Source organism: Castor canadensis, chromosome 1 (genome assembly GCF_047511655.1).
Source record: "Castor canadensis chromosome 1, mCasCan1.hap1v2, whole genome shotgun sequence".
Lineage (NCBI taxonomy): Eukaryota > Metazoa > Chordata > Mammalia > Rodentia > Castoridae > Castor > Castor canadensis.
The window spans coordinates 184350697-184422785 of NC_133386.1; the positions used below are offsets into that span (position 1 = coordinate 184350697).

Sequence of the window (72089 nt, forward strand, 5' to 3'; positions counted from 1 at the left end):
TTGATTTTCTTGTTTCTGTTGAGAAATCTGTTGGTATTCAGATAAGTTTCACTATATATGTGACTGAGCTCTTCTCTTTTGTAGGTTTAAATATTCTTATTTTTTATGCACACTTGACATTTTAACTACAATATGACATGAAGGGATTATGTTCTGGATATATCTCTTTGGAGTTCTAAAAGTCTCCTACCCTTGTATGTCCATCTGTTTCTGAGATTTAAGACATTTTTGGTATTATTGCATTGAATATATTGTCTACATGTGTACCTAATACCTGTTCTCCTTCTTTTGTGCCCATGACTCATAACTTTGGTGTATCAATGATAACATAGAGTCTTTCATGTTCCTTTCATACATCTTATTTTTATTATTATGTGAATATTCTAATTCATTTTTTAGTAATCAGCATCATTAATTGTACAAGTAGTTTCACTGTGATTTTTCTATACATGTATTTAAATATTTGATCAAATTCACCATCTCTATTGCTATATTACTGTATTCTTTTTATTCCTCCCAATTTTAAAAAGTTTTAGTGTGTTTCACATTATATATATATATATATATATATACATATGTGCATATATACATATATCTGTAGTGTACAATGATTTTATAGCCACTTCCCATCACCCTCTCATTTCAGCTTAATCCTACTCCCTTTTTCTTCTGTAAATAGTTCCCCTTACACAACCATGTCATTATATATATGTATATATGAGATCTTATATAGAACTTATTATATATATTTAGTCCAACATTCTATATATCAGAAGAAATATGAAATATTTGTCTGAATTTGGCCTATCTTACTCAATATGATGACCAACCAGATATTCTGCCTTACTTAACTCAAGTCTATTGGTGAGGCCTCAACTGAGTTTTTATTTGACCTACTGAGTTTTATTTTTAAATTTTCCATTGGACTTTTTTCAGAAGTTCTTTCTCTTTATTGAATTCCTCTTTCATATCATGCATTGTTTTCCTTATTTAATTCAGCTATTTCTTTCTATTTTCTATGGATTTATTCATATCAAATTTGAATTATTCATTCTCATAATTGTTCTTTTGAATTCTATGTGCAGATGTTCTTCCACTTCACTATCATTAGAGTAAGTTCCTGTGGAATTGTTAATTTCTGGTGGAGACATGATGCCTTATTTATTCATGTTTCCTAATCTTCTGAATTAACATTTGTGAATTGGGGGCCTATTCATTGAATGTAAGTATTAACCTTCTGTATTCTTTCAGTTGAAGTATTCACCAATTTTAAGGAGGGACTTGGTTGTAACATGCAGTTTCTCACAACAGGCCTGGTGATTTAGCTCAGTAGCTAAACACTCAACATGATCAAATTCCTGGACTCAACCTGCACTAATTAAAGAAAACTAACTACAATAGTAACCACAAATAATGGTCAACCAGGTAGGGAAAAACAGCAATAACCAATTAAAAGTAATTACTGCCACAACTTCAATAACATCAAAGGAGAAAAGAAGAAAGACAATATTGCATGGACTAAGAAGTTGCTGGTTAATAATGATTGAAGTAGAAAACAAAAAGAAAATAATACTAGATACAGCATTAGGAAAAAAAGAGAAAAAATATGAGTAGAGGAGAGAAAAGTAAAGAAGAAATAAGAAGGGAAAAGTAGAGAAGATCCAGCTAGAGATATAATAAGAAAGGGAAAAATAAGGAAGAGATGAAAATAGAGAAGAATTTTATAAAAGGAAAAGATGTAAAGGAAGTAGAAGCAAGAGAGAAACAAACTGATATGTAATTGAACATGGAATGAGGTTTTTTTCAACAGAGGGAGGGAGAAGAGAGCATTAAAGATTAAATGTTAAAGCTGAGTGAGGTGGTTCACCTCTACAATTCCCGCATTTGGCAGTCTGAGGCAGGAAGACCACAGCCTGACTGAGACCAGCCTAGGCCCTAAAAGTCACAGTCTTCTTAAAAAAAGAGTACAAGTTAGGCAGGACAAAATAAGAAAAGAAATTAGATATTAAAAGGAAAATAAATAAGTAGGAAATATAAAAGACAAAGAAAAAGAAATAATCTTTAAGATACAATAAAAATTTATATGTGAATAATCAGTCTTATTTAACAGTTTATAGAACACAAACAATAAAAAAACCAGCCAAAACCAAGCCAGTGTCAGTGGCTCACACCTGTAATCCTGTGCACTTGGGAGGCTGAGATTAGGAGGATTGTGGTTCAAGGACATCATGGACTAACTCTCTGCAAACCTCATCTCAACCACTAACTAACTGGTCATGCTGGCAGATCCCTATTATCTCAAGTATCATAGGAGGCTGAGATGCTGTAGTATCATGGTTCCAAGTCAGTGTGGGCAGAAAAGAGAAAGAAAGAAGTTTGCTAGACTCTATCTCAATGGACAAAACTTTGATGTGGTGGCCCATGCTTGTCACCCAGTGACAGAGGGAAGCCAAAATGGAAGAACCATGATCCAATCTTGCCTGGATAAAAATCAGGACCCTATCTCCAAATTAATCAAAGACAAATGTTTGGAGGTTGGATCAAGTGGTAGAATGTAAGCTTAGCGAGCAGAAAACCCTTAAGTCAAATCCCAGTACTGCCAAGAAAAAAAAGTAGAAGATACAATATCAAAAATTAGGGGTGAAATAAAATATATTTTTAAAGGTGAAAAATTTTTACCATTCTAAGGAAGTTAATCAAGTCATTAGCAGTGAAAGATTTCAACCTATGGGGATGAGTTCTTCTTTCTGTGTCCAATTTGGCTACATACCATGTGATGAGAGCAGTCAATGTCCTACTTGGCTTCCAGTATTTTTTTCTTTGTGATGATTGCTTTGTAATCAGGAGGTGTAGTGTGTCTGAAAAGTTAGCTGTGATTAGTCTTGGCTCTCTTTTTACTCAGAACCAGATGGGTAGACTGCACACTTTTTGTTGGCTGGTCCTTCTGTCTTGTGCCTTCAAATATCTGGTTGTGGGTTAAGGAATCCTTATGGTAATACATTGATCATCAGTATGGTGGAATGCTCCTGTGCTCCAACTTTTGGTTCCCTCACTTTCGGTGGTCCAGCTCCCACACATAATCATTTTCAATTTCTCAACCCCCCTCCCAGAGTCCTTCTTGCTACTTCCCTAATTCATGGCCCAAAGGAGAAGTAACTTCTCCCTGTTGTGATTATAATCAGTTTCTTACCACAAGATCTCTTTGCAGTTTGGACTCAAAGTATTTTCCCTGTAGGTAAACGAATTCTATAAGCTATCACTCAGTGGATCAATGCCTAATTCTTGCTCTGAATTTCCAGATACAGCACAATGCAGGGAAATTTGATGTCTGATGTTGCAGACTCAGATAAGAGCCACTCAAAATGGCCTCCCAGCACTGCACTGCAAACAAATGCTGAGAAGACCCTAGAATTTTCTCTGTGTCAATGTGCTATGCTGACTTCAGGATCCTTGTCTAGTTAGGTTGCAAATTTCCTCTGCACTGAGACTACTGTTAATTGTGTTTCTTGGGTCTTGTGTTGTTTTTTTCTTTCATCTTAGTCCTCTCTCTCTGAACGCTGCTTCTGTCACTCCTACACACTGACACTTTCTTTCTCCTCTCTGATTTTCTGTAATTTAAAAATAAGTTCTATGTTTTTGTAACTATAACCGCAGTGCTTGCTTTCTGAGGTTATCACTCCTTTCCTTCATTCACTCAGTCCCTGCCCTCTGCAACTGCATATTCCAGACTTCACACATGGCACAGTGAAGTGATCTTGCTTTCCCTCTTTTCTACTGTCTAATTGTTCTATTTTTTTATAAGGTACTGTCTGTTTGCTATTGAAACTTCACTTCCTTTCCACCTTTACTCACATCACAGAGTATCTTCTCTTGAGCTGTACCAGCTCTACCTTGCAGAAATAATATTAATTGTTGGATGTCACCAGTCTACCATCTTTCAAAAGCCTCATCTTCATTTGTTATCTATCTGTATCTATACCAATGAAATGATTTTCTCCTAGGCAGCATATAGTTGAGTGTTGCTCCTTTCCCATTGACAGTCTGTATCCTTTATTTGGGCAATTTAATTCATTTGTATTCAATGTTGTTATTGATAGGCTAAGAAGCTGTTCTTATTGTTTTGTTAATTTTTCTCTGGGTGTTTTGAATACCTTTGCTACTTACCTTTTTTCTGTTAATTATTGTGGAGTTTATGGTGTTATGTGGTGAAAAGCTTTTGATTATTTGCTGCCTTTCATTTCTGTGTTTACCTTTATAATAAGTTTTATAATTACATATGTTTTTGTGATGTCAACTAGTGTTTTACTTACAGATGTAAGACTCACTTGAGCATTTCTTTTAACTTCATAATAGTGGTAATGAATCCCCTTAGGTCTTTTTTTTGTCTTTGAAAGACTTAAATTATTTTCTAAAGGGTTTTTTTTCTAGGGTTTTTTTTGGTATAATTTTTTTTACTGACTCTTTTCGTAAATATGTTAGCTAGTATCTCTAGACACATGTGACTTCATGTATTTCTCTATTGCTTTTGTAATTTTTCTTTTCTTTGATTTTCATAGATTAGTTGTAATATGTCATTCATAACTGCTTTTAATTTTCATAGATTGAGAGACCTTCTATGTGTTGATTCTAGTTGGAGTCCTTTGAGTTTCATACATCTGGATATTTCATAACACTCCCAAGAATGGTTTAATCATATAAATAACTGATAAAATGTATTTTGGGAAATTATACTATTTTTGGTTTTGTTAAAAAAAACTCAATAAAATACAAGATAAATTTCAAGCCAGGCACTAATGGCTTTTGCTTGTAATTGTAGCTACTGGGGAGGCTGAGATCAGGAGGATGTGATTCTGGGGCAACCCAGGCAAAAAAGTTTGCAAGACCCCCTTCTTAATGGGTGGAATATTGTAGCACAAGCCTATTATTCCAGTGATGACCAGAAGATTAAAATAGGAAGTCCAAGGTTCATGACAGCCTGGGCAAAAGGCAAAACCTATCTCCAAAATAACCACAGCAAAAATGGCTGGAGGCATGGCTCAAATTGAGTACCTGCCTAGCAAGCATGTGTCCCTGAGTTCAAACCCAAGTACCAACAATAAAGATAAGTCTCAGCTGTTGTCACCATTCTTCATGTTGCACTGGATGTATCAGCTTATCTAATTCAATGAGAAATAAGCTAGCAATACTAGAATATGGAAAGTAAGGAATACAAAACATAGGGAAAATTACATTTCTAGAAAGCCAGAGAAATTCTTAATATTGACAGAAAATCACCAAATGTATGTAGCTCTTATAAAGTTGACAATATATCTACAAAGAGAAATTGAAGAGCTATGTAAATTTGAAACACAAAATTTAACTGCAAGTACCTACTGGAGTAATGCACAAAAGACTACAAGTAAATATTAATTACATTTTGTATAATTATTTTCACAGTATCATTAGTATTGTTTTCCATTTTTGATTTGCTGATTTTATTACCTATATTGTTGTGTAATTGTCTAATAAGGATTATACATGATATGTATATATTGTGAAATGTCCACCACTATTAAGTTAATTAACATGTCCATCATGTAGTTAAAATTGTCATTAACTTTTTGGTAAAGCACTTAAGATCTATCCTCTTCACAAATTCTAAGTATGCAATATAGTATTATCAACTATAGCTCTCTTGTGGTACATCAGATACCATAAATCTTTGATCTGATGTGATGAAATTTCACATCATTTGCCCTGTTCTCTAGCCCAGCACAACCAAATTTCTACCCTCTGTTTCTATGACTGTGATTATTTAGGATTCTATTTATAAACTGTATTAAGTAGAACTTGTATTTCTGTATCTGCCTTATATCTGTTAGCAGAATATCCACCAAGCTCATCCTTGCTTCCATAAATGATAAGACTCATTTCTCTTTTATGCCTAAATAACATTATTCTATTCTATCCTTGTAAAAATGGTTAGATCAAAAAGAATTAACCTAGAAGGTAACACACATGCACAGGAAAGTAATGTGAGGCAATTCCCTGTATAGCTATCCTTATCTCAACTAGCAAAAACCCTTGTTCCCTCCTATTATTGCTCATACTCTCTCTTCAACAAAATTAGAGATAAGGGCAAAATAGTTTTGGCTGGGTATTGAGGGGGAGAAGGTGGGGGGAAGAGGGAGGGGGTGGAGTGGCTGGTAAGGGAGGGGGTGGGGGCAGGGGGGACAAATGACCCAAACATTGTATGCACATATGAATAATAAAACAATAAAAAAATGGTATTTGTGTTATCCATGCAGATATCAATGGACACTTACATTGCTTTTATACATTGATTATTATAAGTAATATTGTAATAAACATGGAGGTGCAGATGTCTTTGAAATCCTGATTTTATTTTCTTTACATAAATATGCAGTATTAGGATTGCTGAATTATACTGCATTTCTACTTTTAATATTTTGAGTAATTTCCATAGTGTTTTCTATAATGACTATGCTAATTTTAATACAAACAAACAGAGTACAGGGTTCATCTTCTCTATACCTTTTTTTCTTGATAAAATAAACATTCTAGCAGATTTGAGGTTATGCATCCTTGCTCTGGTTTGCATGTTCCAGATGATTAGTGACATTGAGCACTTTTTCAAATAGATTGTGGGCATTTATATACTCTCTTTTGGAAATGTTTATTCAGATATTCCCCCCTTATTTGCTAAAATATAAAAACTCCTTATTTTCAACAAAATAGTATTAAGACAGAAGTTTATTGCAATAAATACCTACCTTGAAAAAGAAGAATGACCTCAAACAAAGAAAGTACACAATATAAAGGAAGAAAAAAAGTAAACCATTTGGCAGAAAAAGAAAAATACTAGATCAGTAATAAATAAATCTGAATAGAAAAACATTGCACATTTGAATAAACAAAGAAAACATAGAAAAACATCACAAAAGTCACAAAATCTAGAGTTGGTTTTTTGAGAAGATAAATTGTCTAAATGGAAGCTAGACTACAAAAGAAAGCTGAAATAACTAAAATTAGCAATGAAAGAATGGATAGTATGATGGATGTAAGAGAAATAATAATTAAAGCAATTATGAGACTACTAAAATTCTGAACAATTATGTACCAACAAATTGGATAACATGAAATAAGAAAACATTATATCAAAACCATAATACCTTCCAAGACATCAAATCTGTCAAGAAAATTGAAAGGCCTAAACAGACAAATATTAAATAAGATACTAAATACTGATTCAAGGTAAAAAGAAATATCATAAAAGAAAAGCCTAGGATCACATGTGCTATAGAACCACAGGCTATAGTGTGCTGACCTGTGAGGCCACCTAGTGTGAAAAGGAAGATGAAGTCTAGGGCTCAAGGTAGGGCTGGTGATCATTTGATATTGCCCTCATGAAGCGTAACCAGTCAGCTGAAAACTTTTACACCTGTAGGGATTGCAATAATTATAGTGGCAGATGTGAAGTAGGCTCAGGTATCAATGTCTGTTCCAATGGTAAACATGTGATGAGCTCATACAGTGAATCCCAGAAAACCAATGGACATTATAGCTCATACTATTCCTATGTATCCAATGGCTCCTTTTTCCCAGAGTAATAGGTGATGATGTGAGAGATTATGCCAAAGCCTGGGAGAATTAGGATGTACACTTCAGGGTGACCAAAAAGTCAGAAGAGGTGTTGGTAAAGAATGGGGTCTCCTCCTCCTGCAGGGTCAAAAAAGGTAGTGTTTAGGTTATGGTCATTTAAAAGTATTGTAATACCAGCTGCTAGGACAGGGAGAGAAAGAAGTAGAAGAACTGCAGTATCTGGGACTGATCATACAAATAGTGGTGTTTGATATTGTGATATCGCAGGGGGATTTATATTAATAATTGTTGTAATGAAATTAATAGCACTGAGAATTGAGTATACACCAGCTAAGTGAAGGGAGAAAATGGTGAGATCAACTGATGCTCTTGCATGGGCTAAATTACCTGCTAATGGAGGGTAAATAGTCCATCCAGTCCCTGCCCCAGATTCTACTATTGAGGAAGCTAGTAGAAGAAGGAAAGATGGTGGGAGCAGTCAGAAGCTTATATTGTTTATTCGGGGAAATGCTATATCAGGAGCCCCAATTATTAGTGGTACAAGCCAATTACCAAACCTGCCAATAAGAATTGATATTAGGGATATTCCAAGATGGTGGCTAGAGGTAGGAAGCAGAAAACGAGCCTCCTATAGTGAAATCTTGGAGAGAAGCTGGAGACACACTTTGCAGGCATAATCACTGAGAAAAGGCATAACTTTGACCCCTCCACACCTCCAGCCGGCGCAGAGAATCTCCACCTCACATTAAACGGAGAAACGAGGAGGGCCCCAGGGCTGCCAGTGGCCGGCAGCGCCCAGACAGCTTGGGAAGATGTGGACCAGGTGAGCTTTGCGGTACCACGGTACCCCCACAGACAATCCTGGGCCAGAGCAGCATAGCCCCCTGGACAGACTGACCTCCACCCGGGGAAAAAAAGAGAAACTGAGTAATAAGCAATAAGAACAATTAAGACATGCTGGAAAGAGGGTGGGGCACCCTGAGCACCGAAGATTGGGGGAAGGGAATCCTTCCTGGGACTGTAAATAAACAAGCCGGCCTGGCCAGAGAGCCTCTGCTGGGAGCGGGGTGCACACCCAGCAACCAGGAGTAGGAAAGCTTGTGAGAGTGGCGGAGGGAGGAAAACTGCACAGGAGAGGGGGGAAGACCCACCTCTCACATGAACTGTAAATAAGCATGCAGGCCTGAAAACGCGGGGGCAGTGTCCCCTTTCCCAGTGCTTGGAAAGGGGAAAGCCTGCAGCAGAGGCTCCCGCACAGGAGAAATCTGAACAAACAAAGCCTTTGGGACCAGGTGAGTGCTAAGTTCACACCAGAGATCTGCATAAATAATGCCGCCAGCTACAGCAGGCTGAGAGCAGCAGGCAGGCAAGCCACAGTTGCAGAGATACCACTCTCAGAACTGTCTCCAGACTCTTTTTTTTTCTTTTTCTTCCTACCTTTGATGAGAGAACAACCGAATTACACCTGCAAGCTGAAAAACTTACTGAAACTGTATTGCATTTGAACTTGGGACACTTGGTGGGGCTTTTTTTTGTGTGTGTGTTTGTGTGTGTGTAGTTTTCTTCTACTTTATGCATCCCCTTTGATGAGACAACTACAGAACACCATCTGAGGCACCATCTCCAGGACTGGAGACTGAGACGGACACCCAAATTATTAAGATTGAAACTGCATTGCATATAAACTTGTAGGTTTTTTGGTTTTTTTTTTTTAATTTTCTATTTTCCATTTTATTTTAATTCATTTTTATATATACATATTTCTTTCATTTACTTATTTTTAATTTTTTTATCTTTGATTTTCAATCCTCTCTCTGTCTCTCTAATGTCTGTTCAGCTTACTGTCAATTAGTACGCTAACACTCCCTGTTTATACCTTTGAAACTTTCTTATCTGACCTTGTTCTGCTTTCTCCCTCTTGTCTGTGTATTTGTTTTTCCCTTTTCTTTAACTTCTTACTTGCCATCTCAGCTCACCCTTCCATTCTAAATATTACCATTGTTATTATTACAAGCTAGGAAATACTTAATTGCACACAGTACAGGGACAGTAACAACACCAAAGACAATGATGGGAAGACAGGAAAAACAGGGAAACCAGTTTCCCCACAGCAAAAAATTAATACAGGAACCAGAGGGGAATGAAGAGAACAGAAACTCAGATCCAGACTCCAACAAAATGAAGATAAACTATGCCAAAGGACCCAATGAAGCCCACAAGAATAATTTAAAAGAAGACATACTACAAGTACTCAATGAGAATTTTATAGAGATGATACTGGATAGGGTCAACCAAAATGTACAGGAGACACTCAAGAAATTCCAAGACAATAAAAATAGAGAATTTAAAAAAGCAAAAGAAGAAATAAAGGAAACCATAGAAGCACTGTATAAATACCAAAGTGAAAGAGAGAACACAATGAATAAATGGATAAATGAACTCAGGACAAAAATAGACAAAATTAAAGAGGAAACCACCCAGGATATGGAAAACCTCAGAAAAAAGAATGAAACATAACTGCAAAACAAAACAGAAGGCCAATCCAGCAGAATAGAACAAACAGAAGACAGAATCTCAGAACTTGAAGATGAAATGGTAATTAAAGGAAAAACTGAAGAACTATTAATTAAACAACTCAATACTTGTGAAAAGAAAATGCAAGAACTCACCAACTCCATCAAAAGACCAAACTTGAGAATCATGGGCATCGAAGAAGGAGAAGAGGTGCAAGCAAAGGGAATGCGTAATATATTCAACAAAATAATAACGGAAAATTTCCCAAATCTAGAGAAAGATATTCCCATACAGATGCAAGAGGCCTCCAGGACACCAAACAGACCAGATCAAAATAGAACTACTCCACGACATATCATCATTACAACAACAAGTTCAGAAACTAAGGAAAGAATATTGAAGGCTGTAAGAGAGAAAAAACAAGTAACATACAAAGGTAAACCCATCAAAATCACAGCAGACTTCTCAACAGAAACATTAAAAGCAAGAAGAGCGTGGGGTGAGAACTTCTGGGCATTGAATGAAAATAACTTCAACCACAGGATACTCTATCCAGCAAAGCTATCATTCAAAATAGATGCAGCAATAAAAGTCTTCCATGATAAGCAGAAACTAAAACAATATGTGACCACAAAGGCACCACTACAAAAGATTCTTCAAGGGATTCTGCACACAGAAAGTGAAACACAACATAACTATGAAAGGACAGGCAGCACCAAACAGCAGGAAAAGAAAAAGCAAAAAACGTCGAGAGTAACCTCAACTTAGGTACACACAATCAAACCTTCAAACAACTAAGACAACTAAATGGCAGGAATCACCACATACCTATCAGTACTGACACTTAATGTTAATAGACTTAATTCACCCATCAAAAGGCACTGTTTGACAAAATGCATTAAAAAAGAAGATCCAACAATTTGTTGCTTTCAGGAGACTCATCTCACCAACAGAAATAAGCATATGCTTAGGATGAAAGGCTGGAAGAAGATTTACCAAGCCAATGGCCCCCGAAAACAGGCAGGAGTAGCAATACTTATCTCTGATAAAGTAGACTTCAAACCTACATTGGTCAAATGACATAAAGAAGAACATTCCATACTAATAAAAGGGGAAATAGACCAAAAGGAAATAATAATCATCAATCTGTATGCACCCAATGTCAACGCACCCAATTTCATCAAACATACCCTGAAAGACCTAAAAGCATATGTAAACGCCAACACAGTGGTTGTGGGAGACTTTAACACTCCATTATCATCAATAGATAGGTCATCCAAACAAAAAATCAATAAAGAAATCCTAGATCTAAAATATGCAATAGATCAAATGGACTTAGTAGATGTCTACAGAACATTTCATCCAACCTCTACACAATATACATTCTTCTCAGCAGCCCATGGAACCTTCTCCAAAATAGATCATATCCTAGGGCACAGAGCAAGCCTCAGCAAATATAAGAAAATAGAAATAATCCTGTGCATACTATCTGATCACAATGCAGTAAAAGTAGAACTCAACAACAAAAGTAAAGACAAAAAACATGCAAACAGCTGGAAACTAAATAACTCATTACTTAATGAAGAATGGATCATCAACGAAATAAAAGAGGAAATTAAAAAGTTCCTGGAAGTTAATGAAAATGAAAACACAACCTACCAGAACCTATGGGACACAGCTAAGGCAGTCTTGAGAGGAAAGTTTATAGCCATGAGTGCATATATTAAAAAGACTGAAAAATCCCAAATCAATGACCTAATGATACATGTCAAACTCCTAGAAAAACAAGAACAAGCAAATCGTAAAACAAATAGAAGGAGAGAAATAATAAAAATAAGAGCTGAAATCAATGAAATAGAAACAAAAAAAACCATACAAAGAATTAATGAAACAAAAAGTTGGTTCTTTGAAAAAATAAACAAGATCGACAGACCCCTGGCAAACCTGACTAAAATGAGGAGAGAAAAAACCCAAAATAGTAGAATCAGGAATAGCAAAGGGGAGATAACAACAAACACCATGGAAGTCCAGGAAATCATCAGAGACTACTTTGAGAACCTATATTCAAAGAAATTTGAAAATCTAAAAGAAATGGACAGATTTCTAGATACACACGATCATCCAAAACTGAACCAAGAGGAAATTAATCACCTGAATAGACCTATAATACAAAATGAAATTGAAGCAGCAATCCAGAGTCTCCCCAAAAAGAAAAGTCCAGGACCTGATGGATTCTCTGCTGAATTCTATCAGACCTTTAAAGAAGAACTGATACCAACCCTCCTTAAACTGTTCCACGAAATAGAAAGGGAAGGAAAACTGCCAAACACATTTTATGAAGCCAGTATTACACTTATCCTAAAACCAGGCAAAGTCACCTCCAAGAAGGAGAAGTATAGGCCAATCTCCTTAATGAACATTGATGCAAAAATCCTCAACAAAATAATGGCAAACCAAATTCAACAACACACAAAAAAGATTATTCACCACGACCAAGTAGGCTTCATCCCAGGGATGCAGGGGTGGTTCAACATACGAAAATCAATAAATGTAATAAACCACATTAACAGAAGCAAAGACAAAAACCACTTGATCATCTCAATAGATGCAGAAAGAGCCTTTGATAAGATCCAACATCATTTCATGATAAAAGCTCTAAGAAAACTAGGAATAGAAGGAAAGTTCCTCAACATTATAAAAGCTATATATGACAAACCTACAGCCAGCATTATACTTAATGGAGAAAAACTGAAACCACTCCCTCTAAAATCAGGAACCAGATGCCACTATCTCCACTCCTGTTCAACATAGTACTGGAATTCCTAGCCAGAGCAATTAGGCAAGAAGAAGGAATAAAAGGAATACAAATAGGTAAAGAAACTGTCAAAATATCCCTATTTGCAGATGACATGATCCTATATCTTAAAGACCCAAAAAACTCTACTCAGAAGCTTGTAAACATTATCAATAGCTATAGCAAGGTAGCAGGATATAAAATCAACATAGAAAAAATCATTAGCATTTCTATACACTAACAATGAGCAAACTGAAAAAGAATGTATGAAAACAATTCCATTTACAATAGCCTCAAAAAAAATCAAATACCTAGGTGTAAACCTAACAAAAGATGTGAAAGACCTCTACAAGGAAAACTATACACTTCTGAAGAAAGAGATTGAGGAAGACTATAGAAAGTGGAGAGATCTCCCATGCTCATGGATTGGTAGAATCAACATAGTAAAAATGTCGATACTCCCAAAAGTAATCTACATGTTTAATGCAATTCCCATCAAAATTCCAATGATATTCATTAAAGAGATTGAAAAATCTACTGTGAAATTTATATGGAAACACAAGAGGCCATGAATAGCCAAGGCAATACTCAGTCAAAAGAACAATGCAGGAGGTATCACAACCTGACTTCAAACTATATTACAAAGCAATAACAATAAAAACAGCATGGTACTAGCACAAAAACAGACATGAAGACCAGTGGAACAGAATAGAGGACCCAGATATGAAGCCACACAACTATAACCAGCTTGTCTTTGACAAAGGAGCTAAAAATACACGATGTTGAAATAGCCGCCTCTTCAACAAAAACTGCTGGGAAAACTGGTTAGCAGTCTGCAAAAAACTGAAACTAGACCCATGTATATCATCCTATACCAAGATTAATTCAAAATGGATCAAGGATCTTAATATCAGACCACAAACTCTAAAGTTGATACAGGAAAGAGTAGGAAATACTCTGGAGTGAGTAGGTATAGGTAAGAACTTTCTCAATGAAACCCCAGCAGCACAGCAACTAAGAGATAGCATAGATAAATGGGACCTCATAAAGCTAAAAAGCTTCTGTTCATCAAAAGAAATGGTCTCTAAACTGAAGAGAAAACCCACAGAGTGAGAGAAAATATTTGCCAACTGTACATCAGACAAAGGACTGATAACCAGAATATATAGGGAACTTAAAAAACTAAATTCTCCCAAAACTAATGAACCAATAAAGAAATGGCAAGTGAAATAAACAGAACTTTTCAAAAGAAGAAATTCAAATGGCCAAAAAACACATGAAAAAATGCTCACCATCTCTAGCAATAAATTAAATGCAAATTAAAACCATGCTAAGTTTCCACCTCACCCCTGTTAGAATAGCCATCATCAACAACACCACCAACAACAGGTGTTCGTGAGGATGTGGGGAAAAAGGAACCCTCTTACACTGTTGGTAGGAATGTAAACTAGTACAACCACTCTGGAAAAAAATTTGGAGGCTACTTAAAAAGCTAGACATCGATCTGCCATTTGATCCAGCAATACCACTCTTGGGGATATACCCAAAAGACTGTGACACAGGTTACTCCAGAGGTACTTGCACACCTATGTTTATTGCGGCACTATTCACAATAGCCAAGTTATGGACCCCACCACTGACAAATGGATTAAGAAAATGTGGTATCTCTACACAATGGAATTTTATGCAGCCGTAAAGAAGAACGAAATGTTATCATTCGCTGGTAAATGGGTGGAATTGGAGAACATCATTCTGAGTGAGGTTAGCCTGGCCCAAAAGACCAAAAATCATATGTTCTCCCTCATATGTGGACATTAGATCAAGGGCAAACACAACAATGGGATTGGACTACGAGCACATGATAAAAGTGAGAGTACACAAGGGAGGGGTGAGGATATGTAAGACACCTAAAAAATTAGCTAGCATTTGTTGCCCTTAACGCAGAGAAACTAAAGCAGATACCTTAAAAGCAACTGAGGTCAATAGGAAAAGGGGACCAGGAAGTAGAGAAAAGGTTAGATCAAAAAAAATTAACCTAGAAGGTAACACCCACGCACAGGAAATCAATGTGAGTCAATGCCCTGTATAGCTATCCTTATCTCAACCAGCAAAAACCCTTGTTCCTTCCTATTATTTCTTATACTCTCTCTACAACAAAATTAGAGATAAGGGCAAAATAGTTTCTGCTGGATATTGCGGGAGTGGGAGGGAGAGGGAGGGGGCGGAGTGGGTGGTAAGGGAGGGGGTGGGGGCAGGGGGGAGAAATGAACCAAGCCTTGTATGCACATATGAATAATATAAGAAAAAAAAAGAATTGATATTACTATGAAAAAGATTATTACAAAAGCGTGGGCTATAATGATCACATTATAGATTTGGTCATCTCCTAATAGGGTCCCTGGTTGTCCTACTTCTACACGAATTAATAAACTCAGTGCAGTTCCTACTATTTCTGCTCAGGCTCCAAATATTAAGTATAGGGTGCCGATATCTTTATTGTTTGTTGAGAATAGTCAATGGTTGACAAACATAGGTCAAATGGCTGAGCAAGCATTAGACTGTAAATCTAAAGACAGGGGTTAAGTCCTCTTTTTATCAGGCTTTGAGGTGATGAATCACGTTGAATTGCAAATTCAGAAGAGCAGCTTCAATTCTGCAGGGGTCCCTCCCGCCTTTTTGTCCTAGACGGTGGGAGAGGTAGACTGAAGTCAATTGTTTAGGGAATTTAGCTGTTAACTAAAATTTCGTGGGTTTGAATCCCATCAATCTAGTGAGGAGTTAGCTTAATAAAAGCATTTGATTTGCATTCATGAGATATAGGGTGATGTCTTGCAGTCCTTATTCCAGGAATTAAGTTTATTTAACTTGCTTAGGGCTTTGAAGGCTCTTGGTCTGTTTAAACTAAATTCCTAGTTTAGGGTAAATATAATAAGTGTTAGAGGTAGGGTTATAGTTGTGATAATAAAAAGTGGGGGCAAAAGGATTGAGAATTTGTTGTTAGGATGATGCCACTTTATTTTTATAGTGTTGGTGGTTGGGAATAGGGTTAGGGTTGTTGAGTAGATTAATCATATGTAGAAGTAGAGGTTTAGTAGGGCTAGTGTGGCTATGATTGTGGGTATTAAGATTAGGTTGTTTTTTGTTACTTCGTTAATGATAATTCATTTTGGTAGGAATCCTTTTAGTGGTGGGAGTCCTCCAAGTGATAAAACTGAAATAAGTAGTATTAGAGTTATTACTGGTGTTATATTTCAAGAGTGGGCTAGGAATAGTGCACTAGTATTTGAGTTATAGTTAATTATTGTGAATAAGGTGATAGTAGGATGTAAATGATTAGGTTTAGTTGTATGAGATGATAGCTATTATTCATCCTATGTGGGCAATTGATGAGTAGGCTATAATTTTGCATAGTTGTGTCTGGTTCAGGCCTCCTCAGCCTCCTACCATAATTGATAGGAGGGCTATTGATATGATGAATTGGTAGTTGATATAAGATGGAGATTGGAGCTAGTTTTTGTCATGTTAATAATAGTATTCTGGATATAAGGGTGGTTCCTTGGGTGACTTCTTGTACTTATAGGTGAAATGGAGCTAGTCTGAGTTTTATAGTTAATGCTGTTAGGGTTATAAAGGAGATAATGGGGTTTTGTATGTAGGTGATGGACAATTGTCCTGAGTCTAGTAATTTGATTATGATTGCTATTAAGAGTAGTATAGATGCTGTAGCTTGTGTTATAAAACATTTGGTTGCTGCTTCTGTTGATCATGGGTTTCCTTTGTTAATTAGTAGAGGGATGAATGCTAATATATTAATTTCTAGAACTGTTCATGTTAGTACTCAGTGGGAGCTTGTTATTGTAATTATTGTTCCCATAAGTATGGTGAATAGAATAATTAATTTAGCAATGGGGTTGATTAGTACGGGAAGGTATAAACCAACATTTTCGGGGTATAGGCCCAATAGCTTATTTAGCTGACCTTACTGTAGAGTTAGTTGTAAGAAGGTAGCACGAAGAATTTGAAATTCTTAGGATTAGGTTCAATTCCTATAGCTCTAGAAATAAGAGGATTTAAACCTCTGTGTTTTACTCTATCAAACTAATTCTTTTGTCAGACATATTTCTGTATTTGTGGGGGAATGCTTGATATAGCAATGGGGAGAGATACATATAATATGCAGGCAGCCAAGGTAAGTGGAAGGAAATTTTTTCATAGTAGGTATGTGAGTTGATCATATCAGAATCGGGGGTATGATGCTCGGATTCATAGGAATAATGTTGTGAGGCAAAGGGTTTTGATGGTGAAGTTGACTGTATATAGTTCTGGGGTTAGGGGATTGTGGAATGCTCCTAGAAATATGATTCTTGTGAGAGCATTTATTATAATAATGTTTATGTATTCTGCTATAAAGAATAGGGTGAATTGTCCAGTGGCAAATTCTATGTTGAATCCGGATACAAGTTCGGATTTGCCTTCAGTTAGGTTGAAGGGGGCTTGGTTTGTTTCTGCTAATGTTGAGATAAATCTTATCATAGCTAGTGGTCATGTTGCGATAAGAAGTCAGATATGTTCTTGTGTCGCGATTAGTGAGAATATGGTGAGTGATCCGTTTATAAGTATTACTGATAGGATGATGATGGCAAGGGAAACTTCATATGAGATTGTCTGTGTGACTGCTTGGAATGCTCCGATTAGGGCATATTTAGAATTCGATGATCAGCCTGATCATAGGATGGCGTAGACGGATAGGCTGGAGGTTACTAAAATAAATAGAATACCGAAGTTTATATTAAGTAGGGGTTGTGGTATTGGGAATGGGATTCATATACTGAGAGGTAGGGAGAGTACTAGGGTTAGGGCAATGGAAAGTAGTAGTGGAGAAGAGGCTAGTGGTCATATAGGCTCTTTAATAAATAGTTTTAGTGCATCGGCAAATGGTTGGAGAATGCCATAGGGGCCTTCTACATTTGGGCCTTTTTGTAATTGTATATATCCAAGGAGCTTTCGTTCTATGAGGGTTAAGAATGCTATTGCAAGTAGAATAGGGATAGTTAGTGTGAGTACGTTTATAATGAATGTGAAGTGTTAAGGAGAGGACTTGAACCTCTGAGGGTAAAGTTTTAAGTTATGCAATTACCAGGCTCTGCCACCTTAACTCGCCCTGTTTTAGGGTGGGTGGGGTAAATAATTTACTAGATTGATATTAGTTCATCTATTGGATTTAAGGTTCTGGAGGAGAGTTGTCCTTATTTCTCTTGTCCTTTCCTACTGGGAGAAACTTGTAAATAGATAGAAACCGACCTGGATTGCTCTAGTCTGAACTCAGATCATGTAGGACTTTAATCTTTGAACAAACAAATCATTAATAGTGGTTGCACCATTGGGATGTCCTGATCCAACATCGAGGTCATAAACTTTATTGTTGATATGGACTCTAGAATAGGATTGCGCTGTTATCCCTAGGGTAACTTGGTCTGTTGTTCAAGTGAAAGGTCAATTTATGATTTCTTGGTATTTTTACTTGTCAGTCTAAATTAAAGTCATTTGGAGGTTAGTTTATGCTCCGAGGTCACCCCACCCAAAATTATCTAGCCAGAAATTACAAGGTTAAGCCATTAGGCATATTGGTAGATTTATATAATTGTGGTTGAAAAATTAAAGCTCCATAGGGTCTTCTCGTCTTATTTGTTGATTCCCGCCTCTTCATGGGAAGGTCAATTTCAATGATTAAAAGTAAGAGACAGATATAAACCCTCGTCAAGCTGTTCATACAAGTCCCTACTTAGGGAACAAATGATTATGCTGCCTTTGTACGGTCAAGGATACCACGGCCATTTAACATTTGTCCCTGGGCAGGCGGTGCCTCTAATAGTTGATATGCTAGAGGTGATGTTTTTGGCAAACAGGCGGGGTTTTTGTTTGCTGAGTTCCTTTTACTTTTTTAAATCTTTCCTTATAGCACTCCTGTATTGGGTTAACATTTTGTTTTTATAGGTTCAACTTGTGTTTATTTTTTACTATAAATATGTTAACTATCAGTGATTTATTCAGTCTGATATACGTTTGTGCTTGGAGAATTTTTTCTTGTTACTAATATTAACATTAACTCATCTATTGGGAAATAGGTAGACTCAGTTTATGTTATAGGAGATCATGTTGATTCTTGTTATTTAGGGGTAGGTTTGGTTGAGATTGAATGCTTTCTTAATTGGTGGCTGCTTTTAAGCCAACTATGGTGGTGTAAAGGATTTTACTCTCCATATAAGGTTGTATCCATATCTAAAGGGCTGTCCCTCTTTAGACTAACATTAAAATTTACATCTGGAATTATTATTTCAGAATTAGCATTGGCTAATTGGGAGGAATATGAGGCTTCCTTGTTTAGATGTATGAAGAAGAGGGAAGTCTGCTAAAATTAGGATAGATAATACTAGGGCTAAGACCCTGACAAGTTTGTTGGGGATAGATCATAGGATTGTGTATGCAAATAAGAAGTATCATTCTGGCTTAATATGTGGTGGTGTGTTTAGGGGGTTGGCTGCTGTGCAATTGTCTGGGTCACCCAATAAATCTGGTGAGATTAGTTCTAGGACTAATAGGAAGATAAATAAAAGTAAGAATCCAAGGGAGTCTTTAATAGTGAAATAGGGGTGGAATGGGATTTTGTCAGAGTCTGAGTTGATTCCAGATGGGCTATTTGATCCTCTTTGGTGTAGGAATAGGAGATGGACTATTGCTAGTGCTGCGATAATGAAGGGTAAGATAAAGCGGAATGCGAAGAAGCGGGTTAGGGTGGCTTTGTCTACAGAGAATCCACCTCAAATCCATTCTATTAAGTTGGATCCAATGTATGGGATTGCTGAGAGTAAGTCAGTGATTACTGTAGTGCCTCAAAATGATATTTGTCCTCATGGGAGGACGTATCCTATAAAGGTAGTGGCTATGACTGTGAAAAGTAATATGATACCAGTGTTTCATGTTTCTATGAAGGTATAAGATCCATAGTAGATTCCTCACCCTACGTGTATAAATAGGCTGATAAAAAATATGAATGCTCCATTGGCATGAAGATATCGGATAGTTCAACTGTAGTTTACATCTCAACAGAAATGTGTGACTGATGAGAATGCTGTTGTGGTGTCTGATGTGCAGTGGTGTATCACTAAAAATAGTCCTGTTGTAATTTGTAGGATCAAGCAGATTCCTAGTAGGGAGCCAAAATTTCATCATGCTGAGATGTTGGATGGTGTTGGAAGATCAATAAATGAGTGGTTAATAATTTTTATTAATGGGTGTGTTTTTTGGATGTTTGTCATTAGGGGTTTCTGTAGTTGAATTACAATGATGATTTTTCATGTCATTGGTCTTAGTTTGAGTCCATGTAGAAATTATGACATACTCTATGTATTTGTTGAGTGTTATGTTTGTGTTAGGTTTTCTAGGGTTTTCTTCAAAGCCTTCTCCTATTTATGGTGGTTTGAATTTGATTGTTAGTGGAGGGGTTAGTTGTGGGTTGGTTTTGAATTCTGGTGGCTCTTTTTTAGGTTTAATAGTATTTTTGGTTTATTTGGGTGGAATAATAGTAGTATTTGGTTATACTACGGCAATGGCTATTGAAGACTATCTTGAGATGTGGAGTTCAAATGTGGTGATTTGGGGTGCTTTAATATTAGGTTTGCTTGTAGAGTTCATTTTTTTGGTCTTGCTGGTGAAGAATGATGAAGTAGAGATATTAGGGGGTATTTATAATACAAGTGATTGGGTTATTTATGGTGGTGAGGAGGTGAATATATTATAAGGATGTTATAGGTGTTGCAGCTGTTTATAGTTATGGGTGAGGTGAATTTTTGCTGATGTTTGATCTAGTGTATAGCCTGAGAATAGCAGAAATCAGTGAACAATCCCTCCTATGATTGCGAACACTGCTCCTATGGATAAAACGTAGTGGAAGTGGGCTACCACATAGTATGTGTCATGCAATATGATATCTAGTGATGAATTGGATAGTACAATACCAATTCCTACAATTTTGTAGGAATTTTGATGAAAGAAATCAAAGGAAATGTAAGTATATGAAAAAAATTCATTAGACATGAATAGGAAAATTCATATTCCTGAAAATCTTTTCTCCTCAAATTGAACTACAGATTCAGTGCAATTCTATACAACCAATGATGTCATTTGGCTTTGTTTTTGTTGCATAATTTGACAAGCAGCTTCAGAAATTTGTATGGAAAGACAAAAAAGAATAGCCAAATTAATTTGGAAAGAAATAAAGTTGAAGGATTCATATTACCTCAATTCTAACAGGAAGTGTCATATTAGAGAAAAGAATCTCTCTCTGTGTATGTATACATATATAACAAAATAAATATATAAATTTGATAGAATAGGAAGTACAGAAATACACTCATATAGTGCACAGTTTTTGTTAAAATTAGTCATTCAATAGAAAAATGATAAGGTTTTGAACAAATGATGCTGAGATAATTGCATATCCAATTGCAAATGTGAACATTGGTCAGCCCCTCACATAATAAATAAAAGTTGGCACTAAACAGCTATAACATACATATTAAACATAAAACTATAAAACATCTTTTTTATTGTTGTGTTTGGAAAGAGAACATTGTGGCATTTACAAAATTTTTTATAATGTATCAATTATATCATATTTGAACTCAGCCCCTCTGCCATTCTCCTTCATCCCCCTTCCCCCTTATTCCTGGAATAGTTTCAACAGATATAATTTCTCCATTTACCTATGTGTGTACACAGTATTTGCACCATATTAACCCACATTCACCATGTGCAAATCTCCCTCCTCCCGCCAGTACCAGCCCCTCCAGGCAGCAGAACCTATTCCACCCTTCTATTCTCTGATTTTATATAAGAAGAAAAGAAGAAAAAATGTTATTTTTGCTTGTTTAAGACAGCCCTATTTGGTTCATCGCTTCTATTTTTCTTCTTTCTACCTTAGCCCCTTTCTTATTGCAGTTTCACCAGTTTAAAACTTCTATATTCATTCTTGTATAGGTAGTACATCAACCATATTCACCTTCTTAACTTCCTTATTTTATTCCCCCCACATATGTGAATGCCCCTTAGCTTGACCCATTTTTCATAGTATTGCTATATTTGAATTAAATCTATATTCCACATATGAGAGAAAACATGTGACTTTTGGCTTTCTGAACCTGGCTAATTTCACTTAAGATGATGTCCTCCAGTTCCATTCATTTACCTGCAAACAATAAAATTTCATTCTTCATTGTGGCTGAGTAAAATTCCACTGTATATAAATACCACATTTTCTTAATCCATTCATCAGTAATGGGACATCTTGGCTGTTTCCACAGGTTAGCTGTTTTGAATAGTGCTGCAATAAACATGGGTGTGTAGGTGCCTTTATTGTAACCTGACTTATATTCCTTCTAGTACATCTCTAGGAGTGGAATTGTTGGATCATAGGGCAGTTTTATTTTTTTAAGTGATAAAACATCATAAGGCGAAATCAAAGAAAACCTTTATGACCTTGGGCTAGTCAAAATTTTCCTAAATAGGCACAAAACCATAATCAATAAAAGAATAAATTGGTGAGTTGTGCTCTAATACAATGAACAGTTAAACCATTCAGACACATTTAGGAAAGGTGGGGACAAAATATTTACAAATATTTCCAAAAATATAATAAACTGTCATTTTTCAGAGTAATGGGTCACTCAGTATAACATGAACAAAAACAAACCAAATATCTTATATAAATGAAAAACAGATAAAAATTTGTTCAAAATTATTCATTATTCAAAAATGAAAATGAAAACAAGATATCCCCATACTAATTAGAATGGCTAAAAGATAAAAGGAAAAAACTCCACAATACCAATTCTGACAAGGATGCAAAGTCTGAAAATATCAGTTGTTGCTAGCTGTGAAGCAAAAGTCTATATTTTGGAAAACACTTTAACAGTTTCTTATGAAATAAAACCTGTACTTATCACAAACCTAGCTTTTCTACCACAGGTATTTAGAGAATTCTAATGAAAACCTATCCATTAATATACATGCACATATTATTATATTATAGAAGTTTTATTCATACTTTCAAGTATGTGTAAACAACCTGAGTTACTCTTACTGGGAAAGGATAAACAAACTTATAAACCCAGAATATTGGAACACTAGTCAGCAATAAAAATGAGTGATCTACTGGTAGATCACTCTCATGTATCAGTCTCAATGTGTTATACCATGAGGAAGAAATCAGATTCTTAAAGACTACTGTATGTCTTGTGTCAAATGTTTATTATAAGATGTTCTGGCAATGGCAAAACTAAAATTAGGACAGAAATGGAACAGTGTTTACTACAACTTGGAGGAAGGAGATTTGAGTACAGCAGGGTATAGGGAATATTTACAGATGATGAAGCAGTAGGAATATTGATTCTAATGCTTTCAGGAAAGAGACACAAATCAAAGAAAATATTTACAGATTTGACTATAGAAAGGCAGAATTATTGCTAGGCAGCCAAAAATTATTTCAGACCATTGAAAATCAATAATAAGCCACAAGCTGGGTAAACATGATTGCATGCACAATGCAAACATAAATTTACTCCTTTATAATGTGTCACAAAAATGAATTTGGGGAGAAAATAGGTAGAAGTCATCAAATATGAAATCATGTTAATTGAATCCAAATGTTTTACACATGTGAAATAATGTTTAAAATTAGGTTAAACTGAGTGAATTTCAATTAAAGCAGACAAATTATTAATCAAATTTTCATATATCACATTATCCTCATCAAGGGAAGATTTTTAAGAATGCAGACAAACAGGTATTCTCATGATCTGTGGAAAGCAGTGCATTTCCCCAAAAGTTTATGGGTGGCATTTTGGCAACCATTATGAATACAGACATTTTAAGTTTATACACGAATTGACTAAACAATATAGCTTCTAGGAACTCACATTTAGACATATTCAAAGAGTTTGTTGCAGGAATCAATGTCATAGAAAATGACTGGGAACAAGTAGAAAACCATGGAGTATATCAATTTCAGTACATCTTAATAAGGGAGTATAACAGTAAAAGGAAAACTGAAAATGAGATAGATACAAGACAACTATCATATGTAGATTTTTTTCAGAATGCTGAGGAATAAATGCAAGCTTCCCTATAGAGAAAATAGTCACTCATGCTTTTGTGTAAATATGAATGTATTTGTAAGGAAGAAATACATGAAGTATTTTAAAAATAGTATAGTGTCTAAAACTGACAGTAACATTGAAGACACTAGTAGGAATGGAGACATTTATTTTGTACTTTTATAATTTTGTATGAGTTTTATTTTCAATATTTAATATAATTTTACATTTCACAAAGTAAAATCATTAATATTAAAAATGTCATGTGTATACCTAAAATATTATAAAGAAGATCGTCTTCACAGTATTACATATTTAATGTGTATGCTAAAAAGAGTGAAAATGAAAGACAGTAATCTAAAAAAGTCAAGACACTGCAATGATAAAATGAGTGCATTGATTTAAAATATTCAACATATATTTAATGAAAGTTAAATTCTAGTTTAATTATTTTAAGTAAAAATTTAAAAAGAAAAATATTCTGAAACAAGTGGAAAATTTTCACTTAAAATTCATCACACATTATTTATTGATTGTCTACCACCCATGCATTATACCTACCCAGGTGCACTGATAATATGTTATAGAGCAAATGTTTACAAGGGAAACTATGATTGTGCAGACATGTAATTTATTGCTAAATTAAACTTATACAGAGTGCTTTAGAAAAAGGATGTTAGCATAAAACCTCAGAGGACTTCTAGGTCCTAAGTATATGTGTCTAACAACTTACATACACTTCTTTTGGCAAATGATTGGCTTAACTTTGGTAGACCTTCTGCATGGCTTTTATCATCTCAGAATATGGATATTTCTCAGAGTATAGATTAAGTGGTTCTTAGTGGCAGTGTGACTGTATTGTCAGTGGGGAAAATTAGCAAGTAGTTTTTAATTGCTATTTTGATTGTGCTATCAGCTTCTGTCACAAGGGTGATAAACAGGTGAGGATAACCATTTCAAAGGAACACATTTATAGGGTAATAATGTAGGCATCCCCACAGAAGCTAAGAATAACTCAGCACTTTTTCTATCCAATCATGAGCCCATGTTTCCAATTTTAACTAGTACAATAATATAATTAGGGAATATATTATAAAACTTTAGAAATAAATTATTGGAAACAAAAATCCTTATTTCAGATGATATCATTATTCATTTAACAGACCCTGAAGAGTTAACAGAGAATACTAAGCAAAGAAGTTACAAATCCAAAAGTTACTTGATATCTCTCATATTAAATGTGGGAGTCCAGTGAAATGACTGAATTCAAGGTTAAATTTTCTTAAATAATTTGGAAAATATAGTTTATTTTATATATAATTATATTTACATAGTTAAGGTAACCCAAAATACAAAATATAAAACTCAAACCAAAAATGTAAGACATATGTTAGGATGAAGACAAAACAAGAAAAAATTAGTGAAAAATCACACAGACCTAAACAAAGATATTTCATACTTCCCAATGGAATGGTTCAATGTGGTGAAGATGCTGATTCTTTTCCAAATTAATCATACATTTAATACATTGTCAACCAAAAATCCTCTCTACTAGATCTATGCAATCTTCTAAAATTATTCCAATGTTGAAGAATGTATTTTTAGAAAGAATATTGAATGAGAAGTCTTTTATTATATATCAAAATGCACTTAACTGACCTAAAACTATTAATAGCATATTAAATTAGAAATACTCAATTAATCAAGTTAAGATATCTTAGAAAGAGATACATTAATTTTGAATAGAAAATATAATGAACATAGCATACTAGATTAGGGAAGAAAGTTGAATTTATTTAAATGTGCTGAAAAATGTTTTTAGGACAACAGAAAAAACAATTTTTATAGTAGGAAGGAAACAAATATTCAATTAAAAATGGCTAAAACAGCAGAATGGAAGTGTTCTCACCACAAAAGAACACAGAGGTAATGTCATTGAAAATTAGCTCAATTTCACATGATAAGAGCAAGAGCACACAAGGGAGGGGTGAGGATAGGTAAGACACCTAAAAAATTAGCTAGCATTTGTTGCCCTTAACACAGAGAAACTAAAGCAGATACCTTAAAAGCAACTGAGGCTAATAGGAAAAGGGGACCAGGAACTAGAAAAAAAGTTAGATCAAAAAAGAATTAACCTAGAATGTAACATACATGCAGAGGAAATTAATGTGAGTCAATGCCCTGTATAGCTATCCTTATCTCAACCAGCAAAAACCCTTGTTCCTTCCTATTATTGCTTATACTCTCTCTTCAACAAAATTAGAGGTAAGGGCAAAATAGTTTCTGCCAGGTATTGAGGGGGTTGGGGGGAGAGCTAGGGGGTGGGGGCAAGAGGTAGGGGGCAGAGTGGGTGGTAAGGGAGGGAGTGGAGGCAGGGGGGAGAAGTGACCCAAGCCTTCTATGCACATATGAGTAATAAAACAACAAAAAAAAGAAAATTAGCTCAATTTAACCACACTATAATGATATGTATTTTAAAGCAACATATGTACATCATAGATATACAAATGTCTTGGTCAACTGATCAATGAAAAAAAAATAAAATTAAATTAGAAGTTGTTTTCACCAAAATAAATTGCAATAATATCAAAGAACACATATAGAGAAGACTGTATAATACCTTTAAGAATAAATAATTAGTATATAGATTGAAGAACTACAGTAATTCAGTGATAATGGGAAAATTGGCAAAAGAAATGAATAGGCAATTCATAAACAATTATAAAAACTGGATGTCCAGTTAACATGAGAATATGCTCAATTTCAGTAGCAATAAGGAAAAATCAAAAACACTATAAACTAACATTCTAATACCAATGACATTCACAAAAAGCAGACATCTCACAATATCAAGTGCTGGTAAGGTAGTAGAGCAATGGAGCTGTTATTCACTGTGGTGGGAGTGTAACTTACAACAAAGCATTATGGGAAAATGCAATCATCTGTACAAGGGAAAGTATAAACATCCTAATTAACACAAAATAAATATTCAAGATGTCCACAGCAAGATTACAGGAAAGAAAAAAAAAGTAAGAAACCCCAGGTGTCCAATGGTTAAATGCATAGAAAATCCGTGGTATACTCATATTGGAAATAATACACTCACAGGAAATAATGACACTATGAAGGTCATCCAGGGAAAGGATTAAATCTTAGCAAGTTAACAATTTGGGAAAACTAAAAATTCAGAAATCATCACTATATGGAATAATTTTAAGAAAGATAAGTAATAAGGATATCTAGATGATATATTTTAAGAATTAAACTATAGAGTTAAACTATTTTTAATTATGATCAACAAAATGTTTAGTATGGGGTTTACCTTTGGGGAAAGATACAGTATTTGTATCAGGAAGGTACAAACAAGTAATTTCAATTATTTTGAAAATATTTTAGGTAAGATGTTACAAAATTTTTTAATACATTGCATCTATTATCTGATAAGCATAAAAGTCATAGCATTATATGTAACAAAAGATCTAAAATATATTTTTATTTAGAAAAGTAAGCTTACTGTACATTAGATCTCTAAACTTGATCAACTGACATTGGCATCTACTACTTTGTATCCTTTGAATAACAGACAACATTAGGGCTTCAGGTAATAAAATGTACTGTATTGGAGACTGATGGTAAATGAAAAAGGTTTCAATGTTCTTACCACAAAAGCAAAAAAATTGTGTTATATGATGGCTATGTCAATTTTTTCACTTTGTAAATCCTTTATTATTTATCTGTCTATCCATCTAATCACATACCATAGGATTGTGTACTTAAATGTAAATAATAAGATTTATTTCAAAAAATGAACAAAAAAGAGATAGACATGGTTTGTCATAAATGCAATCCTAGGTACTGGGAGGCAGAGATTAGAGGATTGAAATCTAAGGCCAGCCCAGGAAAAGAAACTTAGAGAGAACTGATATGAAGAACAAGACAAGTATGGTGCTACACTCCCATAGTCTCAGGAATGAAGGAGAAAGAAATGTGAGGTTTATGGTTTAACCCAGTCTGGGCAAAAGCAGACTTTATCTGAAAATCAACTAAAGCCAAAAGGGCTGGGACCAAGTCTCAAGAATTAGAGTGCTTTCCTAACAAGCATGAGAACCTGAGTACAAGACCTAGTGATACCAAAAAAAAGAAAACTAAAGAAAACCAACTGATACCCTACAGAGAATAGATGATGTTACCACACTGTAGTAAAAGCAATTCTATCTTCTTATTGGTTTGGGATGTTTCAAGATAGAGAAAAACCTGGGTGTTTATATAAAATTTAAAAAGGATTTTACCAAAATATATTCTTAGGGATCGTGATGCTTCCAAAAATGAAGACATTCCTTTAATGGTTTACTGAGCATAAAATAAAAACATTTGGAAATACCTATTCTTTGAAACTGGACAAATTGCACATGTTAAATATTGACATATATGATAAAGTCCCATCTCAATCTTAACTGAGAAAGATAAACTTACAGGATGAGCTTAATTTTAGCTTCTCCTTCAATAAGACAAAATTCTATGTGCCTTTGTTCATCGTCCAGAATTTCTCTATTGATCTAATTCTAATCAAAATTATTATTTATTCTGCTTATTTGATGTCTTCAAAAAAGGAGAATCACTCTCTACAGAATATATTGAATAGATTATTTTGTACTTTGTTACAATTACTGCTTTTTTGTTGTCTTACAATTAGTATCTTGTTCAACATGAAGACGTTCTTATTCGATCTGTGGGTAATATTTTACACCAGAGTTTTTCCATACAATTTTTCATCTCTGAACTTCTCAAGGTGTATATTAAAGGATTCAATATAGGAGTAATAACTGTGTAAAAAACAGTCACAGATTTATCAATAGGAAAGTTGGAAACAGGTCTAACATACATAAAAATACAGGGAACAAAAAATAGGACAACTACTGTGATGTGTGAGCTGCAGGTTGACAGGGCTTTGAATCTCCCTTCCTGACTCTGAGTCTTAAGAGAGTTTAGGATGATTCCATAGGAGATTAGGAGAAGGATAAAGACCACCATACAGATTGCTCCACCATTGGCAACCACAGAGATGCCTATGAAGTAGGTGTCAGTGCATGAAAGTTTCAACAATGGGTACATATCACAGATGAAGTGGTCAATAACATTGGGGCCACAGAAAGGGAGATTGTACACAAAGACAAGTTGAACAACAGAGTGGGCAAAACCTCCAACCCAGGCCACCACCAATAGAAGGATAGAAATCTGTCGATTCATGATTGTCAAATAGTGCAGTGGCTTACAGATGGCCACATAGCGATCATAGGCCATCACCGCCAGAAGGAACACCTCAGCTCCACCAAGAAAGTGCTCCATGAAGAGTTGGCCCATGCAGGCTGGAAAAGAAATAGTGTTTTTCTCATAGAGTAAATCTCTGATCACCTTGGGAGAAATGGCAGTGGAATACACAGCATCCATGAGTGACAGATTGACAAGGAAGAAGTACATTGGGGAGCCCAAAGAGGGGCTGGCAATGACAGTCACCACAATGAGCAGGTTGCCCATCATCGTCACAATGTAGCTGAGTAAAAACAGGATGAATAATGCTTTTTTCCCGTCAGGATCCTGAGTAAGGCCCAGGAGGAAAAATTCTGTGACATTGTTACTATATCCCATTAACTCTTCTGGAAGACTTGATTACCAGATTAGAGTGAAGGACAGGATCAGTTATTAATTTTTGAACAGGACCATGTATCCTGTCTATCATGAATCACATCTTCATTACGTCTCCTGCATGGCAAACTCACAACAAACGTTTAGTTATCCTGTATTTAGTTCCTTTCCAATAATCCCATAGATCTTTTGTGGGTAATTCTACTTCCTCTCAGATTGTCTTGTTAAGCTACAATTACAAGGGTGCATCTCAAGGTCAGCGAATCTCTACAGAGAAGACTAGACAGAGATAACACACTCATTAACTGATTTAAAGTGACATAGTTCAAATAGCTTATTTCTTGGTACAGATGTCAGAAAGACATAAAGTATTTCTCCCTTTATGAAATCCGTAATGCAGTGGGCTAATAAACCCTAAATAGGAAGAGTGGAGATAATAGAATCTAATGAGAGAAGTGAAGAAGAGTGGGATATAATACTTTCTAGGTCCTGAGAGTGCTAAAAATAGAACTTCAGTGTCTAGATTCCAAACATTCACAAAATCAAGTCCATACTTGCTTAGAAGTTATAGGTTTGAGTTATTTTCTAAATTTGGTGACAAATATGTCTCAGTTTGTACTTAGAAAAATAAAGTCATTAAACTAGTTGATTTCATAATCTTTTCTAATATGAATACCTGCAATGCTATTCACCAGCCACACATTTATCTAATGTTTATGTTTTTTCTTTCTTCATAATTGTAAAATCAAACAAGCTTATCGTTGTTTCTTAAAATGTTAATCAGTGGAAACCTATATGTGATAACTACTGTGACCAAAGTAAGGAGTCTAAATTTGTCATTCAGTTTTGACCTTCATAGGATCAAATAAATCATATGAGCAAAAGAGTAGCATAGTGGTGGATCTTGCAGTCATTGGAGCTGGGATACCCATAGAATCTATGTTTATGTTTTTGTTGTTGTTACATCAAGGTGCCTAGAGCACTGCTTGTCACCTGGTAAAATATGAATGATGATAGCTGTTATCAGTGTTCATTGTGAGAGGAAATCATGAGGATATTTGTCAATTTAATAAGAATTGTTGACCTAGACAAGGATATAAGGAATTCTATATCTTTACCCGAATCCTTTGTAATGTTTGTTTTCTGCCTTAGGAATTACCTATTTTATTATATAAAAGCACAAGCAATGTTTACCTGTGAATGATTGTATTTTAACAAGAAGAAAACAAGAAAATCCCATTAACATGGATTTAGTGGTGGAGAAGGCTAGGTTCAGGGAGAGTGTGAGGTTTCTTTGGAAGCCGGCAGCATTGAGCCTCCAACAGGTCTTGTTTACAAAATTGATACCATCTGATTCAAAAGATCTGAATTTGTCACTCTTAGGCTACAGACCAATAAAGGCATATCAGCCATAGAAAATACATGTATAAAGTAGTTCATTCCAGGTCTATGTCTTTCACATTTTGTTTTTGTGCATTTATTCTCATTAGTTGTTACTGCTGAATTGAACCAGGTGAAATATTCTATTAGACATATTAATAATGTGCATAATAGAATAAAAACAGAATGCTTAAAGGACATTACATTTAAACTTATGTAAAGTATATGAGGTTTTATCAAAATTTGGTACCATACAAAGTGAAAAATAATATGACTATTCCAAATTAAAATCATCATGTTCATATTTTTCCAGGAAAGTATAATTTAATAGTTTGCAAGAGCATAGCTTTTTAAAAAGATACTTCTATAATTAAAAAAAATCCTATATGGTTCTTTAAAATAACAAATTAATAAATCTAAAGGAAATACTTCCCTGATCAAGACTTTTTATATGTACACATACCAGTATGTTTCCTGAGATAATTTTATGGTACACACATAAATCCCATATCAAACATTCAGAAAATAATAGACATTTGTTCCCTTATCCTCTAAACACTTGGAATGATATGAAGTTTTAAATCCCCTAGTTCAAATATATCTAAAATAATTATATTTCCTAGTTAACATAGTATGTAAAATATAATATTCTATAAGCTAAAGTAATAAATCCATTGTCTTATTATATGTATAGACATATTACATGTATTGCTTGTTATTTTGCAAAATGTAAAGCAAACACTGATTAGGCTGTAACATTATGACATAGTATGATGTTTATATCCTGATTAATGAATGTCTGTGTGTTGCTACCTTAATGTTCCCAATTCAGATCCCTTCTATGAGACTATATAGTGTAAAACATTAGCTATATTTCAGTATATCACAAGAATACTCAATTATTATCCATTGTCAGTGTTTCACAAACTCAATGCTTAGAGTCTTGTTCTTGTTACAGACAACCAAAGATTCTCTTACTGAGGGTGACTGCAGATAATTCATGTACCTCTGAGCCTCAAAGAAAGCATGATAATGTTTGGTGGATCTAGAAACATTAGCAAGTGGCTACAATAAACATAATTCCACACAGCTTGTCATTATATCCATTTTTCACAGATGTGTAAAGTATCCAAGTAAAGTTCTAAAATATAAAGACATTCAAATACAACGTCAATACCTACTGTCTAAGGTAGTTGAATTTTCTCACCTGCTGGTATGATGGCTTCATAGAAAAACAAACATGCTGTGTTGAACAACTATGTCAGAATTGATCTAATTAATGGAAATAAATTTGGCAAAGCCAATATTTAGTGACACAAATAAACAAAAACTTAATCCTAATCTTAGTTATGTGATTTTTTTCTCTTTCCAGTGGATTGAGGTGAAGCAAATGAAGAGGGGCTTCACTTTAATGATCTGAACTATCTTTCATTTGCCTAGATAGTAAGTCATGTACCTGTCCAGAAAAGGCTAGAATTAAACTTCCTGGAAAAGCTGGTGATGGAGTTTCTCAAAAGTAGAAGCAGAACTCTTCATTCTTTCAGTCATTCAAATGGCATCTTCCCAAGACCCCTTGCTTCCTACTTAAAACTATCTCAAGCTACCCCTCCAAACTTATTCCATGAAATGGAGACTTTTCACAAACACTTGTAGACAATGATGAATGCAATAAGAAAATGTAATACTTTGAGAACTAAATAACAGTAAATAGCTACTCCAGCTTGGAAGAATTTGAGTATCCAAAACCCAATTCGGTCATTTTTAACAGGCAATAATTCATATATATACATATATATATATATTATATGCAGATGTTGTCTGTGGCTTTTTTGCATCATCACTATTTTAATAGATTAGTTTGTGAGAATGTTTGGAACAAATTCAAATGAATCTTGAACAGTCCCTAGAGATAACAGACTTGGATCTTGCCAAAAATGAGTAGCTGAGTACCAAGTGATATATAATACTATAATGTATTAACTTTCAAAGAAAAATGATAAATAAACTGCTGCATATTAGTAAATATTTTGGTAAGGCAAGCAATATTTAAATCAGCTTGTGGGAGGAAGTAGTCCCAGGCCCCTTACCTAACCAGACCACAGCAAAAGATAGCTTAAGTGTGAGAAAAACTCAGTCTAAAAAGATCTGAGGCTCAGAGACAGAGATCTTGGAACTTGAGTGGCTATTGTAGTTCATGTAATTCTTAAAAGATAGTAAGGCATAATTCTGCACTTTAGTATGAGTGGAGGCTTTGAATCAAGACTTGAATCTGTGTGATATGCACTATAATGATCTTCATTTTGTTTATTCAATCCATTAATATCAACCCAATATTAGTTAAATGATACTTGTCTACAAGAAAAAGACAGTTATTTTTACAAAGAGTGAACAGTGCTTAAGGGCTTTCAGTATTATTCCTTAAACTCAGCTTGTCATTGACTCCATTGAGCCTCATCATCATATGTTTAAATTCACATTCATCTTCTATGTTACAAAGTCTCTGATGCAGGGCCACAGACTTATCTATCTCCATCACTTAAAGATCTTTATTATGTGATGGGCTCACTAAATGCCAGCAATTTTCAATTTACCTAAGAAATGTATTAAATTCAGCAACTTCAAATGGAATATGCATTACTTTTAAGATAAAGAGCATGTCTAATCATTGTGTCTTTCTTATTGCCAAGTGGCAAAATGTGCACAAATATGTCTCTCATTTAGAAGAAACTTCTAATGTGATCAAATTCTGTGGGTTACACTATCACTTAAAGATAATTTCTATAAGCTTAGGTACCATGCTCTGTGTCCTTCCATCTGAGTTCAGAGAATGACTCATATTTTTCCACTTATCTGAATGAGGTAAAAGAACTTGCTTTGCTATCTCAGATGGGACCTACAACATAATCTGGATTTATTTTCTTCTGTGATATAAAATACATTAGAATATTAAGGGTATAGATGTCCTCAGAAAATTCCTATAGCCTTGACAATTAAGTAATGTATTTCTCAACAACCAGTAAGGGAAATAAATCAGAGTTTTAGTCAGAATATATTTTGAACTTAATGTTGAAGAAACTGATACATGTGATAACTCATGAGCCAGCAAAAATCTTACTTGCACGTATTAGAAAATTATATATGGTGAAATCCAATGCAAAAATTTATATTCAAAATAGTTCTCTTAACATAGTGATATCAAAACATCATTTGTAACTGATAAATTCATGTAATTATTATTTCTTAGTGTGGAAGTCTACAATGTTCATCCATGTTGTTATAATTAAGAAGTTGGGAAGGCTTCTTTTTAAAGGTTAAATATTATTCTATTGCACATGTCTATGTATAAAGGATACATGTATGTTATATATGGTAGTCAAAAATAAATTCTGGAGATTGAAAGTATAGCATGGTGACTATATTTAGTAATACAATATTTTGTTTTTCATCTGTATGTATTATATAAATACATAAATACCTATGTTTTTTTCTTATTAATGTGAATGTATATTTAGTTCTTTCTGAATATAACTTGCTAAATAAACTTCCAATAGAAGTTTCCTAATTTAAGTGTACAATTCATTATGAAGTGTACTACAAAATCTATTGAAATTTCTAAATGGAATACTTTGTTAAAGGAGGCAAAACTAGGTCTACTGAATAACCATTTGGTTCCTACCATTAGAGAAATGACTGGATATTTACAGGCTTGTGTGTTGCAGCCTTACCATCTGCTCAGGTCAATAGGCATCTGATCAATGGATGATCAGCAAATGTGGTGAGAGAGAATGCTCTTATGGGATACTTGTTTTTGTGTGAGGGAAGATAAAAGTTTATAATTTGGATCCCACAAAGCAGACAGTTCTTTTTACAACTGAATATTTGATGTATATTTAAGAAGCAACAGCATGATGTTATATGTCACACAAATGTATGCAATGAAATGGTTATCACAGAAGAACAAATTAACATATCCATCATATCACATAAGTTACCCATTGTCCCTGCTGTGGCAAGCGAAGATATAATCTAACCAATTTAGCAAAATTCCTGAATATGTACACTATTATTTTCTATATTCCTCATGTTGTACATTATATCATTCCAATTTTTCATTCTACATATTTACTACTTGCATTGATTGACCTGTAATTCTTAATTTCCTGTCTGCCACCCTGGTGGTGAGAACCAATTCTTTTTTTTGTGTCTGTATATATTTCACCCCGTCTTTTCATAGATTCCACATTGCTAGCCTACAAACTTTTTCTTTATGCATGCATTTTATTTTATTTAATGTACTGTGTTCTAGGTCTACGTTGTGCCAAAAGGAATATATGTATGTATATATATATTATGTATATATATTATATGTATATATATATTATATGTATATATATACATAAAATCATCACATACATACATATATACACACAGATAGAGACACATATATAAACATATATATATATATAAAACATTTCTTTCCTTAGCCTGTTTATTACTATATAAAGGATAGTAGCTGTACTATCCTTTATATAGTAATATAAAGGTTCATTGGGACACATCCATATATGCATACAAAGTATCCTGGTTAGATTTATGCTCACCATCATTTTTTCTCATTCCATTTTCCTTTCTTAAAATAACTTCAATAGGTTCCAATGTACCATTTTCATGCACATATAGAAAGCTCACTGACCATAGTCATTCCCCTTTATGCTCTTCATTTACCCTCCCTTTCCTACTAGTACTCTCACCCTAACATGACCTGTTTTTTTGAAAAAAATTTATATTCATGTGTATATATTTTCATACAGAGTTCCTTTATCTATTTATTTTATTGCTGTGCTGGGTGTGGGTACATTGTAGCATTTACAAAGTTTCTTACAATGTATTAAATATATCATACTTTAATTCCCTCTCTCCACATCTCTCCCATCCCCTGATTCCTGGAACAGTTTCAGCAGGTATTATTTTTTCATTTACATACATGTGTATAAGTGGTTTGCATCATGTTTGCACCATATTCATCCTCTTAACCCGTTCCCCACCACCTTACCTTCCTACAAGTGCCAACCTTCCCCCTACTTCCTGAACCTGTTCTGTCCTCCTTTTCTCCTACTTTGTAGAAGAAAAAACATAAAAGATAAAATGAGAAACATGACGTTTTGCTAGTTTGAGATAAAGAAAGCTACACAGGGAGTTATACTTGTGTTGTTTCCATGCATATATGCACTATAGTTGCAATTGATTTGCCTCTGCCAGTCCTGTACACTACTCCCTAGACTGCTTCACATGGTGGCCCCAGCCATTTTAAAATTTCTATATTCATTTCTGTACAGTGAGCATACCAAACTCTTTGAAGGTTTTGGTTTCTTTCCCTTGCCTTATCCTTCCCATGTGTGGCCTCTCCTTAATGTGACCAGTGTCCCATAATATTGCTGCATTTACTTCAGGTCCACAATCTACAGATTAGGGAGAACATGGCATTCTGAACCTGGGTAACTTCACTTAAGATGATAATCTTCAAATCAAAATTTCATTCTTTGTGGCTGAGTAAAATTCCACTATGTATAAATACCACATTTCTTAATACATTGGTCAGTAGGCAGGAATCTAGGCTGTTTCCATTGCTTAGCTATTGTGAATAGAGCTACAATAAACATGGGCATGAATGTGCCTTTGTTGTAACTTGACTCACATTCTTTGGGTATATCCCTAGGAGTAGTATTGCTGGATCATATGGTAGATCTCTTTCTAAATTTTTAGGGAGCATCCATACTGTTTTCCATAAAGGTTGTTGTAGCTTACATTCCTACCAGCAGTGTATGAGGGTTCCTTTTTTCCTGCATCCTCAAAGTTTGTTGGTGGCAGTGTTCTTTTTTTTTTAATATTTTTTTTCTTTTATTTGTATGTGTATACAATGTTTGGGTCATTACTCTCCCCTTTCCCCCACCCCCTCCCTTTCCTCCTTCCCTCTTCCTCTCCCCCCCTACCCCCTTGCTTCTGAGCAGGAACTGTTATGCCCTTATCTCTAATTTTGTTGAAGAGAGAGTATAAACATTAATAAGGAGGACCAAGGGTTTTTGCTACTTGACATAAGGATAGCTACACAGGGAGGTTCCTCACATTGCTTTCCTGTACATATGTTTTCCATTCTAAATTGATTCTTCTCAAACTAACCATTTCTCTAGTACCTAGTCCCCTTCTCCTATTGGCCTCTGTCATCTTAAAGTTTCTGCCTTTGTTCCTTTGCATTGAGGACATCATATGCTATCTAGTTTTTTGGGTTTCTTACCTATCCTCATACTGTCCTTGTGTGCTCTTGCCTTATCATGTGACCAAAGTCCAGTCCTCTTGTTGTGTTTACCTTTGATCTAAAGTCTGCATATGAAGGAGAACATATGATTTTGGGTCTTTTGGGCCTGGCTGACCTCACTCAGAATGATGTTCTCCAGTTCCATACATTTACTTGCAAATTATAAGATGTCATTCTTCATGGCTGTGTAAAATTCCATGTGTATAAATACCACATTTTCTTAATCCATTCATCAGTAGTGGGGCATCTGGCTGTTTCCATAACTTGGCTGTTGTGAATAGTGCTGCAATAAACATGGGTGTGCAAGTGCCCCTAGAATAAGCTGTGTCACATTCTTTGGAAATATCCCCAAGAGTGATACTGCTGGATCATATGGCAGATCTATGTTTAGATTTTTAAGGAGCTTCCAAGTATTTTTCCAGAGTGATTGTGTTAGTTTGCATTCCCACCAGCAGTGTATAAGGGTTCCTTTTTCCCCACATCCTCTCCAACACCTGTTGTTGGTGGTGTTGTAATGATGGCTATTCTAACAGGAGTGAGGTGGAATCTTAGTGTGATTTTGATTTGCATTTCCTTTATGGCTAGAGATGGTGATCATTTTTTCATGTGTTTTTTGGCCATTTGAATTTATTCTTTTGAGAAAGTTCTGTTTAGTTTGCTTGCCCATTTCTTTATTGGTTCATTAATTTTGGGCAAGTTTAGTTTTTGAAGTTCCTTGTATATTCATTCTGGTTATCATTCCTTTGTCTGATGTATAGCTGGCAAATATTTTCTCCCACTCTGTGGGTGGTCTCTTCAGTTTAGAGACCATTTCTTTTGTTGAGCAGAAGCTTTTTAGTTTTATGAAGTCCCATTTGTCTATGCTGTCTCTTAGTTGCTGTGCTGCTGGGGTTCCATTGAGGAAGTCCTTGCCTATACCTATTTCTTCCAAAGTATTTCCTACTCTTTCTTGTAACAACTTTAGAGTTTGGGGTCTGATATTAAGGTCATTGATCGATTTTGAGTTAATACTAGTATAGGGTGATAAACATGGATCTAGTTTCAGTTTTTTGCAGACTACTAACCAGTTTTCCTAACTGTTTTTGTTAAAGAGGCTGTCTTTTCTCCATCGTATATTTTTAGCACTTTTGTCAAAAATAAGGTGAGTATAGCTGTGTGGATTCATATCCGGGTCCTCTATTCTTTTCCACTGGTCTTCATGTCTGTTTTTGTGCCAGTACCCATGCTGTTTTTAGCGCTATTTCTTTGTAATATAGTTTGAAGTCTGGTATTGTGATACCTCCAGCATTGTTCTTTTTGCTGAGTATTGCCTTGACTATTTGTGGTCTCTTGTGTTTCCAAATGAATTTCAGGGTAGATTTTTCAATCTCTTTTATGAATGTCATTGGGATTTTGATGGGAATTACATTGAACATGTAGATTGCTTTTGGTAATATAGCCATTTTTACTTTGAAGATTCTACCAATCCTTGAGCACGGGAGATCTCTCCAACTTCTGTAGTCTTCCTCCATCTCTTTCTTCAGGGGTTTATAGTTTTCCTTGTAGAGGCCATTCACATCCTTTGTTAAGTTTGCTCCTAGGTATTTGATTTTTTTGAGGTTATTGTGAATGGAATTGTTTTCATATATTCTTTCTCAGTTTATTTGTTAGTAGTGTATAGAAAAGCTAATGATTTTTCTATGCTGATTTTATATCCTGCTACCTTGCTATAGCTATTGATGGTGTCTAGGAGCTTTTGAGTAGAGTTTTTTGGGTCTTTAAGGTATAGGATCATATCGTCTGCAAATAGGGATATTTTGACAGTTTCTTTACCTATTTGTATTCCTTTCATTTCTTCTTCTTGCCTAATTGCTCTGGCTAGGAATTCCAGTACTATGTTGAATAGGAGTGGAGACAGTGGGCATCCTTGTCTGGTTCCTGATTTTTTTCTCCATTAAGTATAATGCTGGCTGTAGGTTTGTCATATATAGCTTTTATAATGTTGAGGTTCTTTTCTTCTAGACCTAGTTTTCTTAGAGCTTTTATCATGAAATTGTGTTGGATCTTATCAAAGGCTTTTCTGCATCTATTGAGATGATCAAGTGTGTTTTGTGTTTGCTTCTGTTAATGTTCTGTATTGCATGTATTGATTTTCATATGTTGAACCACCCCTGCATTCCTGGGATGAAGCCAACTTGGTTGTAGTGAATGATCTTTTTGATGTATTGTTGGATTCAGTTTGCCATTATTTTATTGAGTATTTTTGCATCAATGTTCATTAAGGATATTGGCCTATAGTTCTCCTTTTTGGAGGTGTCTTTGCCTTGTTTTGGGATGAGTATAATACTGGCTTCATAAAATGTGTTAGACAATTTTCCTTCCCTTTCTATTTCATGGAACAGTTTAAGGAGGGTTGGTATTAGTTATTCCTTAAATGTCTGATAGAATTCAGCAGAGAATCCATCAGGTCCTGGACTTTTCTTTTTTGGGAGACTCTATTGCTGCTTCAATTTCATTTTGTATTATAGATCTATTCAGGTGATTAATAGCCTCTTGGTTCAGTTTTGGGTGATTGTAAGTATTTAGATACCTGTCTATTTCTTCAAGATTTTCAAATTTATTAGAATCTAGGTTCTCAAAGTAGTCTCTGATGATTTCCTGGACTTCCATGGTGTTTGTTATCTCCCCTTTTGCATTCCTTATTTTACTGATTTTGGTTTTTCCCTCTCCTCATTTTAGTCAGGTTTGCCAGGGGTCTATCGATCTTGTTTATTTTTTCAAAGAACCAACTTTTTATTTCATTAATTTTTTGTATTTTTTGTTTCTATTTCATTTATTTCAGCTTGTATTTTTATTATTTCTCTCCTTCTGTTTGTCTTGGGATTTGCTTGTTCTTGTTTTTCTAGGAGTTTGAGATGTAACATTATGTCATTCATTTGAGATATTTCTATATTTTTAATATGTGCAGTCATAGATTTGTTTTTTTAGAGTTCTCCTAGATGCCTACCCCTTCTCTTTTCTCCAGTGAAAAGTCCTGCTAGTGTATTTACATTTGCAGACCTGTTTATTTAGAGTTCATGTGGGGAAGTGCTTATCGCCCACACTCCTGTGAAGCATGCTGCAGGTCAACCACTGTTGGAAGCCTTCCTCTCTCCAACCTCTCAGGGTGGGGCTGCTAAACACTTCTTCTCCAGCAGGCTTGTTTATTTACAGTTAGTGTGGGGAACTTCCCCTCTCCCTCTCTCTTGTGGAGCATGCCACATGTCAGCCACTGTTACAAGCCTTCCCCACTCCACGCTCACTGTGGGGGGTGGCGCCACACCTGCCTTCTCCTGCAGGCTTATTTACAGTTTTTGTGGGAAAGTGCCCCTCACCCTTTCTCTGGAGCTCAGGGAGCCCCACCCTCTTTGCTACATGTCTTTTGTCAGTTGCTTATTTATTATTCAGTTTTTTTTTGGCGGGGTGGGGGTCAGCCTGTTCTGGGGGCTATGAAGTTTTATCCCAGGGGTGGCTTTGGGAGTACCATGTGCTGCTTGTTTGCTCACTTGTTGGTCTGTTTCTCCCAAGCAGGTTAGGAGCTGGTGCCTGGCAGTTCAGGAGCCCTCCTGTTTTCTCTGTATATTGTGGTGTGGGGAAGCTATGTGTGAACTGGTTGTGTGGAGGTGTTGGAGTTTTGCCTCTTCTTGATGGTTTTTCCTGCCTGGTGTGTCTTCAGCATCTCAGCAAGATTTTTACTTTAAGGAACACACACTAGCTACCTCCTCCCTCTAGTTGCCATCTTGGATCCTCCAAACATTTTTAACTTTAAAGGATGTATGCGCTAATTTTTCTTTGATTTCTCTTTTCATAAAACTACAACTTGGTGCCTCATGATCTTGATCCTAGCAGTCTATCAACTGAATTTCCTTCTGACTGAATTGCCCCAGTCACCACTTAAATTTAACATTCCTGAAAGACTTCTTGGTTCACTTCTAGGAAGGACCAGTGACCAATCTCTATGAAATAGCCATAGAAGACATCCTATTCACCCTTTGCATCCCTTTAAGATTAAAAGGGAAAATGAATCAGGATAGGTAGTTATGGAAGCATGTAAATTATATTACTTTGATACGCATCTAAAGGACCAGTCTCATACATTGGAACAAGGAAATAAAAAGTGAGTAATACCTAGGAATAAACTTAACAAAGGATTTGAAATACCTCTACAAGGAAAAATATAAATCACTGAAGAAAGAAATTAAAGAAGACTATAGAAAATGGAAAGATCTCCCATGCTCATGGTCTGGTAGAATCAGTATTGTGAAAATGGCTATATTACAGAAAGCAATCTACATGTTCATTGCAAAATCCCAATGATACTGATCACAGAGATTGAAAAATAAACCTACAGTTCATTTGGGGCACAAAAGACTGAATAGAGAAAAAGGCAACCCTGGAGGTATCACAATACCCAAATTCAAACTACACTACAGAGCCATAGCAATAAAAATAGCATGGTACTGGCACAGAAACAGATATGAACACCAGTGGAACATAAGAGAAGAGCCAAATATGAATCTACACATCTACACTTAACTGATTTTTGACAAAGGCCCACAAAACATGCCATGGAGAAAAGACAGGTTCTTCAACAAATGTTTCAGGGAAAACTGGATACCTGTATGTAGAAAACTTAATCTAGATCCATGTCTTTTACCCTGTACAACTATCAATTGAAAGTGGATTAAGGGCCTTAATACAAGACCTGAAACATTGAAGATAGTGCAGGAAAGATCATGGAATACATTGGAATTATAGACACAGGCAATGACTTCCTAAATAGAATTCCAATGGTTCAGCAACTAACAGAACACATTAACAAATGTGACTACATGAATTTCAAAAGCTTCTTTGTGCACAGCAAAAGAAATGGTCACCTGATTGAAGAGGAAACCTAGAGAATGGGAGAAAATCTTTGCTAGCAATACATCTGACAAGGGATTGGTAACAAGAATATACAAGGCACTCAAAAAACTAAACTCCCCTGAAATCAATAACACAATGAAAAAAAATGGACAAATGAATCAACAGAAGCTTTTCAGTGGAAGACATACAAAGGGCCAAAAAACAAAGAAATGCTCAACATCCTTGGTCCTACAGGAAATGCAAATCAAATCCACATTAAGATTTCACATCACTTGTGTTAGAATGGTTACCATCAAGAACACAAACAATATGAAATGTTAGCAAGGATGTGGGTAAAAAATGAATCTTCATACACTATTGTTAAGAGTGTAAATTAGTACAACAACTATGTATGGAAGTTCCTTGAAAAACTAAACACAAAATGATCCAGAAATTCTACTCCTGGGCATACACCTGAAAGAATTTAAGTCAGGTTACAACAAAGTCATCTGAACACTCATGTTTATTGCAGAACTATTCAGAAGAGCTAAGCTATGGAACTAGCCAAGATGCCTCACTACAGGCATCTTGATTAAGGTTAAGATTAAGAAAATATGGTATTTATATACAATGGAATTTTATTCAGCCACAAAGAAGAATGAGATTTTGTCATTCACAAGTAAATGGATGAAATTGATAACATCATCTTAAGTGAAGTTAGCTAAGTTATAAGTACATACATAGAAATTCACAAGAAACTACCTGCAAATCTACCTTAAATAAACAAAAATGCCATTTTTTTCATTTACAAAATTGAAGATTCAGAGGGTGGAACAAGTCCTGTCTGGCAGTGTTGGTTCCAGTGAGAGGGGATAGGAACTAGGGAAAGGGTGTGGAAAGGAGAACTTAGTGCAAATAATGTGTACACATGTGTGTAAATAGAAAAATAAGACCTGATGAAACAACAGGAATGGGTAGAGATGGTGATTAAGAAGAATGATGAAAGGGGTTAATTCAAGTAAGATATATTGTCAGAACTCTTTCAAATGCCAAAATGTACCTTCAGCCAAAATAATAAAAAAGAAGAAAAAAAGGAACTTGAACTTACTTCTCTATTTCCCCTTAAGCTCACTAACATTAGGCAAGAAATAAGCTTATAGGAATTTCTAATAGAAATGAAAAAGTAAAAAAGCAAATGTTACATCTAAAATGAGTCATTATTTATTTATCTATTAATTTAATTATTTATTTTACCAAATCAGAGAACAGAGTGCTGGTTGGGGTTTGGTACCTGAAGATGGGAGGATGTGGGGAAAGGGTATAGGAGGGTAAATTTGGTGCAAATACTGCGAATATTATGTATGAAAATGGAAACATGAAACCTGTTGGAACTATTCTAGGAATGGTGAGAACACAGATAAAGGAGAGTGATGGAGAGGGGTGAATTCAAGTATAATATAGTTGATGTAATTTAATAAGTTTTGTAAATACCTCATTGTACCCCCAGCACAACAATAATAAAAGAATGAAATGAGTGATAGAGTCTAAGGTAGTAATAGGTGTGAACTTTAACAGATCATATAAATAGAAAATCAACAAAGAAACACCATAAAACAGACCTTTACAAATTTTTACCATACAAAACCCCAAGTATTCCAATATTTTCAACCAACTGATTTTCAACAAATGCAAGAAGAACTTTCACTGGGGAAGGGAAATTCTGTCAATAAATTATTATAAGAATATAAGTTAGAATAGACACTATCAAAAGCATATTGAGGTTCCTCAAAAAAACTAGAAATGGATCTACCATGTGATTTGAGTATGCATCCAAAAGAAATGTAATGAGTATTTCAAAGGAACATCTGCAGTCACATGCTTATTGCAGCACTTTTTATAATAGCCAAGGCACTGAATCAACCTTAGTGTCATGTATACATATTGGAGAGTGATGATGTGGTATATACCTAAAATTGACTTCTCATCCATAAAAAAGAGCAATTTCTGTTATTTGCAGCAACATAAATGGAACTGGTAGACATTATTTTAAGTAAAATAAATCAGAGTATATAATACTGGTTTCCTGTAATGTGGTATCATGTGTATGTGGAAGCTAAAATATCAATCTCAGAGAAGCAGACAATAAAAGAGTAGTTATAAGTACCTGTGGAGGAAGTGAGGAGAGGAGGATGGAGAGAGGCCAGTAAATGGGAAGAGCAGTACTACTAGCCAGGAACAATAACTTCAATGATATAAAACATAAGTGTAATTATAATTGACAATATCTTGTAAATTTTAAAATAACTAGTAAATTACATTTGAATATTGCCAATGCAAAGACATGATAAGTGTTTGAATTGATAGAGTATGAATGCCAATGATCTGATTATTACACATTGTGTACATGTATTTAAATGTCAAACCATACCCCATAAATATGTACAATGTGTGTCAATGAAAATAACCAAAAAGTTATGGAATTTTTATTATCATTTATTTTATAAGAGGCACACCCATACACATTTTTAAAATATAGTCGTTCTCATGTTTGGGCTCAATATTTGTGTGCTATGGGAAAATACCCTTAAAATTCTTGGAAATATTTTTGGCTAGTTGTGTGCATTCGCAAGACATAAGCTTTAATCTCTTGAAAATTCAGACATATTGTACTGCATCCACAGATTGACATGATAACTATTTGTTTGTCATTTTTTTAATCTTGGTATTCATTTATTAGAGAGGTTAGATATTAGAACATATTTTATTTTTGAAATTAACAGATGGTACCCCCTTTTATTTCTCCTACGTTTTTCCTAGAAAATATAGTAAATCTTCTCAATTATCATTGCTTCTTTCTTTTTGTGATACTGGAGATTGATGCAATTAATTATTACAGACCTCTGAAATTGTTTCACATATTGTATTGCAACATGCTGTGTCCTCAAAAATATATTGCTATTAATTTCTCTTTAAGCAACTTAAAAAGGCTTTTAAGGAATGCAAGAATGTTGACATGTTTAATTTACAGTTACCATTTTGACTTTCTTCTTTTTTTATTATTTTATTATTCATATGTGCATACAAGGCTTAGGTCATTTCTCTTCATACTTTCTTCATACTTTTCTATGAACCCTGATTTCCATTTGATATCATTTTTCATCCCTTATCATATAGGTATGTTGTCTATGACTTTTTTACCCCTCAAATGTTTAATGTGCACAAAGGCACATTGAATCTCTGTTCTGCACTGCAAAAAAAGTAAGAAAATACAAACCAGAACAATACCAAAACTGTGAGGTCTGTTAAGATTTTTGAATTTCCCATTCTGACAGATTGGAGTGATGTACAATTGTATCAACCATTAATTTTAATTGTATTGTTGTTTTAGCAATACTATCTACATCACAGTATTAAGATGTATCACATAAGATTTTTCTGCATTGCTTTAGTAATTCAATGCCTCAGGTACTTATTTTTCCTTTGTCATATGTAGGTTTCTATAGTTCTAAATTTTCATATTTCAGTTGGGTTAATATTGCCATTGAATCATACCTTTCCTGCAAAAGAAATAATTATCCTGAAGAGTAATACATAAACTTCAGTCATAGAACTACATTTGTAGGTATTTAAATTCAGATGCAAAGATATAGAGGATATAAGTATTTGTATATTTCCTAACATGTATAAATTCTTCATGTTTGTTAGGCAAGTGGAAAACTGCCAAATTTTACTGGAGCCAATCACCAGATAAAGATTTTTTTTGTTGTTTATTTTCTTTTGCTCATTTATTCACATGTACATACATTGTTTGGGTCATTTCTCCACCCTGTCCCCCTCTCCCACCCTACCCCTCCTCCCCCCTTCAGTTGCAGGCAGGTCCCATTCTACTCTTATCACTGATTTTGTTGAAGAAAAGACACATTCATAATAAGAAAGACAAAGCATTTTTGCTAGTTGAGTTGAGGATCGCTATACAGAAAGATTCCTAGTATTGTTTTCATGTACCCATGTGTTATGACCCAAGTTGATTCAACTCTAACTGATCTTTACATTGGTTCCTGATCCCTTGCTCATGATAACCTGTCGTTTTAAGGTATCTGTATTAGTTCCTCTGGAGTGGGGACATCAAATGCTTTCAAAAGATCTTTAGGTGATTCACATAAGTATGTATGTGACCTTCATCCAGGCTTTTGTGTCACAAAAGATCAAATGCGTAACAAAACATGTTGATACATTCTCTGTGCAGCCAAAGGCAAGATCAGTTACTTAACAGAATAAACATAGAATTTTTTGAGCACTGTTTACTGCTTGGAAAAGAGCTGTATTACTTGAAGAAACAGTTATTCAATCTAACTTGAATTGAAATTAGGGATTAAATTAAGAGAATGAAGATCACTAAGGTTCCATCCTATACAAATTTGTACTTTGATCCAAATCCTCCAATCCTTTTAAAAGTGCAGAACTGTGATTGTCTATTCAAATAGTAGAAAATCAACTACAATAGTCACACCAGGTCCAAGTTTTCTGCCTCAGATCTTCTTGGGCATTGTCTCTCGCATGTTTGGGATGTCTTTTCCTGTGATGTGGTTAAGTAAGGGGATGAGAGCTGCTCTGTCTGCCTAGTGCATTTAGGTATTAGTTCGGTTACTTAAATATTTTGTAATTTGCAACTCATTGTTACTCATTTCATTTTTGAATTTCTCTTTTCACATTGTGGGTTTTTCATGTCACTAGGCATTCAGCAATTCATTCTTGCAGGATTCATAGCTGTAACTTCTAGAGATTGTTTAAGGCAAGAAAACAGTTAAAGAGAGAATACTTCATTTGAATTTATTCCAAATATTCTAACAAGCTAATTCATTAAAACCTAGTGATGATGTAAATATATCATGGAGTTTCAGCATACAAAAATGGAGGAATTGTTATCCTAATAAATGAGCCAAAAATTTCTGACAAACTCATATATTGCCCAAGCTTCAATATGTCTTAAGCTGGTACTTAGTGCTTAGTGTGTCATGTTTTCTCAGTGTATTCATTACTTATAAAAGTATGTGGGAGGTCTCAGTGTCATGGAGTAAGATTGGAGAGATTTAAGGGACATGTTTTTCATTAGGAACGAAGAAGTCTTATGTAGGAACATGCTATTTGAATGGCTGAAAGACTGAAGATTTCAGTTTCTAATTGTTAGAAACATCCATCTTCATCTTTTCAAGAATTGAATCCCAGTTTTGTCATGGAAAAGGTACAATGTTTAATGTCTATACATATGAATTCATTACATGTACTTAAAGCAAAGCCCTTATTATGGTTTCATCTCAACTGATTGAATATAGGAAAAACACAATAGTAAATATTATTATTAATATTTTTGTTTCCTTGTATCATTAAATAATGGGTTTGTCCTATTTAATTTCTGCTAGTTACATCAATTTTTACATAGACATTAAAATGTACCATCTAAGTTTTTCTATGAATACATTTTCTTAGCAGGTGAGAATATTCAAGCACCTTTTAAAGAAGACATTGACATCATATTTACTTATTTTATTTTTTAAATTCATTTATTCACATGTGCATGCATTATTTGGGCCATTTCTCCCCCCTGCCTCCCACCCCTTGCCTCTTCCCCCACCTCCTCTTGCTTCCAGGAAGACCTGTTCTGCTCTTATCTATAATTTTGTTGAAGAGAAAACATAGGCAATAGTAAGAAAGACAAAGTGTTTTTGCTAGTAGAGATAATGATAGCTATACAGAGAGATTCCTAGCATTGCTTCCATGTACTAACGTGTTACAACCTAAGTTGATTCACCTCTAACCGAACTTTTCACTAGTTCCTGTCCCCTTCTCATATTGACCTCTGTCACTTTAATGTTTCTGTATTAGTTCTTCTTCAGTGGGGACATCAAACACTTTCATGTTTTGGGTTTCCCACCTATCCCCATACCTCCCGTATATGCTCTCCCCTTATCATGTGACCCAAGTCCAACAACATTGCTGTATTTGTGCTAGATCTAAAGTCTGCATATGAGGGAGAACATACGATTTTTGGTCTTCTGAGCCTGGCTAATGTCACTCAGAAAGATGTTCTCCAGTTCCATCCATTTATTTGCAAATGATAAGATTTCATTCTTCTTCATGACTGAGTAAAATTCCATTGTGCATAAATACCAGTTTCTTAATCCATTCATCAGTAGTGGGCATCTTGGCTGTTCCCATAACTTGGCTATTGTGAATAGCACTGCATGGGTGTGCATATGGCTCTGGAGATATTTAAATGTCTTTATATTTTAGTTATTCACTTGGATAGTCTTAATGCTTCTCTGAAAGACTGAGATAATAGGAAGCCCATGTGGACATATGATTCTTTTAGCAACTTGCCACAACTTCTAGGTCTGCTGATCAGCCATATGTTACCAGGTGTTCTATGAAGACTCATGGGAATATGAGCTACCAATAGTCACACTCAGTAACAGAAACATTAATTTTCTGTAATAGGATATAATCGAAACAATGAGTGTGAAACAAGAGAGACTGTATATTAGTTGAATAATCCTTGAAATACTGAAATACAGCTAATAAATAAAGGTCATGTTGTCTCCTCCACAGTATCTGAACTTGGAAACTTTGTTGACAAAACCCAGAATTTCATTAGAATATGCAAATTATATTTTTAGTACTACAACCTGATAGTATTTATTCCATTTCTCCAAATAATAAATGATAAATATAATATGAATAACAAGTAAGCCAATGTATTTATTTATTTAATGTGATAGTATCTTTTACATGATATGTTAACAAAGAAATATAATTAGTTTTATGTATATTATAATTAGTAAATTTATAATTACATATTATCCCAAGTTTCTCACAGTGTAAAAGGGCAAAGAAAGGTTGATATGGCTTTTATGTGTGTACCCTTAAAATTACCCCAGGAAACACCTAAGGAAATCTATGATCAAGGAAGTAACTTTTTCAGTCTTCTTAGTTTTATTATTTTCACATTATAAAGTACTTCATTGGTAATTTTGAAATTATAGACTAATGTTTTAAAAACCAGGTTCTTAAAACCTGCATTAGCTTATATTCTAGAAAAAGGCTGGCTTAATAGTTTAAGTGGAGCATGACATTAGTGAGGTTTTATAGCATCAATTCTTTGATAAATTACAGTAGAGTTTACATTAGTGTGGCGTAGTATAAGTAATCTATTTTTACTCTATTTTGTAAATTATTAAACTGACAAATAGAAGACTTGTCCTGATGAAAACTAGAATTGAGGACTGATGAGAATAAAGGCATTACATATGCAAAAATAAGACAGGAAAGAGACAGAATTTGATACAAAATATATTGTTCTGTTCTACAAAATTGTGGAGTGAATAAGTCTATAGCTTCAAGAATGAAAACTACAAATCTTCTGAGTCAGATCAAATCATTTCTGTAAATGAGACAGGTAGATGTCTTATCTTAACTAGCCTCCCAGGAAAGCTCAGGCTCTCTGCACATGTTCTTCTCTACCCTCAAGTTCATATGAATGGTTTATTATTACTTGCTTCGAGGCAAAGTACATCCCTTCACTGGTAAACATTGCTAGTCATTAACAAAATAAATTAAATTAAATAATTAGTAAGACATATAATTTTTTTGGTAGTTCTGAGGTGTTCCTTCTGGTGGCAATGGCCTATGATCGCTTTGTGACCATCTGTAAGCCACTGTACTATGTGACCATCATGAATAGATGAGTTTCTATCCTTTGGTTGTTGGTGGCCTGTGCTGGTTGTTTTATACACTCTTTTGTTCCAATTGTCTTTGTGTACAGTCTGCCTAACTGTAGTCACAATGTCACTGACCACTTCTGTGACATGTACCCATTGCTGGAACTTGCATGCATAGACACCTACTTCATTGGCCTTACTGTGATTGGCAATGGTGGAGTAATCTACATGGTGGTCTTTGTCATTCTCCTAATCTATGGAATTATCCTAAAGTCTCTTAAAACTCATAGTCAGGAAGGGAGGCACAAAGTCCTGTCAACCTGCAGCTCACACATCACAGTGGTTGTTTGCTTTTTTGCTCCCTGTATTTTCATGCATTTTAGACCTGTTTCCAACTTGCCTATTGATAAATATGTGACTGTTTTTCATACAGCTATTACTCCCTTGTTAAATCCTTTAATATAAACCTTGAGAAACTCAGAGATGAAGAACTCTGGTATAATTTATTAACTGCAGTTAGAATACCACGCTGAACAGAATAATAATTCTAAAGCAACAAAAGAAGGTAGAAATTCTAACCAGAAATGATGTAGACTCCTCAATGTATTTGGTTAGGATGCTTCTCTCTATTCAAGGCAATCAAAGGAGGAGAAAAGCAGTCATAGTTTTAGATGAGAATCACTCTAATAGAGAATTTTTGGAAAATAAATAGCAGGCATTGGGTTTTGTCCTATTACAACTACAGATGGAATTAAGCTTGCCTTGTAAGTTTCTCTTTCTTGTTTAAAATTGAGATGAAATTTGAAAAAAGTGGTTTATTCTTTCCAACTGAAGTAAAACAGAACAATTCTTTAAAAATGTTATTAGGATCAATTCACCCTAACCCCCCTCCTGGCCCAACATTAAGCAATTGCAAGATGTTTAATTATTGTAAGTCATATAGGTATATGAAGTTTATCAGCCAAATTCCTTCACATTAAACTCCTTTCGCCCTTCCCTCTCCCACAAATTACCCCCTCCACACACATTACCAGTTTTATAGCCCTGTCCTCTGTTATTAATTTATAAGTAAATGTTCAAAGGAGCTTCCCGATGTGTCCCTGCTGTAATTATACTTCACTGTCTTATTCAACCCTTACATTATTCTCCCTTACCCATTCCCTTCACACCCCCCTTTTACAACAGTTTTCAATACATATCATAATATCTTTGACCTTCACATATGTTATATTTTACAATATTTTTGATGCTGCTTTTCTTTTCCATTGTGTGTATAATATTCATCATAAAGATCTTTCACATTTTTGGTTTTAGTTTATATTTTGTTTTTTGGGCTAATTAATTATATACTTTTGATGTCATATTTTTCAAATAATTGTGGTTTAGTACTCATGTATGTTCACACTGAACTTAACTCTCTTAGTTAATGTGAGAGACTTTCAGTTAACTCTTGGATTTGCTGAATTAAATAACATCATCTTCATCAAAGTATTGTTTGTAATAATTAATTTCTAATATCTTGTGACATATATCTACTTGTTATATTATAATATTATTTAAAATTGGAAAACATGAAATAATAATTGGACACAGGAACACTAATTTATTCTTACCTTTCATGGGGATGCCTGTGGTATTTCCCTACAAAAATGTGTTCCTCAAAAATGGTCATCTCAACCTGCATGTCAGTGTCCTGACAAGAACCCAGCACCTTTCAAAGGGACAATCAAAAAATATTTCCATTTCCCTATTGAGCAATCACTATCACTGAGTGTATTTATAAAATTATTGCTTCTATGTTGATGCCTTTAAGCTATACTATGAGAAATTTAGAGATTGCACATGCCAAGAAGAAGCTCTGCCACTGAAAACTCATAAATATTAAATAAGTGAATCACCCACAGTGAGAAGAGTCATTTGGCCATTGGGCACAGGTCATTTGCACCAGGAAATCTTCTCAAATCTGAATGCTATCATCCCTTCATTTCAACACTTTGTTAAGTATGAATGAAATACCAACTATAATGTTTGTATGGTCACTTACAGCTTCTCTTCTATAACATAAGCTCTATTACATACTGTTCATTGTTACAGCTAGAAAAGTGCAGTGTGTGGATGGTATAGAGTCAATAAATAATATGTAATAAATTATTGAATGAAATTGTTGTACCTAAATTGACTTAAAAATATTTTATTTTTTAAATTGTTTGAGTTTATTAGATTTAAGGTTAATTTTAATAAGAATTTGAGGTAAATTATTTAAATTGATGCATTTATTTTTATTGCTTACTTTGACTTTCTTTTAAATACTATATTCATTATCAAAATTTTAATTTTTGTATTACACTAGTTAAATATGTCCTACTTTGTAGGTTATTGCTTCTATTTGATTACAGCTGCATTACTTAGGAAGTTTTAGTATATTATTCTTACATTTCAGATTACAAAATAAAAAGTATGTTGATGAAAACAGAATCCATACAAAATGGTAAAATTATAGGAAAAAGTCTTCTTGTGCCTCACCACAGTCTCCCAGTCATATACCAGATGCAGATGCCTATTACATTTCTAATATTCATCAGGTATTTATTCCTGACCAACACAAGCATACTTCTATGCACCTGAGTGGCTATATTTCTTATTTTAATTCATTTATTCATATATGCATACATTGTTTGGGCCATTTCTCCCCCCTGCTCCCAGCCCCCTCCTTCTATCCCCTACCCTTTGCTTCCAGTCAGAACCTATTCTGCCCTTTTCTTCAATTTTGTTGAAGAGAAGACAAAGCATTTTTGCTAGTTGAGAAAAGGATGGCTATATGGAGAGATTCTTAGCACTGCTTCCATGCACAAATATGTTGCAACTCAAATTGATTCATCTCTACCTGATCTTTTCTCTAGTTCTTGATCACCTTCCCACATTGACCTCTGTCATTTTAAGGTCTCTGTATTAACTCCTCTGCAGTGGGGGCATCAAACACTTTCCTGTTTTGAGTTTCCTACCTGTCCCCATACTTCCCATATGTGCTCTCCTCTTAGAGTGTGACCCAAGTCCAACAGCACTGCTGTATTTGCCCTAGATCTAAAGTCTGCATATGAGGGAGAACATAGGATTTCTGGTTTTCTGAGCCTGGCTAACCTCAGTCAGGATGATGTTCTCCAGTTCCATCCATTTACTTATGAATGACAAGATTTCATCCTTCTTCATGGCTGAGTAAAACTCCATTGTGTGTAAGTGCCACATTTTCTTAATCCATTCATCAGTAGTGGGGCATCTTGGCTGTTTCCATAACTTGGCTATTGTGAATATAGCCAATAAACATGGGTGTGCAGGTGCCTCTGGAGTAACCTGAATTGCATTCCTTTGGGTATATCCCCAGGAGAGGGATTGTTGGATCATATGGCAGATCTATGTTTAGATTTTTAAGAAGCCTCCATATTGTTTTCCAGAGTGGTTGCACTAGCTTGCATTCCCACCAGCAGTGTACAAGGGTTCCTTTTCCCCCAGATCCTCGCCAACACCTATTGTTGGTGGTGTTTTTGATGATAGCTATTTTAACATGGGTGAGGTAGAATCTTAGTGTGGTTTTGATTTGCATTTCTTTATGGCTAGAGATGGTGAGCATTTTTTCATGTGTTTTTTTGCCATTTGAATTTCTTCTTTTGAGAAAGTTTTGTTGAATTCAGTTGCACATTTCTTCTTTATTGGTTCATTGATTTTGGAAGAGTTTAGTTTTTGAAGTGCCCTGTATATTCTGGTTATCAGTCCTTTGTCTGATGTATATCTGGCAAATATTTTCTCCCATTCTGTGGGTGGTCTCTCCAGTTTTGAGACCATTTCTTTTATTGTGCAGAAGCTTTTTAATTTTATTTAGTCCCATTTGTCCATCCTTTTTCTTAGTTGCTGAGCTGCTGGGGTTCTATTGAGGAAGTCCTTCCTTATAACTATTACTTCCAGAGTATTTTCTGCTCTTTCCTGTACTAACTTCAGAGTTTCAGGTCTGATATTAAGGTCCTTGATTCAGTTTGAGTTGATACTAGTATAGGGTGATAAACATAGATCTAGTTTCAGTTTTCTGCAGATGGATGAGTGGCTATACTTCTGTGTATAAAAGTTTGTAATTATTCCTCAGCATCCTGAAGATCTTTATATAACACCTCACATAATTGTATCTCTTTTTAGTTTTTTCTTTACAAAAGAGCTTTCCATACAATTTTTCATTTCTGACCTTCTCAAGGTATATATTAAAGGTTTCACCATGGGAGTAATAACTATATAAAAAAAGGCCTTTTGCTTGTCAAATTTATTCCTAGGAATTTTATTTTTTTAAGGCTATTGTAAATAGGAGTTTTTCTAAATTCCTTCTCAGTCTGTTCATTGTTGTTATATAGGAAAGCTACTTATTTTTATATATCAATTTTGTGATTTGTTACTTTACTGCAAATATTTCTGATGCCTAAGAGCTGTTTGGTGGAGTTTTGGAAGTACATCTCACCTGCAAATGGGGATAGTTTGACTTCTTCATTCTGTTTCCTGTTACTTCTTCCCTCAGTCTTATTTCTCTAGCTAGGATCACAAAGCATTGTGAGGACAGTTGAAATGCTTATCTTATTACTCACTTTAGAGGAAATTGTTTCAGTTTGTCCTTATTTAGTATAATGTTGGCTATAGATTTGTCATATATAGCCTTTATTATGTTGAGGTACCAACCTTCTATTCCTAGTTTCATCAAGCTTTGATCAAGAAAGGATGCTGAATTTTGTCAAAGGCTTTTTCTTCATCTGTTGAGATAATCATGTGATCTTTTCCTTGCTTATGTTTATATGGTACATTATATTTATGGATATGTATATGTTGAACTATCCTAGCATCCTTGGAATGAAACTGGCTTTAGTATGGTTTTTAATCTTTTTGATGTGTTGCTGAATTCAGTTTGTCAGTACTTTATTTTGAATATTTGCATCTAAGATCATTAAAGAGATTGGCCTAAAATTATTTTTTTTTTGTTAGGTCCTTGTCTAGTTATAGGATTGGTGTGGCACTAACTTAATAGAATGAATTTGGTAGTGAGGTTCCTTCCCTTTCTATTTCATGGGAAAAGTTTGTGGAGTGTTGGTTGTAGTTCTTTTTAGAGGTCTTATAAAATTCAACAATGAATCCATCAGGTTCTGGGCTTTCATTTTGGGAGATTGCTGCTTCAATTTCATTTCTTATCTATTTGGATTGTTTATATTTTCCTGGTTCAATTTTGGTTGGTTACATTCATCTGGAAATTTATCCATTTCTTCTAGATTTTTCAGCTTATTTGAATCTAGGTTTTTAATTATTAATTATTCTTTGGATTTCATTATTATTTATTGCATTATCTGCTTTTAATCTCTAATTTCATTAATTGCATCTTTCTCATCTCTTTGTAGTTAGACTGGCTAAGGGTTTATCAACCATATTTACCTTTTTGAGGAACCAACCTTTTGTTTTGTTGATTCTTTCTGTAGTTTATTTGGTCTTTATTATGTTTATTTCAGTCTTTATTATTTCTTTCTTTTGGTTTTAGTTTGTTCTTGTTTTGCTAGGAGTTTGAGATATAGCATTAGGTAATTTATTTGGAATCTCTTTGGTTTCAATAAAGGCATTTATAGTTATGAACTTTCTTCTTAGCACTGCCTGTGCAGTATCCCATAGGTTCTCATAGGTTGTGTTTTTGTTTTCCTTTCATTCCAGGAATTTTTTAACTTCCTTCCTTATTCCTCAGTAATGAACTAGTCATTCTGTAATGTGTTGTTCAGTATCCATGTATTTAAGTATTTTCTTTAGTTTCATTTGTTGTTCAATTCTAGATTTCTTCCATTGTGGTCAGACAGGATGTAAGGATTTTTAATAAACTGAAAGTGGGTCATCTCAGAAAGGGACATTGGATGATAGCTGCTGAAACTATTCCAGGAATGGGGGTAGATGGTAATAAAAAGAATGGTGGTAATAAAAAGATGGTTATAAAAATATATAATTCAAGTATTATATATTTGATACACTGTAAGAACTTCTATAAATGCCACAATGTACCTCCATCCAGCACAATAAAAATAGAGTAATTGAGAATGACAGCCACATTTTCTTTGTGATTCATTCTCAAGTGAACAGATGTGTAGATAAAGAATGATAGTATTTTTCTCATATTATGGACATATATAGAAATATGTCAAAGGATACAAAATGTGATATAATACAAATAAGTCAAGAGATTGAATATATAGCCTGAGACTTATAGTTAAAATATTGTATTCCATATTGAAAATTTGCTACAAGAGTGGATTCTAGGCACCCCTATTACAAAAAATCTAGTTATGGAAGGCAATGGATATGTTAATTTCATTCATTACACTAATCCTTTCACTGCATACATGAATGACAAAACAGAATTTTGTAAGCTTTTTATGTATAAGTATATATATAATAAAAATAATATTTTTTCTTAAATGTTTGAAAGTTGCTAACATGATGGCCTTTATCTGTAGAGGTGTCAATGAAAATTCCTAAGCCCAAGGATACTCTCTGAGATCAAAATGATATGACTAGCAAAATAATAAATAAATAAATATGTATATATATATATATAAATTTATTACATCATTTATACTTTTCCTCCAGTAATACCCTTTACCTTAAAGAAGATCTAATTCAGGATGCCCTGGAACAATTCTTCCATCTTTCTTAGTCTTCACCCTTTTGAAGAGGGACAGAGAATAATTTTGTAGAACGTTGTTAAACTTGGGTTTTCCTTGTGCTTTTGAATGATCAAAATCAGATCATATGTTTTTGGTAGGAATACCAGAGTACTAATGTAATATTGCATGGCTTCCCAGTGCACAATATCACAAGATCATAGCATAGTTTGGCTTATTCCTCACGATGTTCACTTCGGTCAATTTTTATAAGGGGAACATAAAGATATATTTCCCTTGGTAAGTAATAAATATCTTGTTAGGAGCTACTTTGAGACAATTAAAAATATTTTTCATCGGAATAGTTTTTAATCACAGCATTTTATTCTCTCAGGTGAACTTTTCTCAGTGCATATGATTCAAATTAACAATCCACATCAAAGAACTTCATATTCTTTAACAAAGTAAATTTACTTCAATAAGTCAGACTACAAGTGAATCACAAGTGTGCCTGGGGTGGATTTGTGCTTTCAAAAGCTTATTTAGAGGTTAGCTTTTACAGATATGATCTATGTATTGGCAACCTCTTTTTAAACAAATGAACTGTAACAACCACTCTTTCAGTCACAATTTTGAGGTTTTCTTTCAGGTTTGTGGGGTATTAAATATGTACATTCTGTCCACAATCCACAACCTTGCATTCCAGAAAATTTGTTTACCTATTAATTGATGGATGTGTGGGGTGTTTCCATATTTGGTATTATTAATAATGTGTCAGGAGAGTCCAGATATTTCTACAACATGGTTATTCCATTTCTTTTAGATATATTTTCAGAGAGAAATAGAATTCCTTTGTCCTAGCCTTTGACATATACAAATGGATATACTTAATGAATGACATATAATGGTGAGATAAAGCATATTAAATTAACCCAATCCAAAACATTAAATGATGGAGATTATCATTCCATAACAACAGCAGAAAAAGTTCTTTAAGAAGGTTTGAGATCTCCTTTCTAGGAACAAGGAACAGCATAGACTTGTAGGTTATTACAAAGGACAATTAGCCATAACTACTTGTACTTTTACAGAGATTTGTACTGATATAATCTTTATATTCTACTTGGAGCTCCACTAAGCCTGTGATGCAAGTCACAAATGAAAACTGATGTGAATTTTCCTAATGAATGCTGATGGTCAGGAATTCTCATATACATTTTGGTCATATGTAGTCATCTTTGAAGAAATGTCTATATAGGTAAACCACCCATTTGTAATTAGATTATTTTGGATTTTGGGTTTTGTTGTTTTTACTTTTCTGATCATATTACTAGAATTACTTATATATTTTGAATTTAAACACTGTCATAAATGGTTTGAAGATATTTTCTGCCATTCTCTACATTATTTATTCAATTTATTGATGTTCCCTATATTTTGTGGTAATTTTTCCATTTGTTACCTATTCTTGAAGTTTATCCATAGTGTTTGACCTTTTCAATATCTTGAAACATTTTTCCCATGTTTTCTTTTGTTCTTATCAGTTTTTAAGTCTTACATTTAAATTTTTCATCTACTTTGAGTTGTTTTTTATTTTTTTAATAAGATGGAATCTACAACATCTAGTTTCATTCTTCCTGGTTTTCCAGAATATTTATTTAAAAGAATTATTTTTACCCCAAACAAATTCTTATTGCTGCTTTTGATAATCAGTTGCAAATATGAAGATTTTAAAAACTGGGTTCTATATTCTGTCCATCAGTCTATGTTTATGTTTCTAGGGATGTACCTAGTATTTTGATTACTATAACTTTGCAGTATATTCCAGAATTAGATATTGTGATGCCTTCAGTTCTGTTCTTTTTGTTATTTCTACTGCTGTGAAAAATGTTATTGATAGTTTGTTATACCACGTATTGAACCTATAAATTCCTTGAGAATATGGACATTTTAGTAGTTTTTGTATTCTTGCAATACAGAATTTTTTTCCCCCAAATTTTTTTTCCCAAAAAATAACTAGCTACTTATTATGACTGATTTTCATTTTCATGCATACGTGAGTTTGGCATACCTAATTTAAAGCTTTTTCATCTAAGTGTGTATGTGTGTATAGGATGATTTTTGACCTGCTATTATAAAGCTAATATCTAAAAATTGTTGTCACCCTAAATTGGCTATCTTATCTTATTCAGGTCTAACTAAACTCAGGCACATATAAATTAACTTTCATTGTATACATATAAACAAGGGAGTTTTGAGAATGAGTACAGAATTTTTAAACCTGTTAGCATCACCAAAAGAAGGTGACTAAGGTAGAAAGGAGAAAAACAGAAGGTGTAAATCAATTTCTTATAATACATATATACATGGAATTGTCTCTGTAATACTCCCTGTTCAGCTATCTTAAACATACAAAAATGTATTTTTTCGAAAACAGAAACAAGAAAGTAAAATATATTCTGTTGGTTGGTACCAGTGGGAGAGAGGAAAATACATGGAAAGGGTGTAGCAGTGTGAATGTAGTTGAAATATTACTTACCCACATATGTAAATGGAAAAATGAAACATGTTGAAACTATTCCAGTCATGGGGGAAGGGAAAAAAGGAGAATGATGGAGGGAGTGAATTCAACTATGATATACTATAAAAACTTTTGTAAAAGTCACAATTTACCCCCAGTACAGCAATAGTATATTAACAATTTTGTTCAGATAAATGATATCAATCTGCTTCTTATTCAATATGGTCTATTAATAAATATGTTTTCCTATATTATTATATTAAAACAATTTCTAGATTTCATTCTTCCAGTTTCATCATTAAAATGCTTAGGATACTGAGAGTTTTATTTTATTGGGAAAGGAAAAATTTTGTCTAATTTCAAGATACCCTTTAAAAAGAGACAAAAGGGATCACCAAGTGGGAATGATATAGGATGATTATACATAATTTTTTTAAAAAAGGAAAGTTAAAAGGAAAGAAGTGTTTTCAGATGAGAAGTGACTTTGTAAAGTAAACTTTGTCCTAAACTATTTTTTTTCAGAATGCAAAAGCAGTATAGGAAAAAGCCCAGATGTTCAGTAAAAGTTGCAAATGGTGTGACTGGATCTTAAGTTTCTAGAAGATGGAAAGTGAGAAAATTTTATGTGTGTGTAATTGAGTTGGCTGCAATCTAAGAGTTATCTAAATATTTCTGAAAGATTTGATACACTGAATAAAACTAACACCCAATTCTCTATATATAAAAATCGAGGCTATCATAAACATATTCTGCTCTTAGTAATACCTACCAAAAAGTGGATTAAAAAGATTTTTGTTTTATAAAAATAATTGCTTATTTTCTCTGTTGAGGTTTCTCAGGATTCTGACTATTAAGAAAAAAGAAACTAAACTACATAAAAGTTTATTTAAGAGTATGTTTATGCCAAGTTTTCTGAATGATTAACACATAATTTTGGTTTAATAATTATTAATTTTAAGTGATTCTAATATAGTTGATGTCTTATGTGTTTGTGACTAAAGATATATAAAACTGTTAATCTAAGCTTTATCCAAATATTATACAAAGTTACTAAGTTAACATAAAAATATTATACTAAGTTAATATTCAGTTAACTGTTTAAGGTTTTGTACGGTAAAAATCCAGCTGTTGTGATGCTTACTTTTATCTAAGGACCTTTGGCATTTCTGCTGTTCATGATCCTGCCATTCAGATAGGGAAGGCTTGCCATTTCAGCAGTCCTCCTCTTTGGAACCTGGACTATACCTATTAGTCCTTGCTAGGTAGATAAACATTATTATACATGAGATATAGTTCAACATTATACAGTGGGAACTACTTGAGATTGTTGACAGTGCCCCATACCTCATGGGAAATTTGTGCTTTACACCTACCTGTTTACTTACCTAGCCAAATAATCAAGGTTTTACTGGAAGGGTAACAACTAAATTAATATGTATGACGTTAGCAAACTACGATGCTAACTGTTGCTGGCTCCTTTATGCGTCAAATATATTTGTGTTTTCCAAGTATAAGCCTTATAAATTGCATGTTTAGGCAAAATTCTATATCAAACTGGTCCCCTCCAAATTAAAACTGTAAATGATGGGAGCTATTTTACAAGTTTGTGTGCAGGTGTTCCTAATTGTAACAATTAGCTCATTGGTACTAATGTGATCATAATTATTTTCCTGAAATGCTCTATGCAAAGGAAAAAATAAACTGGTCAATCATTAAGCATCTAAAAGTTCTAATGATAACTCTTCTAAGTGTTCTTATCATGTAGAGTTTGAATCCCTTTTCTAAGGCACTTTGAATCAAAGTCATGGAAAACATCTCTAGCAAGTACTTATTTTTTTAAACTTTAAATATTTACTTTTTCTGTTTTTGGTTATGTCTTCATTTTAAAACTTTATAACTTTCATGTGCTGACATTCCACAGAAGTACAATTTCTATTTAATAAAATAAGTGAAGGAACATTTTAAAGATGCCAAAGCATCTTTAAAATTACAATTAATGGACTTTGAGTAAGTTCACCCTAAAAGCAACTAAATCTAAATCTTTCTTATTTAAATTTGGCCACAATGGTTCTATTGGCTCTGACTCCTACATGGCTTGCCTCTCACCCCCCACAAACAAGGGACCAAATCAGAAGAACCAGGGCATCTTATCTTGCCAGTGTGAAAAGATGTTCTGGGACAAAGCTACCCCAGTGACTTAGCCAAGTTTGTTTCTTCTTGTCTCCAGGCTAAAACTAAAAATGATACAACTCAAGGGTTAACTCCATTTAACTCTGTCCATTTCTCTATAAAATATACAAGTGAATTCTGTTTACCATCTTTATAACAGCTATCAATCAACTGTATAATTTCTATGGATGCCACATGTTTTCAGAATGTTAAATATGCATATTTACTCTATGCATTTCCTCAATGCTTTCATAATTCTTCTTAAAAATCCTGTTAGCTTTATTTGCATATAAAAGGCTATTTTAACTTTACAAAAGGGTATACACTAATTTCTCTTTGATTTCTTTTTTACTAACAAAATACTTGATGTCTCCTGGTCCTGATCCTGATGGCAGTCCATCAACTAAATTTCCTGCCAACTGAATTTGCCTTGTCACCTCTTATATTTAAGATAAGTAAAAGACTTCTTGATTCCCTTCTAGGAAGAGCCAGTATAAAGCAGTAATAGAAAACATGCTGTTTACCCTCTGCATTCCCTTTTAAGATTAAAAGGCACTAAAATACTTTACAGGGAAAATGAGCCAGGATAGGTGGATGCAGAACCATGGGAACTATATTAAATTAACAAACATCTAAAGGGTCATTGGAGCAATGAAGTAAAAACAAAAAGTGAGAACAACCGTCCCCAATTTCCTTTCAGATGTTTAAGATACAAGAAAACAGCTATCTGCATTCAAGGGTTATCTGCATCTGTCCTTCTCTTTGGGAGGTTAACAAACTCCAAGACTTCTTGGATGGGTGGAGGGACAAAAAGAATGAAAGAAATGTGTAGCAAATGGAAGTCCTAAGGCACAACTTTGTCCTTGTAATTTCTGTGGGACTGAATGACATCATCTTGTTTTAGCAACCATCTTAGCCGCCCAGATCCAATATAATAAAGACCACAGATCCAATATAATAAAGACCACACATACTCCTCCAGTTCAGAAAGTATAAGACTAAGAGAAGAAGAACACAATTTTGACTCTTTACTCCCATTTCCTGCATGGGAATCAGGACATACTTCTCCCTTTTCCCCTAATTTCTCCCAACTTTTTCCTGATATAATACATTCCTTTCCTAGTAAACTTTACTATTCCATTTACTACAAAAATAAACAAACAAACAAAAAACCCCCAAAACTTAAAAGGTAACAAGAGAAAACAAAGGAACAGGATATCCTAAACAAGTAGAAAGCAATTATCAAAATGGCAGGAGTAATTTACTATCAATTATAGTTGTGAAGATAAATTAATTAAATTACCCAATTAAAAGATACAGTCTGGGTGAATGAAAGAAAAGATATCAGACTGAAATATTTTGCATATGAAACTCTCATTTCACTAGTAAAGACACAAATGGATTGAAAATGAAGAGGTTGAAATTATAACCATACAAGTGGGAAAAAAGTGAGCAGGAATGTTTATATTCATATCAGATAAAATAGATGTTAGGCCAAAACTGTTGAAAAAGACACAATGGTTATTGTATAATGATAAAAGGGAAAATTCAGCAAGAAGATGTAGCAATTGTAAATATGTCTTTACCCATCATCTGAACACCTTAAATCAAATGTTACTAGTCTTGGATTTACTAGTCAGAGCAATAAGACAGGAAGAAGAAATAAAAGGCAAATAAGTTGAGAAGGAAGAAGTCAAACTACCCTTGTTTGCAAATGACATGATCTTAGACCTAAATGGCACAAAATACTCCACAAAAAAAATCTTGGACATAATAAACACCTTCAGCAATGTAGCAGGATACAAAATCAATTTACCAAAATTAGTAGTCTTTCTATTCAACAATAATGAACATAGAAAGAATATAGGAAAATAATTTCAGTTACAATTGTCTTGGAGGAAATAAAATACCTAGGAATAAACTTAACAAAGGATGTGAAAGACCTCTATAAGTATAACTACAAATCAATGAAGAAATAAATTGAAGACTACAGAAGATGGATGTTCTCCCACGCCCATGGATTGGTAGAATCGATATTGTGAAAATGGCTATATTCCCAGAAGCAATCTGCATATTCAATGCAATCTCCATCAAAATTCCAATGACATTCATCACAGAGATTGAAAAATTGACTCTAAAGTTCATTCGAAGCACAAAAGCCTGCAAACAGACAGACAATACTGATCAGAAAATATCTCAATACCAGTCTTCAAACTCTACTACAGAATCATAGCATGGTACTGGCACAAAAACACACATGAAGACCAGCAGAACAAAAATAGAAGACCCAGATACGAATCCATGCAGCTACACTCACATGATTTTTGACAAAGGCACCAAAAACATACAATGGAGAAAAGACAGCTTCTTAAATATTGCTGTGAAAACTGGATATCTGCATGAAGAAAACTAAAAGTAGATCCATGTCTTTTACCATGTACAATCCACCAACTCAAAGTAGATTGAGAACCTTAATATAGGACCTGAAACTTTAAAGCTAGTGCATGATCAAACATGGACTATACTGGAATTGTAGCCATAGGCAATGACTTCTTAAATAGAACTCAAATAGCTCAGCAACGAACAGAAACATGGGACTACATGCAATTAAAAATCTTCTGCACAATGAAAGAAATGGACATCAGATTGAAGAGGAAGCTCATAGAATTGGAGAAAAATCTTTGTAAGCTATACATCTGAGACAGGATTGATAACCAGAATACACAGGGAGCTCAAGAAACCAAACTCCCCCACAATCATGTGGCCAAATGAACTGAACAGAGCTTTTTCAAAGGAAGAAGATCAAATGGCCAAAAAAACCACATGAATAAATGCTCATCCTTCCTGGCCATAAAGGAAATGCAAATAAAAACCATGTTAAGATTCGACCTTACTCCTGTTAGAACAGCTACATCAAGAAATCAAACAACAACAAATGTTGGTGAGGATGAAGGTAAAGAGGAACTCTCATACACTGCTGGTCAGACTGTAAGCCTAGTACAACCACTTTGGAAAACAGTATGGAAGCACCTCAAAAAACTAAAAATAAAACTGCCATATGATCCAGTAATTCCGCTCCTAGAGATATACCTGTAGGAATGTAAGTCAACTTACCATGAACTCACCTGCACACTCATGTTTATCATTATTCATAACAGCTAAACTATGGAAACAGCCAAGATGCCCCCACTACTGATGAATGGATTAAGAAAACATGGTATTCATATACAATGGAATTTTATTCAGCCCCAAAGAAGAATGAAAACTTCTTATTCACAAGTAAATGGATGAAACTGGAGAACATCATCTTAACTGAAGTTAGCCATGTTCAGAGGGTCAAAAGCTCCATGTTTTCTCTTATATGTGGAACATAAACCTAATACAAATGCATGCAATATTATGAAAAACAGGACATCCTAAGGGAGGTCAAATACAAGATAGGGAGCATTAAAGCAGGAAGTTAAGAAGGTAAATATTGTTAATGTACTCTATATACAAGAATGAATATATAATTTTTAAACCTGTTGAAAATACTTAAGAAAGGGACCAAGGTAGAAAGAGGAAATGAAGGTTATAATAGATATATACATGTAAATGTCACAAGGAAGCTCCCTGACTAGATATCTTAAATAAACAAAAATTGCATTTTTTTTCTTTTATAGAAACAAAGAATAGGAAGGTGGAACAGGTCCTGTCTAGTGGGAGTGGTACTAGTGTGGGGGGGTGAGGATGTGGGAAAAGTGTATAGTAGGGTGACTATGGTACAAATAATGTGTACACATGTATGTAAATGGAAAAATCAGACCTGTTGAAACTATTTAAGAATGGGGAGAGAGAGGGATTAAGGGGAATCATGGAGGTGGTGAATTCAACTATGATATATTTGATATATTGTAAGAACTTTTGTAAATACCCCAATGTACCCCCAGCACAATAATAAAAAATAAGAAGAAAAAAAAGAAAAGAAACTTTAACATACCCCTTCATTTCCCTCTAAGGTCTCTAACATTATGAAAACAATAAATTTATGGAAATTTCACACAGAAATGAAAAAGAAAAAAAGCAGTTGTTACATCTAAGATGAGTATTTCTCAGTTGCCTCTGATGTATCCTCATGTGATCTGTCTGTGGGAAAAGGTAAACCTTCCCAGTCTCCTATACCATGCCTCAGACACATACCTTTGCTAGAGTCAGTGTAGATTTCAGCTAATACAAATGTATCTCATAATGGCTTGAATAAAATATAACTAGGATGCTATTTCTGATGATGAGGAAGATCACATAGTGATCTTCAAATTCAAGTAAAAATCCCTTTTGCATGTTTAAAAAATAAAAATAAAATGAGAATTTATTTATTTATTATCTTTTTACTTATTTTACAAAATCTGAAAACAGGAGGGCAGAACAGGGTCCTGGTTGGGAGGGTGGAAACTGAGAGGTGAGAGGATGTGGGGAAAAGGTATACAAGGGTGAATTTGGTGCAAATACTGTGTACACATGTATGTAAGTGGAAAAATGAAACCTGTTGGAACAATTCCAGGAATGGGGGAAAAGGCAGATAAAAGAGAATGATGTAGGGGGTGAGTTCAACTACTATATATTTGATACGTTGTAAGAACTTTTGTAAATGCCACATTGTACCCCCAGCATGACAATAATAAAAAATAAAAATAAAAAGTAAAATGCATGATAGAGTCTAAAGTAATAATAGGTATGGACTTTGAAAGATCATGTAAATAGGAAATCAACAAAAGACATAATTAAAGTGTATGATAGAACCATGGCTGTAACAGATATTTACAAATTTTCAGAATACAAAACCAATCCAAATATCTTAATATTTTCAACTAACTGATTTTCAACAAATGCAACAGGAACTTTCACTGGGGAAGGGAAATTCTATCAATAAATGATGACAGGATTGTAAGTTAGTATAGATAATATCATAAACATATTGAGGTTCTTCAAGAAAACTAGAAATAAATCTACTATGTGATCTGAGTATGCATCCAAAATAAATGTAATGAGTATTTCAAAGGAACATCTGCACTCACATGCTTATTGCAGCACTTTTCACAAAACACTGACTCAACCTATCATTTGCACATATTAGAAAGAGAATTTGTGGTGTATACATTAAATTGACTTTTATTCATCAACAAAAAAGAACATATTCTATTATTTATAGCAACATAAATGGAACTGGTAGACATTATTTTAAGTAAAATAATTCAAAGTATATAGCACTGGTCTCCTGTAATGTGGTATCATGTGATGTGGAATCTAGAAAATCAATCTTACAGAAGTAGAAAATAAAAGAGTAATTATCACTAACTGGGGAGGAAGTGAAGAGAGGAGGATGGAAAGAGGTCAGTTCATGGGAAATGCAATGCTATTATTCAGGATCAATAACTTCAAATGATTTAAAACATAACAGTGTAACTATAATTGACAGCATCTAGTTGTAAATTTCAAAATAACTAGTAAATTATATTTAAATATTACCAACTCAATGACATGATAAGTGTTTGAGGTGATTGCATACCATGAGAGTGATCTGATCTTTACATATTATATGTGTATGTCAAACCATGCCCCATAAATTATGTACAATGTTTGTGAATGGAAACAAAGATTTATAGAATTTCTATGATTTTATTGTCATTTATTTATAAGAGCCACACCCACGCACATATTTTAAATATTGCCCTTCTCAGGTTTAGGCTCAATGTTTGTATGATATGAGAAAATACCCTTAAGGCCCTTGGAAATACTTTTGCTTAGTTGTGTTGGTTTGCAGGACACATCCTTTAATGTCTGGAAAAGTCAGACAAATTGTGCTGCATCCACAGATTAAGATGATATCTATTGTATGCCATTTTATACCTTGATATTCTTCTGTTGGAGTGATTAGATATGAGAACCAGTTTTATTTTTGAAACTAGCATATGCTGCCCTCCTTTTATTTTTCCTATATTCTTCCTGGAAACTACACAAAATTCAAAATCTTCTCAATTATCATTCCTTCTTTCTTTTTGTTGTACTGGAGTTTGAAGCAATTAATTATAACAAAACATAGAAATTGTTTCACATATTGTAAAGGCAAACTGAAACTCTTCTCCACACTGCAAAAAAGTAAGACAACAATAACCAGAACACCAAAACTGTAAGACCTATTAAGATTTTGAAGTTCCCATCCTGCCAGATTAGAGTGACATACAATTAATGTTAATTTTAACTTTTTTTTGTCTTAACAATAATATTAAGATCTACCATGTAGAATTTTTCTGCATTGTTTAGTAATTCAATGCCTCAATTACTTATTTATCCTTTGTCATATGTAGGTACATTTCAGTTGGGTTAACAGTGTCATTGAATCCTTTCCTACAAATGAAGTAATTATCCTGAAGAGTAATACATAAACTTCAGTAGTAGAACACATTTGTGGGTATTTAAACTTGATGCATGTGTGTGTGTGTGTGTGTGTGTGTATGCCCTACCATATATACATTCTTAAATTCCTCATGTTTGTTAGGTAAGTTGAGAGCTGCCTGCTTATATTGGAGATCATTGCCCAATAAAGACTTTTAGGGAATTCACTAAGTATGTATGTGACCCTGTATCTAGGCCTTTGTGTTACAGAAGACCAATGGGTACAAAAGATATGTTGATACATGCTCTGTGCAACCAAAGGCAAGGTCAGTTATGTAGGAGAATGAAAGTGGAAGTTCTTAAGCACTGTTAACTGCTTGGAAGAGTACTATATTTCTTGAAGTAACAGTTATCAATTTAAAGTGAATTGAAATTAAGGGATTAAATCAATTGAATGAAGATCATTAAGGTACCAACCCACACAAATTCATACTTAGAATCAAATCCTCCAGTCCTTTTTAATTTGTAGAACTGTGACTGTCTGAGTATTCAAATAATAGAACATCAAATACAATAGCCATTCCAGGTCCAAGTCTCTTCCTTAGAGCTCCTTGGGCATTGTTTCTCTCACATTAGGGTCATCCTTTCCTGTGCTTTGGTTAGGTAAGGGGAACTAGGAATGCTTTGTCCACCTAGTGCATTTAGATATTAGTTCCATTACTTAAATATTTTGTACTTTGAAAGTCATTGCTTATTAATCATTACATTTTGGAATTTTTCTTTTCACATTGTGGGTTTTTCATATCACTTGGCACCCAGCTTTTATTCTTGGCAAGATTCACCTCTGTAACCACTAGGGATTGCTTAAAGCAAGAAAGCATTTGAAGAGAAGATACTTCATTTGCATTTGTTCCAAATATTCTAACAAACTAATTCATTAAAACCTAGTGATGATGCAAACATGTCATAGAGTTTCTGCACATATAGTGGAGGAACTGTCTGCCTAATAAAGGACCCAAAAATGTTCTGACAAACTTGTGTACTGCCCAAACTTCAACATGTCTTAAGCTGGTATTTAGTGCTTGGTGTGTCATAGTTTCTTATTCTATTCATCATTGCTTATAATGTTTGTGGAAGGTTGCAGTGTCATGGAATAAGATCGGGGAGATATAGGTACATGTTTTTCATTAGGAAGAAAGAAGTCTTTACTTAGGAAGATGCTGTTTGAATGGCTGAAAGACTGAAGATTTCTTCTTCTAATTGAGAGAAACCTCCATCTTCCTCTTTTCAAAAATTAAATCCCAGCTTTGTCATGGAAAGTTACAATGATTAATGTCTAGACACATGAATGCATTACAAATACATAAACCAAAGCCCTTATTATGGTTTCATCTCAATTGACTGAGTATAGAAAAAACCTACAACACTAATTTTTGTATGATTAATATTTTTGTTTACTTGTGTCACTAGATAATGGGTTTGTCCTCTGTAATTTCCTCTAGTTACATCAGTTTTGACATGGACATGCAAACATAGCATCTGTGTTTTCTTATGAATATATTTTCCTAGTAAGTGAGAATATTCAAGCACCTTTTACAGAAGACATTGACATCATGTTTAAGGATCTTTACATTTTAGAATTCATTTGCATAGTCTCATGATTCTCTAAAAGACTATATAATAGGAAGGCAGTGTGAAAATGTGGTTTTAGCAAGTTGGTGCAACTTGTAGTTGTGCTGACCAGCCATATGTTACCATGTTTTCTATGAAGACCAATGGGAATATAAGCTACCAACAGTCACACTCAGTAACAGAACATTGATTTTCTATAACAAGGACATTACCCGTGAAAGTTGTTTGAAGCAAGTGAGAAAGGATACTACTTGAATAATCCTGTGAAATACTGCAATATAGCCAATATCATAAAGGTCATGTAGTTTCCTCCATGGTGTCTGCACTTGGAAAATTTGGTGACAAAACCCAGAATTTACTTAGAATATGCAAGTGATATTTTGTTTTAGTACTATAACCTGGTAGTGTTTATTCCATTTCTCCAAATAGCAAGTGATACATATAATAGGATAAGCAGATAAACCAATGGATTTATTTACTCATGTGATATTATCTTTTATATGATATGTTAACAAAGAAATATAATTATTCTTACATATATTATAATTAGTGAATTTATAATTCACTAATGAGGCAGGTAGAAGACTTAGCACAACTAGCTTCCCAGGAAAGTTCAGGGTCTCTGCACATGTCCTTCTCCACCATCAAGTCCGTGTGAATGTTGTATTATTACTTGCTTCAAGTCAAAATACATTCCTTCACAGGGAAATAGGGCTAGCCATAAATTAAATAAAATAGATAATTCCTAAGACATACAATTTTATGTTATGTCCAAGCAGGTGTTCATGACTTATAGATACAATATTCTTTGTATCCTGGATCAATTTTCCAATTATTATTGAATTGACAGTGATCCTCAGGACTGGTTCGGATTCAATGCTCAGGTGAAAGCAATTAAGAAAGTTAATAACAGCTATCATTTACTTACATTTCATAAGTTGCCTAGTAGTGATGTATAAACTTTGCATGCCACAACAAAATAATCCTAGGAGGTAGATACTATAGATAGTCAACATGATAGGAATGTTGAAATCAAAGCCCCAGGAGGTTTATTAAGTTGCTCAAGGTCATATTAATAGTATGTCAATGAACCTTAGATTGCAACGGAACCCATGTGGTTCCAGAGTCCACATTATTCACCCCTGTACTCTGCTCTCTGTCCAAGCATGCCTAGGGTCTTATCTATGTCCACACAGAATGAAAAACCCAGAGTCATTATTTAGCTGCAGTAATTACAACATCTCCTTTACCACTGGGTAGCATTTTTCAAGAAATAGTAATGTGCTGGAAAAGTTTTATCATCCAAATATTAAACAGAAAACATGTCAACACAATAGAAAGAGATAAGGCTGTGTTGCAGATAAATGGACTGAAAGATCCTTCTGAAGTAATCTGGTTTACCAGTGTAAGCTACAATGTGCATACTGAGATTTATTTGTAATTACACTTAGAAAATGACTCAAATTCATGCTTTCTAGTGCTGAGTGTGGTTGTTTCTCTTGAAAGTGCTGCTTTTGAGATCTGGACACTGTAGTTCTGTGCTGAGCATTTCTCGTACCTAGAAAGCATTACATAAAAAATTATAGAGCACTGTTTTCTACTTCTCTTTCAACCTTCTATTTTGTATCGTTCACTACACAGCTACCCTGAGAGTTCCAAAAAGTAAACTAGCTGCTGCTGATGTAGTTGGTCAGAGCCATGGGTTAGCTCATATCGGTTAAAAATGTTTGCTAAAACTAATGACTAAATCTAAGGGTGTTATTAATTTGTATAGGAAAATGGTGATGGTCAGAGTTAGATGAAGTATTTGGGATGGTCAAAAATATTGGACTTATTTGATGTAGTTCAAAATCAAGGATTTTGAGATTCCATGAAATATATATGAAGACTTTAAATCCATTAAGATTGGAAAACAGACCATTAATAATGCAATATCATAGCATTAAAATTGATGCTTCTGGACTGGACAGGTACTATTTTGTGATTATAAGATGATACTGTAGAGTTATTCTCCACAAATACATCACCTTGTAGAACTGCAATACTTTTAGGTTTACTGACAAACTATGTATTAGATTTCATGAAAAGAAAAATAGTTTCCTGGTGTGTTTTGTGATCTCTGTGCCAAGAGTTAACATATATTAAGTAAGTAGTCTAAATGTTTGAGTGACTGAGATGCCTTTATTGCTCTTCTCTATAAAAGATCCATTGAGAAGCCAGGTGTCATTTTCTCATGCCTGTAATCCTAGCTACTCAGGAGGCAAAGATCAGGAGGATTGCAGTTCAAAGCCAGCCTGGTCAAATAGTTTGTGAGAACTTTTCTCAAAAACACCTTACATATAAAAAGTGTTGGCATTGTGGTTCAAATGATAGAGTGCTTCTGTTCAAATTCTACTACTGCCAAAAGATACACTGTGATCTTAAGAAAGAAACTTGGAACCTTGCATTTTTAACCTAAAGGAATCATGCAATTAAAAACTATAAAAAAATTCTCAGGAGAAAGAAAGAAAGAGTAACTGAGGGTGACATTTTGATCAAACTATACTATATGCATATATGGAAATATTGTGATGAAACTCCTTTTGTGCAATTAATACATGCTAATACAAAGATCATCTTCATAGATAATAGAATTATCCATAAATGTGTTTGTGGCTCATTGCAAGAAGAACTCAGTATAAGTTGACTAAATGTTCACTGAGGGTGCATAATGCAGAATATAATGAAGGTGTTATCCCAGACATAAGTTACCATAGTCCTGT

General features: G+C 34.2%; 1 protein-coding gene and 2 pseudogenes across 1 annotated transcript; 1 reads left to right on the plus strand and 2 right to left on the minus strand.

Annotated features, from left to right (window-relative positions):
• Nucleotides 1-17020: 17020 nt before the first annotated feature.
• LOC141413638 (NADH-ubiquinone oxidoreductase chain 1-like) lies at nt 17021-17974 on the minus strand (annotated as a pseudogene).
• A 10787-nt stretch (nt 17975-28761) lies between these two features.
• On the minus strand, nt 28762-29706 carry LOC109702512 (olfactory receptor 4A16-like). The gene has a single exon (XM_020187831.1). It carries the CDS (start codon nt 29704-29706, stop codon nt 28762-28764), a length of 945 nt encoding a protein of 314 aa, XP_020043420.1.
• Nucleotides 29707-48769: 19063 nt separating this feature from the next.
• LOC109702517 (olfactory receptor 4A5-like) lies at nt 48770-50484 on the plus strand (annotated as a pseudogene).
• The last annotated feature ends 21605 nt before the right edge of the window (nt 50485-72089 follow it).

Bases quoted from the DNA above. Each gene is read 5' to 3' on its own strand.
- LOC109702512 (XM_020187831.1), bottom strand. From the start codon at position 29,706: ATGGGATATAGTAACAATGTCACAGAATTTTTCCTCCTGGGCCTTACT.